This window comes from Taudactylus pleione, unplaced genomic scaffold (assembly GCF_031769625.1).
Source record: "Taudactylus pleione unplaced genomic scaffold, aTauple2 ptg000935l, whole genome shotgun sequence".
NCBI lineage: Eukaryota > Metazoa > Chordata > Amphibia > Anura > Myobatrachidae > Taudactylus > Taudactylus pleione.
The window spans coordinates 1,410,384-1,482,472 of record NW_028285336.1 but is presented as its reverse complement, the minus strand read 5'-3'; the positions used below and the strand labels follow the sequence as shown (position 1 = coordinate 1,482,472).

General features: G+C 42.6%; 1 protein-coding gene across 3 annotated transcripts; it reads left to right on the top strand.

Moving 5' to 3' along the window:
- Positions 1-17,104: 17,104 nt before the first annotated feature.
- On the top strand, positions 17,105-58,562 carry DRGX (dorsal root ganglia homeobox). Of its 3 annotated transcripts, none has more exons than XM_088459782.1 (7): positions 17,105-17,473; positions 18,160-18,209; positions 20,924-21,021; positions 23,151-23,252; positions 42,289-42,461; positions 43,343-43,464; positions 56,919-58,562. In XM_088459782.1, exons 2-7 carry the CDS (start codon positions 18,176-18,178, stop codon positions 57,179-57,181), a joined length of 792 nt encoding a protein of 263 aa, XP_088315908.1. In that variant the 5' UTR covers positions 17,105-17,473; positions 18,160-18,175; the 3' UTR covers positions 57,182-58,562. The 3 variants fall into 3 exon arrangements, with proteins under 3 accessions (XP_088315908.1, XP_088315907.1, XP_088315906.1); XM_088459781.1 differs by having other exon boundaries at positions 20,921-21,021; XM_088459780.1 differs by having other exon boundaries at positions 18,160-18,254; positions 20,921-21,021.
- Positions 58,563-72,089: the final 13,527 nt, after the last annotated feature.

Here is a 72,089-nt window from a genome sequence, read left to right as displayed (position 1 = left end):
GGTGTTTTCTAGAATAGATTTATAGCGGCAGGTGCACAAATGCAGAATTTTTAAAAACTTACTTTAGGGACATCAAAATATGCTAGTACCCATTTTCATGTACCCCAAATTTGATGGGACCACTTACAAAAACAAAAAAAAATCCCTAAGTGCTCTTCTGCATCACTTCTTCAATGTGGGGAAAAAACACCTGCTGCGGCTATTTAAATCCCCGACTTTCATTTAAAGGCTAAAACGGGGGCACCCATAGTGATCCCCCATGTTTTTACAAATTTAGGGGGGTCTTACAATTTTTTAAAAGAAAAATTCGTAACTTTACGCAAATCCAACTTCGGAGGCTCCCGTTTTCGTTCATTTTATATTGAATACGGGGATAAGCGGGCGCGCGCCCGATACTTTAACGCAGGTAAAAACTCCGATATGAAACGTTAACTTCGACAGTGAAGTTAACGTTTCAAATTTAATACCCCTTATAAGGTGTTCGAAAAAATTAAATAATTGTGAGTGAGAATTAATAGAATAGAGTCTATAATAAACAGTCTGTGTCTCTCATTGAGGTCTCCATCATGATCAAGAATGTCACGTATAATGTCAACTCCAATGGAGTGAGGGATATTGGTGTATAAGCTTGAACATCAAGGGTGAGGAAGGAGAATAAGGACTTCCAATGTACCCCTTGAATTAGCTATAAGAAATGAGTAGTATCTCATATATGGGACCTCAACTGAAAGACCCGTGGTTGTAAATGACTGTCTATATAGGCAAAGAGGGAGGAAGTGAGAGAGTTAACCCCAGCAATAATGGGATGCCCCCGAGGTGAAGTGAGCGACTTGTATATTTTGAGGAGGTGATAATAGATAGGAGTAGTTGGAAAGGATGGCAGGAGGAATTTGAATTCATCCCTGGAACTGACCCATCTTCTAAAGCACCATTCAACAGTATCTCCAGTTCGGAGAGAAATGGGGTGGTGGGATCTTTCTGCAGGACAGAGTAAAACTTAGAATCCTCCAGTCTTCTAAGAGCCTCTTTGATATAATCAGCTCTGTTTTGTAGGACCAAACCCCCACCTTTACCTGCCTCCTTGATTACAATGGAGGTATCCTTAGTAAGGTTTTTTAGTGCCCTTTGTTCCTTTCTATTTAGATTATTTGCACTGATTTTGGTTTTGGAAGTACATAGGGTTATAAAACTATCCAATGTGGTTTTGTAAAAGGTCTCAACATTGCTACTTTTAAAACTTATAAGAAAGAAATCCGATTTTACTTTGAATTAATTTTTGATAATAGTGAAGTTTTTGTGATCCCTCAGTTTGTATTTCCATACCATTCTCATGTTGTAGTTCCTCTAGGATGTGTAATATGGGGTCATCCATAGAGTCAAGCCCAATGGGAAAGGACAAATCACTGTCTTTTTTTAGGAAATAAACTCTTTCTACATAGGGAACAAATAAATCTATTTAAATCCACGTATAAATCAAAAATGTTAGGTTCAATTGTTGGTGAGGTCTTGAGACCTTTACTTAGAAGGGAAATTTCAGTAGTGGATAGTGTTGTAGGTTAAAGATGTCTCTTGTTTCTGCTTGTTTCTGAATAGATCTTCTTTTCTAACATTTTTCCTTTTACCCCCCTCTTCTTCCTCTGCACTTATATCTCGGCTTCTTTTGGGTGTGTATGTTTGTTTCTCTGACCTCCACTGAAGCTGTCTTGGTGGTCTGTTTGTTCTTCCTAAAAAAACTCTAAAGAGTTCTTTTTATCTACAAATACAGGGTGTGCTTTCTGACTGATCTTAGGTCATGCCCCGAGCTTTTTGTTTTCCTTCTGGGAGGAGACCAAATGTTGGTGGTCGGCCATATTTCTATTAAAAATAGATCCCATATCGCAGTGTGGTGGACGATCAGAGAGGACTCTCTGGCGAATTGTTTGGGATAGTCATTTTGAAAGTTATTGGATTTATATATTCCTCTAGGAGGATTTAATAGCCAATGTTATTTTTCTTTATCCTATATGATCTCACCTGTCCACAAGTATAATCCCCCAACTCTCTTTTACATTTTTTACATTTCATCTCAGTGATTGATTGTTCAAATTCCTTTCTGTTATTTTTTTTACCACTATCACAATATTCTGCTTTAGTAATGTGTGGCTCCAATTTGATCTTAATCTCAAAAATCTCTTTAGTTAATTGATCTACTTTTTTATTTCTGTACTTAATTACCAAGTCCATTAAGGACAATGAACATCTGTCTAAAATATTCTCCCACTCGTTCTGGAATTCTGATTGGTCAGGAAAAATTAACTGTTCAAAAATTCTGAACCCCCTGGGTATCATCTCTTTATCCAAATACTTCTGAAGGTTAGTACTATCCAACCAGTTTTTTGTTTATAATTTAAGTAATTCTTCCAGTTCATACAGGGCAGTTTAGGGCAGTTTCTACATGAACAGGCTCATTACATCCTGACGATTCCCAATTAGAGATATAGGTTTGCCACCTATTATGGCCAGCTTCAAAATTGGAGAAACAGCTCATTGCTGCTGCCTGATATGATTATGTATGGTAGAAGGAAAATTACTAAAGTTAGTAAATAGGGCGCTGCTAAGGCTGTTCTCCAAGCTGCTGTTGTTATAATAGAATCAGTGCTAGAAACAATGATAATAGTAAAAATTATTAAACATAATTTAATATCATATGAGAAACAAAGTATAAATTAAAAGAAAAAACATCTGGCATGTGCAAAACAAGCAATAATGGACATAGATATATAAATATATGAAGCTAGTATTGGTATGTCTGAATGGACACTTGGGTACTAGAATAATCTGTATAGTTCTGGTAAATCAACGGGGTCTTGTGGAAAATGATTGTCAAGCTAATTAAAATGTCATTACCGGCTTATGGCAACCAGCATCTTTATCACCGGGACTGCAGGCCAAGGATTCCACTACTTGCATTGGACTCTTAAGCAGAGCAGAACCATCGCTAATTAGGATCCTCATCATTGTTGCCATAAGCTGGTAATGACATTTTAATTAGCTGGACAATCATTTTCCACCGGGAGCACACCGGGATGACAGGACCGGATACAGGCTGAACACCGGAATGAATGGTAGCTGTGGAATAATCTTGCACGAAACCAGGGAACAAAGAATGGCTGATATACCTGAGCAGTCAGGTGGATACTTTTCCCAGGTGTAGCACAGGTTCAGCACTGGAACGAGCTGGAATTACTTGCGCAACTTGAGATGCTGATTGCACAGGAGTAGAATGACATGGGAAGTTAGTGCAGCAAATACAGACAGAACTGCACCAGCAGGATAGCAAATAAATGTAACCGGAGAACAGTTGACCTTCTCTCAGTAGGGACTGAGCTAGAAAGGTGTATACTTGCACAGGTGCAGAGCAGAATCAGCAACACAGAAACAGGCTGGATATTTCCTATGCAACCAGAGATGCGGATTGCACAGGAGTAGAATGACATAAGAGTTAGTGCAGCAAACACAATCAGAACTGCACCAGCAGGATACAAACGAAAGCAGCAGAAGCTTCACTCAGTAGGGACTGAGCTAGACATTTTACTGACAATGACTGAGAGCCAGAGACTGGAATATATACCCTGGGGTTAACCAGGATTGGATGAGCAGTGTCAGATGCTACCGGCTGACTCAGGCTGACTAGTGATTGGCCAGATCACGATCAGGTGATTGGGACAGCAGCACTCCAAGGCTGGCTGGATGTGTGCTGCGGCCGAAAACAATGAAGCCTGTGTCTCACAGGGATAATAAAGGATGCATGAACTGAGCTCAGGGAACGGGTTGGCTGGCCACAGGAGCAGTAAGTGACCCAGCAGCAGGGGTAATAAGCCCGGGTTGTGACACCCAAAGCTTGAGCTACAGCTGCTCTGCCCACGCTGCACTCCTGATTCTGCAGTATGCAGTATCACATTGAAAGTGACTATTTTTATTCCAACCATCCCATTGTCCAACTAAAACAGTATTCCACACACTGAACCAACATTTTTAAAAGTCCAGCCAACTTCTCTCCAATTTGTGATGTCACAGAGGAGAAGATGTACTATGTAAGATGTACTAAGCCACCAGCCTCTCAGCTCCCAACTGTTATGTTACAGGCTGTGCTTGAAAAATGACAGTTGGGATCTGATTGGCTGGTGGCTTATCACTCTCCACTTTATCACTTTTCAGAGCTTAGTACATCTGGCCCAGAAGTAGGTGGATACTCTCTGCCTACTTCTGCTTGTAAATAATAGAAGGATAAACAGTATTAAAAAATGTGTTTCACATATGCCATTACACCTAACCTCTATACCTTTTGTCACACATGTCACATCAACAATGCTTATCACGTTTCCCCTAACACATCCCCTCTGCACAGTAGCCTTGTCACACATTCCCCACTCCCACCTGTTTACTGCAACCTTGTCACACTCGTGCCCCCCCGCCCCAGATTGCAGCACATGACTGCTGTCACTGCTGTTGTCTCTTCTCACGTCTCAGTAAGTAATGTGTTTTGAAATGATACAGAGAAATGATATGGCTTTCACATGACTGTTGGAGATGGCTCCCCTTTAGATCAGTTCTGTTCCCTACCTTCCACATGTCTTCACAAATATAAAACATCTAAAAATGTATGAGGAAAGTAGGAACTTGCTGTGGTAGTGCCAAGGAGTGTCATTACAGCAAGAACTAGGATATTTATAAGATCTACTGAATACCATCTCAATTCAACTCCTAGACTCAGTGATTTTCAGTGTTCTTGCTGTGCCCATCTCTGTCCCTCCTTTGAGGATCTCTTCTGCCTCCTTGATGGCAACAGCTGCCATTGAATATGGGGAACAACTGTGTTGTTTCTTTTCCTGGTATGATAATAAACCATATGCAAAGATACCTCATATGGGCAGATAACCATAATAGCCCGTACAACACGAGTGCAAGAGCCTCCATAACAACTGTGATACCCCAGTTGTTGTAGTGGACAGAGAAGCCTAAGCCTAAACCTAACCGTAATACTTACTGTCAGAATGTGTCGGGATTGTGACCATCGGGATATAATCCACAATTGGTAATAGCACAAAATTTAGCATCTAATGCTGGGCATAAATCAGAGATGGGCGGAATTGCTGTTCAAGGTGTCTTTAGGAAACTTATCTTTTTGCTGCAACTGCGATCCCACCGATGCAACCAAGGTCGGGATAGTTATCCTTTTGGCCAGGCTGTGGTAGCTTAAGCATACTGCAGCCTGTCCCAGTTCCTGGCATCTTGCGAACCCAGGAAGTCTGCATCCATGCCCTGGCCTCGGCACTCCCAGAAAACTAGGGGCAACATGCCCCCATTCCGGAAAAGCAGGCTGTCTCCACCCTCGCACTGCCCCCAAACGCTTCTGCCTGTCAATCAAGCAGAGACTTGGGGGAATTCTGTGCTCTAACACAGGACCCATTCTGCACATGAGCAAAATGGGTCCTGCATTAGCGCAGACCTCTTACCTTGTGAGATGTGTGCTGTCAGGCTAGCGTACATCTCTGAATCAGCTGTTCTTTACTCAATCCAGTGAGCAATATTTTGGGCTTTCCAATGATAAGGCACAACAAACACAGTTTCACTTGCAGTATATCCCAATTATCTTCAGCACTGCACAGTAGCATAACTCATTTGCAAAGTGGTCTTTAAGGGGCATATTTACAAATGATCAGGTTTTAAACCCGATAATTAGAATTTCTTATCGCTGCTATTTGCGGCAATAAGAAATGAACATTCACAAAAATTTAATAAATAATTCCATATAGGAAGAGGGGCTGTAAAAGCAATCATTTCACTTCTGTATCGTGAGGCCGTTCTGGGCATATGTGGTCTGCTGACCATGCATGTGCGGTGGCCATTGTTAGGGAGGGTTCTGGAGGAACCCTCCATGGTACTTTTGGGGGATACTTAATATTTATGTATATCCTGCGAAAACAGGTGTTTATGGGGAATATGCCACAAATATTACTTGATAAATAGGCCACTAATTCTGCTCAGTATTCACACAAAATGTCCTCCCCTCTTTACACTGACAAACTCAGACACTGTTTGTCTTGCAGCCCAAACAAGAAGAATATCACTCTGTTTACTTAAACTCAGGGGTAAATTTACTAAGAATCGAGATAGGTCAAGTTGACCATCTCGGGTTATTTATTAATTTTTTTCCGGCTTGCAAATTTACTAAAGGTAAAGTCGGGTGAGTTAGAGAGAGATTTCTCTCATCTCACTCATAAAACTCAGGTGAGATAGCAATCTCGAATCAAATCACCATCGGGACAAATTGGAAGTACTTTTCACCTATAACATACATCTCTCAAATATACCAAGAATCGGGATGACAAGCTCGGGTGAGATAGGAGCAAACTCTCTGTCAAAATCACTTTTCAATCTCTCAACCCCCTGAGCTGCGAGATGATCAGAAACATACACAAATCATTGTGATTTTCGTATGTTTCTTTGTGTAAATGGTTAAAATAGGGTTAATTTGAAAAAATAAATGACGTGAGGTCCCCCCCAAAAACACTAACCAGCCCCGGACTTGGCAACTAGTCCTGGTTCTTAACATTACAGGGAACAAAATGTGTAGAGTTCCACTGTAATTTAAGAACCAGCACCAGGCACCACGGACAGAGCTGGTTTTAAATACACAGAGAAAAAAATTGATTTTAGGTACCCCGTATATTTAAAACCAGCCCTGGATCCATTCTAATGGGGGACTGATGCCACAGCCAGGGGTGCCCTTTCACAGGGCCCCCCAGCTGCAGCATCGGCCCTGACCTTTAGTCAGCCCAGGCCAGGGATCCCTGGGGAGTTGGGGACCCCAAATAAAGGGGTCACCCTCTCCTGGCACACCTGGCCTAGGCTGATAGCCCGGGGCTATCCCCGCCACCCCTGGGCGGTGGGTGGCAGGTTGATAGTGTTAGGTGTAGTATAAAAATTAAAATGTTCATCATTGTCTTTACAGTGGAACTACAGGTCCCAACAAGCCTCCCCCACATGCTGGTACTGGGAGAACCACATGTATCAACATGCGGGGCATTAAGGGCCCACTGGTACCTGTAGTTCACCTGTAAAGAAATGGTTAATAAAACACACAACACACCATGAAAATAAAGCTTTATTGCATCCATAAACACACTTACACATACTCACCTGTATCCAGATGTTCCCGTCCCCTGATCAACGTAAAGTATCCCAACGAATTACCTGTTAAAAAAGATCCAATACTCACCCTTATGTTCTCCGCAGAAATCCAGAGGGGCCTGGCTACTCTGTATCAACACGCATCAGCATGTTGATACAGTAACAATAATGAGAACTCAGAGCTTGAGCTCTCATTATTGCCGGGACGTCAGTCAATCAGCGGCGGCTTCCATTAGCGGACGCTCATTGGCTGGGACCCACGTGGACTTAGCTAATGAGCAGCTCCTCCACGTGGGTCCCAGCCAATGAGCGGCCGCTAATGTTAAGCCGCTGCTGATTGGCTGGCAGCCCAGACACTGAAGTAATTTGCGATACTGTAACACCATGCGGATACATGTTGCTACAGAGAGTCCAGTCACCTAAAAGGATTACTGCGGAGAACATCGAGGGACAAAAGGGTGAGTATTGGCTTTTGTTTTCAGGTATTTCAAATGGATGCTTTATGTTGAGAAGGGGACCTGAACATCTGGCAGCAGGTAAGTGTGTGTATGTATGTATGTATGTATGTATGTATGTAATAAAACTTTAATCTCACGGTGTGTGTTGTGTTTTTTTAAACATTTCTTCACAGGAGAACTACACATACCAGTGGGCTCTTAATGCCCCGCATGCTGGTACTTGTCGTTCTCCAAGTACCAGCATGCGGGGGAGTATTGCTGGGACCTGTAGTTCCACTGTAAAGACAATGTGTTAATTCTAATTTTACACTACACCTACACTATCAGTGAACAAATGGTAGACAGCGCTAATAGACTAGTATTTTAAATAAATGCATAAATTATATATAGATTTAAATACACATATAATACATAAAAATATTAAAAAACAATTCATATAAAAATAAACAACCGGACGGTATTGTAAAAATATAACAGACTTTGATGAAGCTCAGTACAGATCTGTATAATACGATTCAACAGTTAGTGCAAGAATATTAAGTGTCCTTTGCACACGTGTGTGCTGGATCTCTGTTTGCATGTAACAAGACTGTTGCTTTTGCTTTGCTAAACTGCCTGTTTGTCTCACTACTAACACAAGCATTATAAAACCAGGCCACACCATTGCTTCTATGCTTGACTAACACCTTAAAGCATTATAAAAACCGTTGTTGGAGTTCTGTTTTACTATATCCCTAAAGAACGGAAGGGATATAAACAACACACGTGTGCAAAGGACACTTAATATTCTTCCACTAACTGTTGAATCATATTATACAGATCTGTACTGAGCTCCATCAGAGTCTTGTTTTCTTGGGATTGCTATATTTTTACAAAACTGGCCGGTTGTTTATTTTTATATGAATTGTTTTTTAATATTTTTATGTATTATATGTGTATTTAAATCTATACATAATTTATGCATTTAACTAAAATACTAGTCTATTAGCGCTGTCTACCATTTATTCACTTCTGTCTTTTTATAGGTTTTAGAGCTTACACCTATTCTTGATAGCAGCTATAGATTAGGAATTTATTTATTATCTATTTTTTATTGTCCTTGTATTGGGAATTGAGCGCTTAATCTCCCCCTTTTTTTACCTATACTATTAACCCACCACCCAAAGCCCAGGGGTGGCGGGGATAGCCCCAGGCTATCAGCCTAGGCCAGGGGTGCCATGGAGAGGGGTACCCCTTTATTGGAGGGGTACTCAACTCCCCCAGAGATCTCTGACCTGAGCTGACTAGCGGTCAGGACTGATGCTGCGGCTGGGGGGCCCGGTGAAAGGGCACCCCTGGCTGTGGCATCAGCCTCCCGCTAGAAAGGGTCCAGGGATGGTTTTAAATATACGTGGAACCTCACGTCATTTTTTTTATACTTATATTTAAAACCAGTTCTGTCCCTGCTACCTGGTGGTGGTTCTTAAATTTACAGTGGAACCCTACACATTTTTTTCCCTGTAAATTAAGAACCAGGACAGGCTGGCAAGTCCGGAGCTGGTTAGTCTTTTGGGGGGGGGACCTCATGTCATTTTTTTTAATAACATTTAACCCTTTTTTACAAGTCTTAACACTCAAGAAGCCAACACATATCTCACTGATATGTGCAGGCTGCTAGCTCGGGAGAGATTTGCAGAGAGAAAATACTGCAATCTCGGGTGAGTAATCTCCAGCAAAACGAGTTACTCGGGAGAGATATCTCGTTCTGCTTCACCATCGGCAAACTCGTTTAGCCTCAAATCGCCTGTTAGTAAATTTGGTAAAAAAAAAAAAAGGGATTAAATCACCCGAGTTTTGGCGAGTACCAGTGAGATAAATCACTTTGAAAATCGGGACCATCTCGAATCTTAGTAAATTTACCCCTCAGTCTTTTGCACAAGTCAGGATTACACAGTACTTTAAATACTGCAGATATCCACAATGTACTGCACTGCACAATGTGTCAGCCCTCAATAAATAAAATGATAATAATATTGCATGTGGTGGATAGAGGTTATTGGATCCGATTCAGAGTTGTACAAAAACCCGTCAGTTTGTGTAAAACTCCAATGTTTGAAGATCTGTGAATGCTCAGGATCTGTACTGCACACATGCAGATCTCTTCCCGCAAGCTCTTTCTCAGTGCCTGGACGGAATGGGGATGGCGTCAGGCAGCATCCCAGAAAATTGAGGCATGTCGGCCCTGTTTTCTGGGTGTGCTGAAGCCAGTGGCTGCATCTTTGTATGCAGCTTCTCTGGCTTTAGTGGCATGAAAACACTGGTCATCCTGAGTTACTCAGATTACTGATGTTCATGCAGACTGATTCGTTGCTGTGTTTTCGGATACAGCTGCAGATAACGTAAGCCAGCAGGAGGCGTCTATTTTTTACAAGGCACATCCTGCAGCATTAGCATAAATTTGTAGTAGCAGCTGCGTACAACTCTGAAGCAGGCCCGTAGTTTGGTGACGTGAGCACTGAAATACGTGTGGGCGTAATGGAGTTGGAGGAGAGGACTGAGGGATACTGTAGATCCTTCATGGTGTGGCAAGGAGTTTATCTGGCAGTTATTTGAGAGGTGCTTATGAGATGAGAGAGTATACAGACTGCGTATGTGTTGTGATTGCTGTAAGCTGTGTTAGGGATATCCATAGTATGTCTGCATTCACAACCATTCCTGTTAGCAGTGTGATAAAAAAGTGTACTTTAAACTAAATAAAATTAATTCTGAAGAGGCACCAGGTCCAGGGGACATGTCGCTAGAGGATTGGCACGGGATACCGGGGTTCGGGATCCTGGTGGTCAGAATCCCAACACTTTGCTGGTCAGTATCCTAACCCTCCCACTCTCCCTACCCTATCCCTAACCTTTCCTCTTTGGTGCCTAACCCTAACCTATTGCCTAAACCTAACCTCCCCCTTCCCACACCCTAAACCTAACCTACCCCCTTAGTGCCTAACCCTAGCCCTCCCCCAAGTGGCTAACCCTAACCCTGCCCCCATCCCCGCTACTTACCCTCGGATTCCGATGGCCGTGATGCCACTGCCAAAATTCTTATAGGTGTCGGCAGGGCTGCCATCAGAAATTATGGGGCCCGGGACTGACAAAATAGACAGGGCCCCCCTTCTGTGTCTCCCAGCCAGCCCCCCTTCTGTGTCTCTCCTGTCACCCCCCTCCTCTCAGCATAGTGGCGCGGCGTGAAGTCATACAAGCTGGGCTGAGTCTCGGAGGTGGATTAAGACCCAGTGGAGACCTAGATAAAGTACTGGCATGGCCTCCCCTCCTCTGTGTGTGTATATGTAAATAAAAGCTATGTGTGTGTATATGTATATATAAGCTATGTGTGTGTGTATATATGTATATATAAGCTATGTGTGTGTGTATATATGTATATATAAGCTATGTATGTGTATATATGTATATATAAGCTATGTATGTGTGTATATGTATATATAAGCTATGTGTGTGTATATGTATATATAAGCTATGTATGTGTGTATATGTATATATAAGCTATGTATGTGTGTATATGTATATATAAGCTATGTGTGTGTATATGTATATATAAGCTATGTGTGTGTGTATATGTATATATTAGCTATGTATGTGTGTATATGTATATATAAGCTATGTGTGTGTATATGTATATATAAGCTATGTGTGTGTATATATGTATATATAAGCTATGTGTGTGTGTATATGTATATATAAGCTATGTGTGTGTATATGTATATATAAGCTATGTGTGTGTGTATATGTATATATTAGCTATGTATGTGTGTATATGTATATATAAGCTATGTGTGTGTATATGTATATATAAGCTATGTGTGTGTATATATGTATATATAAGCTATGTGTGTGTGTATATGTATATATAAGCTATGTGTGTGTATATGTATATATAAGCTATGTGTGTGTGTATATGTATATATTAGCTATGTATGTGTGTATATGTATATAATATAAGCTATGTATGTGTGTATATGTATATATAAGCTATGTGTGTGTGTATATGTATATATAAGCTATGTATGTGTGGGCCTATACTACAACCACTTACTGCTTGGCTTTAAAAATACTGATCTCTTTTTCTTGACAACTACTTCATTCACCTCACAACCCCCTGATACATTGCAATACCCCACCCAACCCACCTCACTCCCCAGGATAATGCTTACACTTCTCTTACACATCCCTCCCCCCTCCCATTAATACAAGTATAGACCCCCACCTCACCCACATAACATGAATAAGTATGGTGCTCCATAATTATGGAGTCACCTCTCTCTTGGTTATGGGAACCCCCTTTGCCTAGTGGCTTAGCCCTGTCCCCAGGGATATTGTAAATGATATGCTGCTCTTGTATAAATGTAGGAGACACCCCACAGTTTTCTAGGCGTCCCCTTGATCCCCTAATCGTCACCACTGTTTTTTTTTATCAGGGAGCTAACATACAGTATAGGAGTGCCTTATGGACATGTTTAAAAGCCCCTGTATTTTTGTAATGTGGTGCCCCACCCCCTCTGTTAGGGACAATTCCTTTGAGTAATGGCTCCACACTGTCCACAGGGATATTGAAAATGATATGCTGTATAAGTACAAGGGGGCACCTGGAAAAAATTATACTTATACAAGGGCAGCACTTCACAATATCCCTGGGGACAGGGCTGAGCCACTAGGCAAAGGTGGTTTCCCTAACTAACAGAGGTTAGTCAGGGACACCATAACTATGGGGCACCACATAAAGTACAGAGCTCCCCTAAGGTACTTACCTCTGATAGCAGCATCGCAGGAGGCTCTGTGTCCCTCACACAACGGCTGCAGATGCAGAGACAACATCAAGCAGGCCTGGAAAAGCATGAGGGGGCGGGGACTCGGGGAGGGGGCGGGGACTCTGGAAAGGGGCAGGGAGGGACCTCACACTATCTGAAGGAGAGGACATGTAATAAAGAGCAGGAGAAAAAGAGGGGCTGGGACTCGGGTAGGGGGCGGGGAAAGTGGACTTTACACATCCGTCGGCATGGGGGATAACTCGTGCAGAGGGAGAGACACAAATAATATAAGTGAGGCAGTGCTAAAAGCAAAGCCTCTGTCCTGCCCTCCTATGAGAAGGGGCCCTGCAGCTGCTGGTAGTCACATAGTGACTGACACTAACAGGGGGCCCCGCAGAGCACCGATCCTGCAGTAAACTGCTTTGTACTCACAGGAAGTCATCTTCCTGTGACTAAGACTGAATCATCTGCACTCTGCGGGCCCCCTCTGAGCCCAGGCCCGGTACAATAGTACCGGCTGTACCCCCCTGATGGCGGCCCTGGGTGTCGGGATCCCGGCACCATCATTCTGACCGCCGGAATCCCCTCTGTCGGGATTTTAACCGCATCCCATCCCCACATATGCAAAGAAGTTCAGCAATACAAACACCACTATATATTATTTACATGGAGTTTACAATTCTTTCAATACCACAAGACTGAGACCAATATCTTAAGAGGAACAAATTCAAACCACATAAATTATGAATCAGTGAGCCTGTCATTCGCCATAATCTATTTGAGTTTGTTCGGAGGGCCTTATTCAATTATTGGCAATGTGCTGCTAGTCGTCACTGCGTTGTTTACCTGCGCACATTGCATGTCATACAATAGGTAGTATTTGATCATTTTCCTGTGCACTCCTATAGGGTGTGAAAAAAATATGAGCAAAGATATTGCTTGTGCAGTGGCTTCACCCCACCATTCCGGAGGCAATCCGCACACATCGCTAGCAACTGAATTGTGTTGTAAAAGATAGATTTAGAAATGTTCTCTGGAGACAAAACATATAAAATAGAATCATCTAGGCTTTATGCCAAATGTGCAAAGCCAATCTGACATGGAAATATCAACAGAGCCTAAAGGAAGTGTGGAGGTTTCCAATGTGACGGTATTCCGGGTGTGGAATTCCCTATGAAATGTGGTTCAGTGGATTTAAAACTTTTTTTTTTTTAGATATAACATTGGACCTATAATTAGTAGAATAAAACAAATTTTAGATAGTGTCTCTTCTAAAATTTGTTTTATTATATTGATTTTCTTGTATTTGGGCAAGACGTGATAGAGTTTTGGAGCTGCCACCTTTTCTGACATTTGCGCCATGAGTGTTGCAATACATTTAATTTTTGTCCTATAATTAGTAGAGATCGATTTTACTCTGAATTACTTGGATATGTTCGGATCTCAAAAATGTCATCATATTGGCTATCCAGCTGTCACATGTTTTGGATAGCCACTAAGAGAAATCCGAACTAATCCGAACTTGCGATAATTTGATGATAAGAACTGAATAAAACCGGAACCACACATCTCTAATAATTAGTATAGTAAATAGTAGAATATTGGCAAATGATCCTGGAAATTAAGCCAAGTTCCATTCTTGGCTTGGGTTAGATGACAGCTGTATTGGTGGTGGTCTTATTTGTCTTCCTCTGGTTCAACACATATAGGGGCATATTTATCAATGAATATTTGCAGGATATCCCCGAAAACACTCTTTGTTGGAGGGTACCTGCAAATATTAAGTATCCCCTGGATGTATGTACAGTGGACCACAGCAGATATTGGAAATATCTGCTGCTGGCCTCCATTTTCACTTGCAAAAGTATCCCCCATAGATTTCTATAAGGGGTTCCTTTATTACCAAATTTATCCAGCTCAGGAGTGCACAGCCATTGTAGTCTATGGACTACGTAATGCGCAAATGACCAGGAGAAGAATCCGTAGTTGCAATGGCCGCTCGTGCATGTGCAGTCAGAATGCACATGTGCAGTAGCATGCCAATGTCCCATAGGATAAGTGATCACATTAACAATAACTTCATTTCTAAAACATCACAGGGACGGACTCCGAAAGCCTGGATGTCATTTTTCATACATTCTAGGGAACCATAATTTGTCATTGCCACAATAAGTGGCAATAAGACTTCATAATTATTAAATACTGTATGCCACATGGAATTTAAGAAAAGACGGAAAAATATTCAGCTTCACTTTATAGTTATTATATGTTGTATGAACAAAATAAGTATAAACAATAATTGTTACTGAACTAGTCATGAATCTCTTATCCATGGTGTAGTTAAGTTCCTTAGTGTAACTCTCAGCCTAGACTGCATTCTAACACATGGAAGCACCAACATGGTCCGAAGTAATAGTTTTGCCTAAATACAGTACAAGGCTGCAGTACTGGAGTGTTAATCAAGGGGAGAATTTTACTGCAATTGTGAAGTCATGGTACTTTTTCATTAATAAGGGGAGAAAATGGTCAAACTTAATATTTTTTGTTTCAATCTAATGAGTGTAATATGTACAGTATGTATGTGTGTTTGTGGATGTTGTCAGTTATTAATGCCAAATTATATATACATAGCACTGTACTATTGCTTGTAAACAATAGATATCTCCATTCCTTGTGAAGAGGTTCATTTAAATACTGGTACTTACATTATTATTATTATTATTATTATTATTATTATTATTTTTTATTATTAATAATAATAATAATAATAATAATAGTAATCATTTTTTCTTCTGTACCTTCACCAGTGATAAATTGTTCTTCACTTCCTTTCTTTAAACCCTTGAGGATAACCTGACAGGGACTTCACCTGGGTGTATGCTACATTTTCTTAAATGGGAAAAAAAGCTAATATACTCCCTGGTGAATTCCTGAAAAGCTTCCTACTAATGGACGGAGTCTGTGTGAAGTAATCTATTTCAGCGATGTTTGTTGTATAAACACATTGATTAGAACAGATACAAGACAAGGGAGAGTAGCAGCAGCTTGGCCTGTGTGGGTAAACACCCTCAGTCATCTATCAGTTTTTAAATCCACCCACAGAGGTATTAACCTCTTGTTCTACCATAGGACACAAGGGTCGGCTGCATCCAACAGAATAAATGTGATTAGGAACAAAAGGCGTCACAAGCAGTTGATCAAAACATAATCCTAACATCCACCACAGTCTTACAGCACATTCTACTTGGAACATTTAAATGTTTATCAAACATTAACTCTCCTTTTGCTAGACCCCAAAAATAACAGTCTAGACACCAAGCAGACAACAGCAACCTATCAACAGCTGTCTGACTTTAGATCTCCTGATGTATCTTGAGTGGGTCATCAGGCAAACTTTATTTTCAGTGGTGCATAAATTAATTACAAGCATTTAATAACCAAAATATCATTAGATTTCCCCTTTAATATCATCAAGGCAATGCGCCAGGGAAGCTCTTAATAGTTCAGAGGGCCATAACAGGCTATTATCCTTGTGTAATGCTATTACAGAACCAATTAGGTACCATTATGCTGTGTATTTTTTTCCTCTCTTTTTTTTGCTGTTTATGTGATCTGATCCAATCACGAGCCTCAGACTATGTTTCAGGCTTGGATACTTTAGGGTTTGTGTTAGATGCTCTCCATCCATCGCTCCCCTCCCTTCATCTTTCTCTGTCTCTGATGCATTTTAAAAAGTAATTGCTGGGGTCCCGCTGCATATTATTTACAGGGGAAAGAGGCCATAAATCCAGTTACCCCATGCTGAGAACAAAATCAAACTTTGTCTCTGCTACCGCTTGCAAAGCCCAGCTCTGCGCAAAGAGCCCCCTAAAAGCTATCCAGGCTGACAATTAGAGGGCTGATTGCCAGCTCCATGCCAACAGCTCGGATCCTCAGGGCACCAGGAGCAATCTGTGCCAGGGAGAGGGAGGAGGCTACATACACTCTGGGGAGCAGCAAGTCACATACACCTGGGGAACCAGCTTCTATTACATTTATCCGGAAAGCAAGAACAACTGCACTCACACTTCTCTCTCCTTTTACATCTCAAATGCATTCATACATTTATATATTACAGCTACAGTCGTATCAATGCTCTTAGGATCAATCTCAGGTCTTGCTAGCAATGCCGATCTTCATTTACCAGTTCAGTGACCTCAATCTCCATAAACACAGTACTGGTGTGTGAAGCAAAAGCAGGCATCAAGGCTACTTGTTATATTTCTAATCACTCAGAAAATAAACCCTACTGTATATACATCAGTGATGGGAATCACTAACTGGCTAGCTAGACAAGCACGAGCTATTCGTCTTTTATTTCTGGATTAAAGCAAATAAAATTATATCTTGTCCATGCAATAGGCATATGTCAGTTTTACACACCCGGGGAGCCACCTTTACCCACTGTGGGAGCTGCTGGCAGCTCTGCCCTGGAAAGAGGAGGAGGGAGACATTTATATAGTGCTGTGTGCTGAGAGGTGAGGCACTGCACCCCGTGACTCATTAGTGGCACCCAGCAGACCTATCCATGTTACTGGCTGCACACAGCGCAGCTAATAATCCGATTAGGGCCAATTATGGCTGAGATTATAAAGGCAAGTGCTGAGAGGCGAGGCCAGCATCACCAAGCCGCAGACACACTGCTCAGGCTCTCTCCTCAGCACCGGGTGGAGGCGGACAGCTCCCTGATTCATCTCACTCACCCTATTGCTCACTTTACCCTCTCATCACACTCCAATGTACCTAGCTCCTTGCCATTGCTTCACAGGTCATATATTTGTCTTCCCCAGCTAACTCACAGCATTGTCCCCAGTTCTTCCTGACTGCAAGGTCTGCTCTGTGTGATCTCTGATCAAACTCATAACATCCCTGTCTCCTAATAGCCCTCCTACCGCATCATCAGCCTGTCTTCTTATTAGTTCTGAATATACAGCATCGTTTTCCAACCATCCGCTACTCAGGCTACAGAAGAAAGTGAAGGAACTACCAGAGGAAGGGCGTCTAAAGTCAGGTAAATCATGGTGACGATGTGCAGAAACTTACACTTGTGATGAGAGATAGATAGATAGATAGATAGATAGATAGATAGATAGATAGATAGATAGATAGATAGATAGATAGATACTGTAGTAAACTTATTAAAGATCTGTAAATTATGTTTGTTTACTGCATTTGATGTTCTTACATATCTATTATTGGAGTTTCATGACGTTTGTGCATGGTTTTAACATAATTTAATAGAAGTCAAGAAATGTTTTCTACAAATGTCTACAGAGAGATTTTGTCGCAGTTATCACCTATCCATATGGAGTTTAAATAGGTGATTAGAATTGTATCTGACTCGCGAACCTGCTGATTGGGCTTGAGGCCTATTTATTGTACAGACGCTTTTAAAGAAGTGTGTACACATGTATTGTCATTATATGGTATCAGGTTAGTGATAACTCGCAGCAGTCTTTAATCTGGATGTGTTCTCTTTGCACATGTGAGGATTAGTTTGAAGACTAACAAATCGCAAAGTGCATGAATCTATCTATCTATCTATCTATCTATCTATCTATCTATCTATCTATCTATCTATCTATCTATCTATCTATCTATCATATATATGTCTGTGGCACAGCGCCCTGTACATGGCTGCATAGGATACACCAGCCGCTTGGTGGATGTAACATTTCCCACTGGTTTGCTTTGCAGGTGAATATCCAGGCAAATGTTTTACTTCCACTGCCCCCCGCAACTGGAAGGTGAGCACATCCCTGACGCGTTCACATTTGATACCTACAAATACGGTATATTCACAATGATTTCATCTATATGTTAAGTTAGGACTCACACGATGTATGTTCTAATATTTAGCCAAATACTGAATTTTGTTGCAAAAGTTTATGTTGGTTTGTGAAGTGAATGCCAGCTCTAATTTCAATATTATAATGAAACAAAGGGGACGAAATAATAGTTGCTTTGATTTTCCTCAGTGTAACTTTGCTATGTGCAGTAAAATCACAGGACAATCGGGAATCAAACGGAGCTGTCCGGGCGCCAAGGTTTTGACAAATTCTTAATATTACTGCAAAAGAATCTGAACCCTGAATTGTGTGTACCCTAGTGTAACGGTTCAATCCTATATTATTTCTATTATTATTATTATTATTATTATTAATAATAATAATAATAATGATAATAATAATAATAAATGACAAGCTTAATCTTTACACTACTCAGCTAACTGCCACACTCTGATATACAGTATATCATTGCATCTCCTGTAACATCCCCTGTAAATCCATCATAAATTCTGCATAGATATATAGTATTCTAAAGCTTTCTCCAACTGCTAAGCGGGGCACACTAATGTTGCATAAAATATGAAGCAAACCTAGAAAGTCTCCCATTCGTTTCAATAAAAGGCTGGGGGAGGTAAATGGGACTTGTGCAGGGTAAAGCCTGTCTCTCCCACCTGCTCACTGCAGCCTTAGGGCAGATGAGATGGATCTAGCGACACAGATGTTCTCTGTCCAGGGCTGGGTCCCATCCACACAGCTCTAGCACCATCTTTTCCAACACATCAATCTTTCATGTTGTTTTACAAACATCCTGTGGAAAAAAATCCATTAAAAAATATTTTACAACCCTTTTAGTGCCTGAGGGTCAGTAGCAGCAGCAACAGTAGTAGCAGTAGTGCCCAGCTTTTTGGTCCTGAAACAGTTAAATTTGTCATCTGAAATAACAGCATCAACTTCTGCCTCAGGTGCATACATGGGAAATAAACCAAGCTGCTAATTAATAAATACAATCAATTATCGCCTTTAATTAAATACTAAATCTTTTTTATCTGATTTTTTTGAAACACTTTCTGGATGTTGTAGTGCCCCGGGCAGGCAATTCCCACATAAACAGGGGTTTGGCCACAGACACCCTCCTGAAGGCACTTATTCATATGGATTATTCAATTTTACCAAAAGTTATGACTCTTTTATCTCGGTACCGATTAGCTAACAGTATTAGAAATTGCTTACTATAAAGGGCACTTTATAGTTACTGAATAACTAGTAATAGCTACCCGCAGAGATTATGCTCCTATGTTCTAATAGCTACCCGCAGAGATTATGCTCCTATGTTCTTATCCGTTTTGTTATAGTGTTGAACACATCATTTAATAAAAGCGCTCTTCAGTTTGGGCTTTTTTTTTAGTTTTTAATACATATAAGAGCGATTATTTACCAGTAACCCGTGTTTATTAGCTTAGCTTTGTAGCCTAGTCCAAACATCTTTAGTCGGTTAATTCCTACTTCTCGTATTTGTTGACTTCAGTTTGTTGCAGAAATTAAAAAGGAAAAAGTAATCAGTGTTGAGGTCAGATGCTTACAATGGGAAGCTGATAGATAGATAGATAGATAGATAGATAGATAGATAGATAGATAGATAGATAGATAGATAGGTAGGTAGATAGGTAGGTAGATAGATAGATAGGTAGATAGATAGATAGATAGATAGATAGATAGATAGATAGATAGATAGATAGATAGATAGATAGATAGATAGATGATAGATAGATAGATAGACATATATTTTTTCTTATACCTTTTCATGTAAAAGTGGATTTCTATCTGCAGGATTACCTTTGTCCAAGCTTCATACGCAATTTTTGGATTTCTCTTATACTGTATGTAGGTATATATGTGCTGAGTCGCGTTGGGTCAGGGCCCTCATTTGACATTTCTGCAAATGTAGCTGGTTAGGAGTCACAATGTTTGATGCTGTGTTTGAGTTTATTTTATCCACAAATGTTAGAGTCTGTATATTGTGTATGAAGCATATGTTTGATTTTGCGTAAATAGTGATTTTGGTTGGAACGAACCTCCCTTGTATTGGGCCGGACATACTGTATTTGTGTGTGACTACACCCTGCCTTGTCGTCTCACCTTCATAGATAGTTCCCAATATATAACTATGATGATAAAGGAGACTGTGCTGCCAAGCAGGTGCGTCTAAGGTGGCCAGGAGCCGGCCCCCACCTTCACTCAATGATCAACCTGTATTATTTAGTATTTTATATGCTCTACTTTATTCCATAATTACAGATAAATAATCTCAGAATACACTGTGTGATGAAATTTTATACAGAGACTATAACAAGTTAAATCGGATAGTAGGTTACTGTATGGACACTTCCCGGGACGCAAATCCCAGGGACAAATATTTAAAAGCTGCGACTGTCCCAGGGAGAATTGTTTTATGGGGACAAGGCGCGAGGACTGCTGCGATTTGTCTGCGTGATAGGAATCGGCTGGATTCTGTGATTAGTCAGCGTGTTGGGAAAAATCGGCTGGATGCTACGATCTGTCAATGTTGTGAACTCTGCTGGATGCCGCGTTTTGTCAGCGTGTTGTGACATCGGAATGGACGCTGCTGCGATTTTAAACTGTATCTTAGCATCACTGATTTTATTTCTCAGTAGGGTCTCCCCCCTTCGGGGCCCACTCAGCTGCCGAGTTTGATGATGGATTTCTGCGCAGAAAGCAGCGGAGGAACCGGACTACTTTCACTCTGCAACAGGTACAGGAGCCGGACAACAATGTCCATCCATATGTCTGGGCCAGCTGAGTGTATCTCCTGAACTTGCATTTAACATAGTAGTGTGTGTAGTAACATGTAATCTGAGTTGTATTTTCCTGTCCATTTCATATCATCACAAGTGTTCCAATGCAGTGATCTCTGTGATGCAGGGATCTGTACCTTTAACCCTGTAGCATTAAAAGGACTATAACTCCCACCATCCCTATTCATCTATACAACCGGAGTAGATGCATCCTGTCAGATTTGGTTTAGGGGGCATTTATATAACATGTATGAATGCAGTAATATAATGATAAATAAAGGACAGAGCAAAAAAGGAAAATTGGAAAGACCCAAAATTAATTTAAATTCAATATGCAGCACTAATTCATTTATAGGTTGTGTCTATCAATCTACTGAGCAACCTATTTAAGATTGGTTCTCCCATTCAAGCAGATGGGCAGAGGAATTTATATCTTTAAATGGTATATATTACTAATTTAGACCAGAGAAAACTAAAAGCCAATACTTTCTCAGCTACAGAGAAAAAAGACAACCTACTGCAAAGCCAATATTCTTTCAGTGACAGAAAAAAAAATACATTAATTAAAAAAATTATATATATATATATATATATATATATATATATATATATATACTTCTGAGACATGATTAAAAATAGTGCAAATAATTATCTGTGAAATCAATAATTGAAAACAAGGTCTCATTGCAAACTTTATGTGGTTTAAATAAGAGTTATTCATTGTCGTTTATCAATCTACAAATTGAAATATTGCACTTAACATATTGTTCTTGCCATTTTCAAAATAAATGAGGCTAGAATTAGATGTGTTTTTATGTTCTTTTATATATTTATATATTTTTATGTGCTTTTATATATTTATAAATTTTTATGTGCTTTTATATATTTCATAATTGCTTCCAACATGTAAAGTGCTGGAATATATCATGTGTTAGTTTTCTTCTGAAATATCTCACTCTCACATTTGAAACCATAAGTGTCTTGTAATAATTCAGACATACATTTGAGCTGATCTGTGAATATATAAATTTATTGTTACATTAATATACTGCTAGACTGAAAAAACACAGGTCCATATACTTCAAATTTTCCTAATAGTATACACATTTAAAAAAACAAAAACACAGCAAAAAGAAAAAACAACGACCATACCTTTACATGTATAGATATTACTACAGCTATGCGAGATAGTCTATTTTAGTCCACTCACATGTGCACATAATATGCATAGATACTATGGATCACAGATTAGGCAATATGTGAAGTACTGGATGGTTGTCGGCCCATTAGGAAAATAATTATAAGAACCCATATAACACCCACAATTAATATGCAAATAATATACAGTAATTTACCTATATACACCATTTATGCAATGTAAACACCTATAGGTTGTATTTAAGAATTTTGGCATTCAAATCATCGGATTACTTAGTTATATTATAACTAATAATACAATCCCCTCCTTTTCTTTATAAAAAAAAAACATTTGGCCTAAAGCCTAGTGAGTTGTGTCTCAAAGGACTTTTAATATCCTTTAATAATAATTAAAACAAGGAATAACATTATCCTATATTGATTCACATATATGCAACAGACATATTTCATGAAATAAATTAGTGCTTTAATAGTGACAGGACTGGTATTCAACTGAACATCCTCTGGAAGACCATCAGACATGACTGAGCCTTAGACTACAATACAGTACATCACTTAGAATTATTTCAGTGGGAGCAATTGCATTGTTAGTCTAATGGATTAGCGAATGTCTTTCAGAAGGTATTGTGATGATAGTCCATGAAACCCAAGAGTTCTCTACATTAGGTATTTCACATGATTTTCTTAAGGCACTGAACCATTATATTCTTCCTTGTTGATATCTAAGAGTAGCTGAGCAACAGTAATACGATGTAGAGCAGCCAGAATAATGAAGAAAAATTCGATAGATTTTATGCGCCTCGTTAAAACCCACCCCTTGTGCCTGGCATCTTCCCTACCAATAACACCCGCTTTGTTTCGCTTTTAAATCTCCTTGTAATTAGCAATGAGAAGTTCACCCTGCTGATACCTGTCTGTTTCTCTCCAGCTGGAAGCATTAGAAGCTGTGTTCGCTCAGACTCACTATCCTGATGTGTTTACCAGAGAAGAACTCGCCATGAAGATTAATCTAACTGAAGCCAGGGTACAGGTAAGCCACCTGAGGTGTCGGCATTGATTAAACAGAGTGATATGGTTGTAGCAGGATGTGACTTTTATTTATGCATTTATTTATTTTTTGAAAGTGGGGTCATTCAACTTACTCAGTTGTTGAAGTTTAGATGGCGCAGGAATGATATTCTGCATTATAGCAGCAAAAGACTTTCAGTAATAAGCAAATAAACACGTAAAACCTTTTATAAATGTATGACACAAGTACAAATCAGTTATTTTTTTATGAAAAAGCATAACACAGTAATAAACAACAGTGATAAATAATAATAAAAAATATCCCCTCCTTTTGCTTTGTATCATGTATGATTACTCAATGACCCAAAGCAACCGATTACAAATTGGTTTAGTTGTCCAACTTGTACTAGATCAGTTGAAAGCTAGGTGCTGGTGCACTATGTTAGTGAATATCCACCAGGTTTTATATTGCATCCACATTTTGGTTCCTGTCAGCATTCCTTCTCCTTCTTTGCTTTAATATAGTCCTGTATGCTACATCACATATTTAAATGGTGAAATATTAGCAAATTGTTTAAGTCAAATATAATCTATATAACCAAGGTACTTGAAGCAGCTTCTGATTCCTTACAACCCCACTTGCTTACTTCGATGTGCAGATGAAGGACTATTAGCAGTACCTAGAACCTGCTGTAATTCATGTGGAGTTCGAGCTTTTAGCTTCGTCGCACTGGTGGAGAGGCACTCACTCTAGAAACCTTAATAAACAGACTCAAGGCTTACCTGTTTGCTCACACATTTCATCAATGCCCCTTTAGTTCCTTAAAAAAGAAAATAAAAAGAAGATACAACCCAAATGGTTAACTCTCTTTTTTGTAGTTTATTAATACTTATGTTCATTTTAAATATTTTTTCTTTTTCAAATGCAAATGTAAAGCACTTTGCGGGAGATGTATCAAATATTGGAGAGATAAGGTGGAGAGAGATAAAGTACCAAATGCTGTGTTTGAAAAATGACAGAAGCTGATTGGTTCTTACTTCATTTGAGTCCTTTTAGGGTAAAAATGCTTTATAAATAACATTATTATTATTATTATTATTATTATCATTATTATTAGGTTTGTAAAACTTTAACACAAGTGATGATTATTGCCTATAGGCACTATTAAAACTCAGACATATATTAATTCCGATCAGAACACAGAGAAAGGTGATAAGAAAATACTGCAAGCGATTAGTTGACCCGTCTGCCCGTGCGCATCTGCCGCTCACTCAGGAAACAATGTACTGTAGACTAGGGCTAAGGCTAAGATATTGGGAAATCTGGCTATGCATTCTTCTCCTTAATGACATGTTGGTGTGACACTGTTGCCTGTTGTGCTAGCAGAAAATACATGGTGGCACAAGAATGAATGATACCTGGGTTTGCAGCATTTTATGCGGCTTTAAGACATTTTGGTTCTGCTTCAAACTGTGAAAATTTGTCAGAATGATCACAAAATGGTTGTCTGACGGAGCATATTGTTATAAAGTTCTTATTACATATTTTAAATACCTTGAACTTTTAATTTCGGTGACTGCACACTTCTGCCGTTCCCATCAGTCACAGTATAAATTGTAGGATTTGCTCCGGTCTGCTTCTTATACATGTGAGCAGCGTAGCCATGCTGTATGCGAGGCCAATGATATTGCTCCGGCCTGCTTCTTATACATGTGAGCAGCGTAGCCATGCTGTATGCGAGGCCAATGATATTGCTCCGGCCTGCTTCTTATACATGTGAGCAGCGTAGCCATGCTATATGCGAGGCCAATGATATTGCTCCGGCCTGCTTCTTATACATGTGAGCAGCGTAGCCATGCTATATGCGAGGCCAATGATATTGCTCCGGCCTGCTTCTTATACATGTGAGCAGCATAGCCATGCTGTATGCGAGGCCAATGATATTGCTCCAGCCTGCTTCTTATACATGTGAGCAGCGTAGCCATGCTATATGCGAGGCCAATGTTATTGCTCCGGCCTGCTTCTTATACATGTGAGCATGCTTATCCATGCTATATGCGAGGCCAATGATATTGCTCCGGCCTGCTTCTTATACAAGTGAGCATGCTTATCCATGCTATATGCGAGGCCAATGATATTGCTCCGGCCTGCTTCTTATACATGTGAGCAGCGTAGCCATGCTGTATGCGAGGCCAATGATATTGCTCCGGCCTGCTTCTTATACATGTGAGCAGCGTAGCCATGCTGTGTGCGAGGCCAATGATATTGCTTCGGCCTGCTTCTTATACATGTGAGCAGCGTAGCCATGCTGTATGCGAGGCCAATGATATTGCTCCGGCCTGCTTCTTATACATGTGAGCAGCGTAGCCATGCTATATGCGAGGCCAATGATATTGCTCCGGCCTGCTTCTTATACATGTGAGCAGCGTAGCCATGCTATATGCGAGGCCAATGATATTGCTCCAGCCTGCTTCTTATACATGTGAGCAGCATAGCCATGCTATATGCGAGGCCAATGATATTGCTCCGACCTGCTTCTTATCCATATGAGCAGCGTAGCCATGCTATATGCGAGGCCAATGATATTGCTCCGGCCTGCTTCTTATACATGTGAGCAGCGTAGCCATGCTGTATGCGAGGCCAATGACATTGCTCCGGCCTGCTTCTTATCCATATGAGCAGCGTAGCCATGCTATATGCGAGGCCAATGATATTGCTCCGGCCTGCTTCTTATACATGTGAGCAGCGTAGCCATGCTATATGCGAGGCCAATGATATTGCTCCGGCCTGCTTCTTATACATGTGAGCAGCGTAGCCATGCTGTATGCGAGGCCAATGACATTGCTCCGGCCTGCTTCTTATCCATATGGGCAGCTTAGCCATGCTATATGCGAGGCCAATGATATTGCTCCGGCCTGCTTCTTATACATGTGAGCAGCGTAGCCATGCTATATGCGAGTCCAATGATATTGCTCCGGCCTGCTTCTTATACCTGTGAGCAGCGTAGCCATGCTGTATGCGAGGCCAATGATATTGCTCCGGCCTGCTTCTTATACATGTGAGCAGTGTAGCCATGCTGTATGCGAGGCCAATGATATTGCTCCGGCCTGCTTCTTATACATGTGAGCAGTGTAGCCATGCTGTATGCGAGGCCAATGATATTGCTCCGGCCTGCTTCTTATACATGTGAGCATGCTTATCCATATGAGCAGCGTAGCCATGCTATATGCGAGGCCAATGATATTGCTCCGGCCTGCTTCTTATACATGTGAGCATGCTTATCCATATGAGCAGCGTAGCCATGCTATATGCGAGGCCAATGATATTGCTCCGGCCTGCTTCTTATACATGTGAGCATGCTTATCCATATGAGCAGCGTAGCCATGCTGTATGCGAGGCCAATGATATTGCTCCGGCCTGCTTCTTATTAGGGATGTGCAGAGCCTGCACATCCCTACTTCTTATACATGTGAGCAGCGTAGCCATGCTGTATGCGAGGCCAATGATATTGCTCCGGCCTGCTTCTTATACATGTGAGCAGCGTAGCCATGCTATATGCGAGGCCAATGATATTGCTCCGGCCTGCTTCTTATACATGTGAGCAGCGTAGCCATGCTGTATGCGAGGCCAATGATATTGCTCCGGCCTGCTTCTTATACATGTGAGCAGCGTAGCCATGCTGTATGCGAGGCCAATGATATTGCTCCGGCCTGCTTCTTATACATGTGAGCAGCGTAGCCATGCTATATGCGAGGCCAATGATATTGCTCCGGCCTGCTTCTTATACATGTGAGCAGTGTAGCCATGCTGTATGCGAGGCCAATGATATTGCTCCGGCCTGCTTCTTATACTTGTGAGCAGCGTAGCCATGCTATATGCGAGGCCAATGATATTGCTCCAGCCTGCTTCTTATACATGTGAGCAGCATAGCCATGCTGTATGCGAGGCCAATGATATTGCTCCGGCCTGCTTCTTATACCTGTGAGCAGCGTAGCCATGCTGTATGCGAGGCCAATGATATTGCTCCGGCCTGCTTCTTATACATGTGAGCAGTGTAGCCATGCTGTATGCGAGGCCAATGATATTGCTCCGGCCTGCTTCTTATACATGTGAGCAGTGTAGCCATGCTGTATGCAAGGCCAATGATATTGCTCCGGCCTGCTTCTTATACATGTGAGCATGCTTATCCATATGAGCAGCGTAGCCATGCTATATGCGAGGCCAATGATATTGCTCCGGCCTGCTTCTTATACATGTGAGCATGCTTATCCATATGAGCAGCGTAGCCATGCTATATGCGAGGCCAATGATATTGCTCCGGCCTGCTTCTTATCCATATGAGCAGCGTAGCCATGCTGTATGCGAGGCCAATGATATTGCTCCGGCCTGCTTCTTATACATGTGAGCAGCGTAGCCATGCTGTATGCGAGGCCAATGTTATTGCTCCGGCCTGCTTCTTATACATGTGAGCAGCGTAGCCATGCTGTATGCGAGGCCAATGATATTGCTCCGGCCTGCTTCTTATACCTGTGAGCAGTGTAGCCATGCTATATGCGAGGCCAATGTTATTGCTCCGGCCTGCTTCTTATACATGTGAGCAGCGTAGCCATGCTATATGCGAGGCCAATGATATTGCTCCGGCCTGCTTCTTATACATGTGAGCAGCGTAGCCATGCTGTATGCGAGGCCAATGATATTGCTCCGGCCTGCTTCTTATACATGTGAGCAGCGTAGCCATGCTGTATGCGAGGCCAATGATATTGCTCCTGCCTGCTTCTTATACATGTGAGCAGCGTAGCCATGCTGTATGCGAGGCCAATGATATTGCTCCGGCCTGCTTCTTATACATGTGAGCAGCGTAGCCATGCTATATGCGAGGCCAATGTTATTGCTCCGGCCTGCTTCTTATACATGTGAGCAGCGTAGCCATGCTATATGCGAGGCCAATGTTATTGCTCCGGCCTGCTTCTTATACATGTGAGGAGCGTAGCCAAGCTGTATGCGAGGCCAATGTTATTGCTCCGGCCTGCTTCTTATACATGTGAGCAGCGTAGCCATGCTGTATGCGAGGCCAATGATATTGCTCCGGCCTGCTTCTTATACATGTGAGCAGCGTAGCCATGCTGTATGCGAGGCCAATGTTATTGCTCCGGCCTGCTTCTTATACATGTGAGCAGTGTAGCCATGCTGTATGCGAGGCCAATGTTATTGATGCCTTCCTGATTACCATAGTGGTTTGCTTTTATAGCATTCCGCTTAGAAGGATGGAAAAGTAATGATAATAATACCTGGGAGAACCATGACAATTCATATCAGGGGTCAGCACTGAGAGAGATCTATGGTGTGGTGCAGAGCTGAAGACAAGTCCATTTGCGGAGTGCATCTTGCGAATGCGTCGGAGCCTAGTGTACGCATTGATGGCAATGCAGAGTCGCACGCAATTCAGTTGCATCTCTACTTATGTCTGAAGGGGCGTAACCAATTAGTATCAGGGCTATCGCATGTAAGCTAAGTTCAGTGAGGGTGCGTCTGTAGAATTGTGGTGTGTACAGAGTTGTGCTTGCTCGTAAATACGCCTGTTGTCAGATGTATCTGTTATAGGTAAGTCATGTGCGAACTGATGATGATGATAGGTATGAAACAGGTGCATGAATGGGACCACTCCGGTCATAGAGTAAAGCATTTAGGCCCTCATTCAGAGGCGGTCGCAAGAAGCGATCACTCTCTCTGAATGAGAGCGGCCGCTTCTTTTTTTTAGTACGGCCTCCTGGTTGCTAGCTAAGCTGTGGGTTACCACCAACATCTTAGCGACCGACCAGGGTGATGGTCGCGATGGTCAAGACCATCGTGACCATCAGGGCTTGCGACAAGACCCTAAGGTTGGGTCTCGGCAAGCGCAAGCCCCAGGGAGCTTCCTGCTCTGTTCGAGTGGGAAGCTCCCCATTGACATCAGCGTCCGGGAATGCCTCCGTTTGGCCGGCCACCCCCCCTGCCCACCTCCCGAACGGGGCGAACTGTCAATCACCATCGACAGCTCGCCCCCTTTGGTGCGAGACCCGTAGCGATGGAGCGCCCGTCGCTAGCCGGGTCTCGCGCATGCGCACGTCGGAGCCGGCTCCGGCGTGCGCATGCACAGTGGCCTAACCTAGACCCACTCGCGAGCGCGGGGCTGAATCAGGCCCTTATAGTTCCTTGCAGGCAATATGGGAATCAGGCCCTTATAGTTCCTTGCAGGCAATATGGGAATCAGGCCCTTATAGTTCCTTGCAGGCAATATGGGAATCAGGCCCTTATAGTTCCTTGCAGGCAATATGGGAATCAGGCCCTTATAGTTCCTTGCAGGCAATATGGGAATCAGGCCCTTATAGTTCCTTGCAGGCAATATGGGAATCAGGCCCTTATAGTTCCTTGCAGGCAATATGGGAATCAGGCCCTTATAGTTCCTTGCAGGCAATATGGGAATCAGGCCCTTATAGTTCCTTGCAGGCAATATGGGAATCAGGCCCTTATAGTTCCTTGCAGGCAATATGGGAATCAGGCCCTTATAGTTCCTTGCAGGCAATATGGGTTCAACTCTGCATCAGCTCCTTGTTCCAGCTGAGGCTAAACACATGTTCATTCAAACATAAAGGCATTGTGCGCCATTCTCAAATACATATTTAAATATGTTCATACTTTCAAAGATCTGGTGATGTAGGACAGAGCATTTGCACTTAAGCACATTTATTATAGTTTTGTTTACTAGGAAAACAATAATTTTCTTATGTTTAATTGATCAGATGCAGCTGCATATGTTATAGTGATTATTCTGTCTTGTACACATGGAAACCAATAAAGACATCCACAGTGTATTGTGCTCCGGGCAGCTTCCAGGAAAGTATTGTTCATACTTGCAGCAGTATCTCTTGACCAATTCAATTCTGAATGATGTTGTGATATTGTGATCTTGCATTCGCAGTGTGCTGTCGTTATGGCCATTCTGACACCATTACCCCTGCACATTGGAGGTTTTAGATAGGTTGGCTGTATTTCCCCTTCGTACTAAGGACTTGGAAGTGACGTGAGTGAGGGCGGAAGTGCAGTTCCTGCCCATGACAGCCAGATAAAGAAGTACTTTGTTCCCACTAAAACAAGTTTGTTGTCCGCTCGCCACGCTTCGGGCACGGTGGCTCGCTGCGCTCGCCGCATGGTTATATTCCCCCTCTATGCCCACTTGGATGGCAGGGAATGATGCTGGACACTGGCTGATGACGTCAGGGTCCTCTCCGTGAAGGGGATTTAGACATTACCGTTTTAGATATGCCCCAGCACAGAGTATCCATCTCTGCAGATTTCCCTGGGTGCACCGCCTTAAGGAATATGCTGTGCACAGCATGTTTAGAAAACAGTGGCAGTTTTATTTTTCCATTTGAGGCAGAGGTCCTATAGAAACCCTAAGCCTAGCCCTAACCCATAAAATCATCAAAAAACCATATGCCAACAATTTAGTGTCGACATGTTAAATGTCAACCTTTTGAACGTGTTGACCATTTAACCATGTCAACTCAAATACATGTTCACATATTGTTGGTTGACCTAATGACTATGTCGACATTCACAATGTGTCGACCTTCTGAATGTTGACCTACCTTTTTACTGTTGACCAGTTGACCGAATACCATATAATGCCAGTATACAGAACGTTATATGTAATGTGGCTGTTGTGTTGGCAAATGCAGCAAGGCTTAGACTAAAATAAATCTTGGACAAAACTAGAACCTGTCTGTAATGTTTATTGCAATGCATCTTGGGAACTGGACAACAGTGGGTGGTGCTTACCAAAGAGGTAATTTCAGGTAATGAAAAACCTCAATGAAAGTTATGATTGTTTGCAGATAAATCTACAGCTGATGTTGTAGCTGAACATGTTCAGAATATAAATTGCTTAACTCTGATCATTCGATTTGCAGACAACACAGCAATACAACTATTTCAAAGTACTGGCAATCTAATTAAACTATCATATTTCTTTTAAATTAAGATCTTAAGTGCTAATAGTACGATGGTAAACAAAACAGTCCACATTCATGTAGTGGTAGCTATCGGAATTTGCACTTGTGTTATTGCAGTTTCTCATGATATTTACAAAGTCAAACAACGCATAAAGGTATCTAGTTGCTAGACTAGGTTGCGGTCATATTAGTATGAGTCCGATAGCAGACATTGTGGGAGTCCACTGTAAGTCAGGGGGAAGCTAACCTCTACATTCAGCATCATTTATCTGTTCATGCTGCAGCCATATACTATGAAAGCTCATTTGTTATCCATCTAGATGCAATCACCAAAAGCGCTGCAGTGATGACACATCTAATTAAGACATTATAGTGTTTATGCAGGCCTTCACATCACTCCCAAGTAAGCAATCTAGAATGGCATCTGAAAGGAATAAAAAAAAAAAAAGTACAGTCATCTCTCTGGTTGGACTTAACTTAAGCCAGGTGGCTTATACAATGTATAGTGACATATATAAGATACAAGAGTTGGGTATGAGATACCGGCGGTCGGGATGCCGCTGGTCAGAATACTGGTATTTCAACGTTCGGCATCCTGCACGCCGGGAGGCTGACTACATTCCAAGATAGAAATATGAATATGTTGAACATGCAGCATGTTTGGTTGAAATTGCAAATATATAGCAAGAGCATTACATAAAGCTAATGGTATGATTATCTAAGGATTATGGAATTCTTTTATTTAAGATTTTTAGGTACAGACAAATCTTTAGGTATAGTCAGATTTTTGCTACAATTAGATCTTTAGGTACAGCCAGATCTTTGGTACAGACAAATCTTTAGGTACAGCCAGATCTTTGGTACAGACAAATCTTTAGGTACAGCCAGATCTTTGGTACAGACAAATCTTTAGGTACAGCCAGATCTTTGGTACAGACAAATCTTTAGGTACAGCCAGATCTTTGGTACAGACAAATCTTTAGGTAAAGTCAGATTTTTGCTACAATTAGATCTTTAGGTACAGCCAGATCTTTGGTACAGTCAGATCTTTAGTATATGCAGTCAGCTCTTTGGTATATACAGTCAGATCTTTGATAAGGTCAGACCTTTAGGTACAGTCAGATATTTGATATAGTCAGATCTTTGGTACATGTAGTCAGATCTGCACTCAGGACTGCACAAAATTGTCTGTATATTCCCCTCCCCTCCTCAGACACAATCCTGACATCAGTTCAGAGAGCATATTTGGCCACGGAGAGCAAATGAAGGCTATCTGTCACTTTCACCGTGCACTTTAATAACATCAACATAATGTGGAATATTAGATTAGCTTGATTAATCGGTCATCCATAATTAACTAGTGATAATGTTCTACACTAATTTGTCCGCGTCTCTAAGGTACTGGATTGCATCAGAGAACATCCATTTCCTTGCACTGGAAAAAAAAGGGAGTGAGAAAGAGAGAGAGAGAGAGAGAGAGAGAGAGAGAGAGAGAGAGAGGAAAAGAGTGAGAGAGAGAGAGAGAGAGAGAGAGGAAAAGAGAGAGAGCGAGACCGTGAGAGAAAAACGAGAGAGACTCTCTGAATTCAAGTCCTGTGATATTTACCAGTATACTAGGTTAGGGACAATGTCTATATATTAGTTCTGTCTCATAGTTATATGCAATTTTTGAACAGACCATTGATGCTAAAATGAGAAATCCATTTAAATGACAGAATATGAGCCTTTTCCATCTTTTAAAAGTTAACAACATTATCCCCATTTATGGTTCTAAATAGTTTTTGTAGCCAAATTGAGCACAACATAACAGAACATAACATCACCTACATGAGTGTTATTTACATTCAGTAACATTATGATCGTCTTGTTTGTGAACAGGAAAATAATAATTTCTGACTGTGCATTGGTATTCTTATTCAACATGATGTTCTGTATGATTCTATGTAAATAAAATTTACTATACCGTTTCTTTTTAAAGGACTTACATAAAGGATACACAGAAGAGGGCTTATCCAGAATTAGTGGTGATGGAAATATGTAATTATTGAAGTCCGGTTCATATTAAATCTTTATCCTAGTAACATCTAATTTAGATTGATGTTGTTATGTACATTGGGACTGGCCTGTGCTCACAGTGTATAATTTAAGGCAATTGTGTGTATATTGAAGTGTACTTGTTTTGTGTCTCTAGTCACCGTTTCGGAGTGAGACAAATAATTGAAGAGGACTTTTTCCCAGTCATACTGCTCCTTTCATGTCTTCTCACAACTAAGTGAGATGAATAGGACAATTAGTGGCCTAGGGGGTGGTGTTATAAGGGTGTTTCTGGCTCCCTTAGAACATACACTACCACCAGCACAACATCTTCAATTAGGAGAATAGTGCTGTATCAGTATTGTGTTACTCACCGTTTTTATTATAAACAGTGGCCATTCACTGCTACAGTACTTGGTACAGTTTAGCTTTAAATGGGAATCAAGTCATAGTTCTTAAGTAACAGTAAAGGGCACAAGCACAGAAAATAATTAATTAAATAAATTATATAACAGCAAATTCCACTCCTAGTAGATTAATGCAAATATGAAGATACATTTTAATATACAGTAGGTTGGCATATGTTTTACTAAGCAGAAAAAACCTTAAATTAAATGTTTGATTTATAAAAAGTACTTATTTTACATTTAATCAGCTATGGTCATGAAGTGACCTAGAACACTTACCAGTGAAAGCTTAGAGGACATGCATAGTTTGACATCTGGAACTTAAAAGAGTCCATACACTCTGAAACATGACAGCTGATGTCAGGTCATTGTTCTGAAATCATAGTGTGCAAGGGACAAAACAGCCACGCTCCCTGATAATAATCCTCTTGATATCATGAGGGTAATTATTGGACATGTTGGAAAATACAGTCATAAGATGATGACCGATAGCTCCTATTGACCTGAATTGCCCCGTGTCTGGCCATTTTGAGACTCATCCCCTAGTAGTAGAAAAAAAATTTTCTATCAATTCCAGAAGGGGAAAGGCACGTGCTGGGTATGTGTGAGGACAGGGAGGAGGGGTGGCAGATACAGGACCCTCTCACCCATTCAATGATGATTAATGGACAGAAGATAACAGCTTCATGTTGTCAAACAAAACCCTAAATGGGGAAATGAACGAGTTTCTCCCAAGCCCGCCAGTGCAAAGTCATTAAAATATGATAATGAAAAATAACTCAATTAAAGAGCCTTCCAGCTCTGACCTTCTCTCAATTAACAGACAAAGCTTTTGCACAAGTGACCTAAATTTAGACTAAAGATTCTCATTACTCAGCGATTGCCGATGCGTGGGATTAAAGGCTACTTAAATATAATAAAGAGAATCATTAATTACTGATAACTAATAAACACCCATACATTCAACAAACAGAAAGGCGGTGACTCGGTAACCCCTTCACTGCTGGACTGAGCAATTGTTACTGGTAAACTGTGCAATGTTGTATATGGATAAAGTAGCATTCATTTTATATATACAGTCACCTTAGATTTTATAGCATCTGTGTTGTGACTTGTCCAAAGTGATTTGTGCTGACACTGGATCAAACTAGGGTTAGATGCTTCAGATGTGGCCTACAGTCACAATATACTCTCCTTTACAAAGGCTGCAAATGGTGTCTGGCTACCTGTGGCTATTGAGATCTGCAGTTCAACAACACTTGTTAAGCTGTACAACTTGATATCAATATGAAAGACATACAGCTCTGCTGACATCATTAAATGTTTACATTTTTCAAGAGTTGTGTATATGGTGCATACATCATGCTATAGCTATAGCAAGCTATGAAATATATGTAACAGATACACATTACTTTGCATGTCAAAGATGAAAAGAATTGAAGTCACACTGCTCTATGTCACACGCCCCTGCAGGACACACATGTGAGTCTTTACAGAAAACATGACTTTGTGTGTTCAATGGGTACGTTGCACTGGAGAGTGGTAAAACCACAAACACAGAAACATTTTAGTTATACAAACTAATGTGAGCCTGCATGCCATGTGCTGACGGAGTCATTACTGGGAGACAGGCCAGTGGAATCTGTACAGTACATTGTTATAAATCTGGCAATCATTTATTTATTATTTAATAGAAACCATCTTATATAAGGAATAATATCCCCATGCTGCAGATTCTAAGTATGTAAGAAGTCACTTCAGTATTCTGTGATTACACAAATATTCCATTAAGATCTACATATGTCTTATACTACTTGTTAGGTCAGTAATAGGCGACATGACAGACATCACTGACCACTCACTGTTCCCTGATATGCTCCTCAGACGTCTCTGACCTCCTCTTACCACAGACTTCTCCCATTTGTCCTCAGCCACCAACTTGCTTCAGAATGTGTCCCTCATACATGGGAGTGCTGAGGGGGATGGGGTACTAATTACTTGCTCCACTCTTTGGCACACTAGGATTTGGCCATGCCCATCCATTGCTCACAACGTCCATGCTCATACCCCAAAGCCACCCAAACCTTACAAAATACCCTTCAGACTTCCACAAATCAAACCCTCCATTTACCCTACATATGTGGTCATCTCTGAGTAGATATGGAAATCCACATTTACAGTGTATCCAAACAATAATGGCCACTTTACGTGCAGCTCTGAATCAGCCTGTGTGTGTATCCTCCAAATACTTGTATCAAATGTTTGGAAATAAACTCACATACAGTAGATCAGGTGTATTCAAAGCATTCTGAAACTTCTTAATCTTTTTCCCAGGTTAGGAGAACAATCGTTCAATATGGACGCACAGAAAAAAAATAATGCTGGGTACACACTATACGATACATCGTACGATATATTGTTCTGACACAGATCAGAATTATATATATAGTATACATTGTATAGTGTGTGCGCCTGATCCGTGGTTCACGACATTCGTTCATTGCATCGTCCCTTGAGCTGATAGTGTATTCTGTGTTTGTACAATACATTTAATCTAGACATTATGTCTTGTCACCTGGGCCAGGTGAGTTGAAAGTAAAAATGTAATCTCTATCTGACCTCAGTAATCTAGAATGGTTGTGGTCTTTGGTGTTCAATAAAAAAGTAATGCAATTCATAGTGCAATCTATGGTACAATTGTCTGTAACCCAGCACAAATAAAAGCTTCCACTCACCAATCAGATGTGTCCAGAATGCTATTCTCAATTATTCATCAAGTTGTGAATGTTTTTAAGAGTTACACAATCATTTGGTATATCACTTACATTTTATATCGTACATATAGTGTGGATGCCCAATCTGTCGTTCATTGAATCGTCCTATCTACTGTGCTTCACATCAGTTGGGGTGATTCCACAGCCGACACAGTGTTGTTACATGCAAAATGTAATGATACATTGCGCCATCGTATGTGGGAACGTGTAATGTGTATGGCGACACAATGTATCATTACATCAAGTCGCCACATCGCTGGCTCATACTGTCGTTTAGGTGTGTACCTGGCTTTATTCTCTACTTTAAAATATGTTGATTTTCACCCATGGTACTTGTTTTATAAGAGCTGAGGCTACTGGTGGAGCTTAGTGGTTCAAAAATCAGAGAACAAGTTAGAGATGGTGGCTGCATGTAAAGACTCGCTGGGCCACTGGTTCCCATTACTGCATTATGATTATGTCCAAGAAGGATTACTTTGTTTAACTATTTATCATTTTAATGGCCTCTTCCATCTAAATGTGCAGTTTGCATGGCATGGTAATGAGAGTGAATAGTTTTTTTTAGATGAAAACTTTAGCTTTTGTTGAGAGAAATAACAATCTAATTACAATTAGTTCCTTACTGCATATAATACCCAATCAATAAGAATTATTTTTTATCCACAAGTGTAAATCCGCAGTATGAATGCTGTGTTGTTATGTGTTATCATGCACCTACTTTTGCACAATTGAACATGATTTTGCAGGGAAGTGCATTGATTTGCATGGAAGGAATGAGGCATTGGTGGGGGAGCAAAAGTTTGGGCTGGTAGATGGGAAGAGTTGGGTGGATGAATGGCATTCCATGCTACGTAGTGTAGGAATACCTAGTTTTGCACTGATGTACAGAAAAAAGATCACATTTTTCATTTTTAACGCAATATTATAATGAATTGGATACTTGGTATATCCGAAAATCAGCTGTCTCCGTGATGTTCTTCACTGCTGCATACCCGCAGCAGTGAAGATTAGTACTGCCAAGTTGGTTCACTCATGTGCGACCTCCGGCGGAAGGAGACGGATGGGGCGGGCCAAATGCATCCCTCTTCACAACCCAGGACTCCTTCCCATAGGAAGGAGCTGCTGTCCGGGAACAAACGCCAGCTGACAACAGCGTAAGTTCCCGCAGTCAAACTCCGAAAATAGGAAATTAGAAAAGTTTAAATGAAGAAAAAGGGTGATCTGAGATGCAGTATCCAAAACTATGAAGTGGGTGTTGCACACATAAAGAATTATTGTGGGTCTCCAGTTATTGTTGTCTGTAAATGACCATTAATAAGAAAGATCCTGCTTGTTCTCAAAATTCAGTTTATGTGCTATTAATTGTCACTAATCATACCACCTTCATCCATAGTACCAAAAATACAATATTATGAAACAATCGCACTTGTCATTGAAACAAAAATCAGTATTTTGTTGTGAGCATAAAATCAAGGTAAATGTTTGTTTTTTTCCATTTGTCCTCCTACATAAATTTCCTTTCTATCACTCATAATAACTATTACTGTTTAAAGCTAAATAGAGGTTAACTTGATTCAGCAATCGTTTTGGGTTTTGGCAGTACTTACAACATATATTGCACTTTTACAAAGTCTCACATATATTTATCAGCTTTCTATTGCAGGAATTTAATTTTAATGGACAGAAGACATTACTGCAGTTTGTGAAACCCTTGTTAGCATATAGATTGGTCTTCAACTAATTCTGCTTCCTGCTGTGTGTCCTTTCTCTGTACAGTGCTTTGTGTGTTACAAATGTTTCTCAGACAAATAGAGGGCTCAAGCACAGTTTTGGATACATTTAGTAAGCAGTGCTTTCCAAAGCCGCAACGTCTTTGACAGTTTTGCTGCTGGATTTAAGAGTTTTGTATTTAATATTATTGGCCCTGTAAAAACAGTGGCCATTTCTTCAGAAGACACTGTTGCTTTGAAAAGTGCTGCTTAGTATATATGGAATGGTATTGAAATTCTGGCGGCTGTATTAACCGCCAGTTCAAATACCGACTGTGGGTGCCCGTCAGGATGAAGATCCCAACTGGGGCAGGTAAGTACTATTACCCTCCCCTGCTCCCCCCCCTTAACCCTAACCCTCCCTTAGGGGTGCCTAACCCTAAACTCCCAAGGTGGTGCCTAACCCTAAGTCTCCCTGGGGAGCCCTAATCTTAACCCCCACTTCCTGCACCCTAAACCTAACCCTCCCAGGGGTGTTCCTAACTCTAACCTCCCCCCAGTGGCACCTAACCCTAACCCTCCCTTCCCCTAGCCTAACCCTAACCCTCCCCGGGGGGTGCCTAACCCTCCCCCCACGCGGCTATCACTAAGGGCGCCCCAGACTTACCTCGTTCGGTCCGGCGTCCTTCTGTGTTCCGGCATCGGGATTAAGATAGGCGTCTTCATTTGAACGCCTATTTTAAATCCCCCATCGGACATTAGCCGCCAGGATTTTGACCGGCCGCATCGCGGCCGCCGGTCATTTAACTACATGCCGTATATTTATATATACCCCTTGGTCGCAAAATGGGCATAATTTTCTCTACAAAAGCATGCAATAATAGCACATCTACGCTCATACACATGTTGAAATGTGGCTCCATATCACCAGCAAATTCATCAGGATTAAGCCAAATATGTCACAAACAGATGTGTCCTCATACCCCTAGCCTCAATATGCCATGAGGCGCAAGACACCTGAGCATTGTAGCATCTTTTTCGCACGAATGTGCATCTTAATCCTTAGTCATAATGCATCAAAATGGCTTCATGAGACTGCACTGATTATTTCATATGCGACACTTGTATATCTGTGTGCGACTGAGTTTAAATCTGCATATAAAACACAATGGAACTTGGCGTAAAAAAGAAAAACGCTGCTGCTGCAGTGTAGCGCCTTGTATACAGAATCAGACTCAGTTGCACACAGATATACAAGTGGTGTAAATAAAATGAATTAGTACAGTGAAGCGGTTTTGTCATGCGAAAAACAACTTGCCCATGCCGAATCACACAGGATGTGGCATGCTGAGAAGGACTGTTTGGAGCGACTGCGAAAATAGTGTATGAGGACACATTCGTACACTTAACCATTTGATTGGCTTGCAAAATATGCATTCTTTATTAAGTATCAATAAAACTTTAAAGACCTCTTGAATACACAGTAGAAAAACAACCCATCTTGGGTCTGATTTTTTTTTTTTTTTTTTTTTAAATCTACACATAATGTATGTTTGCATAATATATGTCTAAAAGCACCTATCAGAATCAATGGCAATCAGACAATTATAAGCTGGTCGCAGGCGACTACCATTATTGGCAGTGCATGTGTCCCTGACCACCCGCATGAAATACAGCTGTTTCACATGTATATGTGTCTGGTTGCCGTCCTGCATGTGTTTGCAATTGTGCGACCATATCTTTACTATACATAGCCTTGTATCCGGACTATAGAGAGATAGTTAAAAGATCGACAATGTCTAGATAGACTGTCTAACCAAAATGTCGACACAGCAAATGTTGACATGGACGAAGGTTGACAGGTAGAAATGGTCGACAGGGCCAAAAGGTCAAAACAAAAATGGTCGACACACAAATGGCCAACACTTTTTTGGGGGGTTTAGGGTTAGAGTTGGCACTTACCGTATGGTTATGCCCCGATGGTTAGGGTTAAGCACCAGGAGTGAGGGTTAGGCACTACCCCGACGGTTAGGGTTAGGCACTAGAAGAAATAGTTAGGGTCAGGCACTTAACCCGGTGGTTACAGTTAGGCACCAGGAGAGAGAGTTGGGGGTAGGCACCAAAGGAAAGGTTAGGGCGAAGATCAGGGCTAGAATGATTAAACATGTGTCGACCATTTTCAAGCCGCCCTTTTGATCCTGTCAGCCATTTGTCCCTAACGACCTCCGATGCTGACATTTACTGCATTGACCTTTTTTCCCGTCGATTTTTTTTTGCCCCTGTCAACTTATTGCCTGCCTAACATCTGGTTTCGACCTTGTCAACCTTGTCAACCTTTTAACTGTCTATCTTTTATACCAGAATCACTTGGCCTACGTTACAATACCCTCTTTCCCCCATAATGCCTCTCCAGGTGTAAGCAAGTGTAAGTGCCAGAATCATGCAAGCCTGCATAGGCGCATATGCATTCATCCAAGTTCTGGGCAAGTGCAATGTGATTTCACGCAAGATGTGTGGCTCAAACTATCGTAGTGCTTACTCTGTATCAGCCATTATATATTCATATATTGATAAAGTAAAAATTATAAACATGCTTTTTTCTAGATACAGAAATATACTACTGACTCAGTAATTGTAGTAAGTTCTAAAGCCTTTCTGCATATGCCTAGTTTGTTTTGTATTGTGCAGTAAGGAGTATGATTACTTAAGGTTGATTTTAATTGTTTTTGATCGATTTAAAATCTATCAAAATCGATCAACATCGATGTTGTGTTTCTGAGCTCTGGGGTCTATTTACTAAGCAGTGTTAGGAGACAGAGTGAAAAGTGATAAGAAAGTGATAAGGTGCCAGCCAATCAGCTCCCAACTGTCATTTCACAGGCTGTGTTTGAAAAATAACAGTTGGGAGCTGATTGGCTGGCACCTTATCACTTTCTTATCACTTTTCACTCTGGGCCTAATTCAGACCCGGTCGCAAGCGCTGGGCGCTCGCACCCGGGTCAATGGTGGCCCACAGCGAATGCGCACGACGGAGCCGGCTCTGTTGTGCGCATGCGCGAGACCCGGCTAGCGACGGGCACTCCGTCGCTCCAGGTCTCGCAACAAAGGGGGCGAGCTGTCGATGTTGAGTGACAGCTCGCCCCCTTTGGTGGGGGGGCAGGGGGGTGGCTGCCCAAATGGAGGCGTTCCCATGAGAACGCCTGTCGTTTGGGGGCGGCCCCACTGACATCACATGTGATGTCAGTGGAGAGATTTCGGCTCTGTTAGAGCCAAAATCTCTCTGGGGCTTGCGGCCACGAGACCCTACCACAAGGGTCTCGTAGCAAGCCTGATGGTCGCGATGGTCTTGACCATCGCGACCATCATCATGACCGCTTGCTGTAGCTGTGGGTGGTCATCCACAGCTATGCGAGCGTCCAGGAGGCCGTTCTAAAAAAAAAAAAAACCCGGCCCTGATTCAGAGCGAGCACTCTGTCAGAGCGACCGGGTCTGAATCAGGCCCTCTGTCTCCTAACACTGCTTAGTAAATAGACCCCCAAATCACATATTCACTAATACTTAAAAAAACTAAATCAAAAAGTGTGTATTAGTAAATGTATTATTTAGCCCCAGAAACACTACATCAATGTTGATCGATTTTTAAATCGATCAAAATTGATTAAAATCGACCTTCAGTAACTATACCCCTAAGTATATACAAAAAAACTGCAGTGAGTACATACTAGTGTCCTATGCACAGCTGATATGTTATATAGTTAGTACATCTTAATAAGGCACGTTTTCATTAAATTCAACTTTGCAGATGTTCTAATTGCGTTGATCCAGTGGGAGGTGAACCAAAACCTCCAGAGTGACAGGTGCCAAGTTATCCTCACAGGAGGGAAACATTCTTTCCTGACCTTGGATCAATCATTCACATAATGTTCTTTAGCGATTAAAGCTACAAGCCTTGGAACCCTTTCCAGTTATCCTATGTCCTCTTACGGTGCTGTGCTCAAAGCTGTTTGCTGTGTCTTATACAATAACAATGCAAAGCTTGCACCACATGCAGTTACCCCTGGTTTCATGTATCCCAGCAGGAGAGATGAAATGTGTAATTACTTTGTAGGTTATTACAATGCTCTCCTCTCTCTTCCCTGCAGGTCTGGTTCCAGAATCGCCGGGCAAAGTGGAGAAAAACTGAAAGGGGCAGCTTTGAACAGGACGGATCCAAAGAAAGTGCTGCAGAGGTGACATCTCCCACCAGAAACCTTACTTCCCCTTCTACAGGGGAACCTGCCAGGGGCAAAAAGGAAAACCTGGATGCACAACAGAGGTAAAGGGCTAAAAGGAACAAAATTGCTAATATTAAGGCTCTTGTGGGCCGCCCTTTCTTGATGTTTAATTTCTCTTTACTGGCATATGCCTTGTTTATTTAAGGTAAGTACAGATGTGTCCACATACATCTATCCTCCATGCGCTACAAGTCACACATAACGTGGGAGCTCTGTGTTACTTGGTAGCAACTTTTTACCTTCAAATATGTCTTATTGGCACAGCGATGCAAATATCTAGCACAAGCAGCTTCTGCTGATTAAAATGATATGCGGCATGCCTATGTTCTGTGTGCGACTGGGTGTGCAACTGCATGCGAAATGCTATGTTACAGTGTTACAGCCACTGACACTGTAACGTAGCATTTCACATGCAGTTACACTCGCAGTCGCTCACAGAACATAGGAATGTTGCATACCATTTTAATCAGCAGAAACTGTTTGTGCTATCTATTCCCATCGCTATACGAATAAGATGCATTTGAAGGTAAAAAGTGCACAAAATTATGCTCTATGCTAACAAGTCACGCCATGGCATGAAGCGACTAGAAGGGCTGTATAGCACACCAGGAGGCTAGATGTATGTGGACACACCTGTACTTTAACAATACTCCTATTACACACCAAGAAGATTCTGGGAATCTTTCCTTAATAGTTCAGTGTAAGAAATTGTGCAAACTGGAATATCTACAAACAGTTTATTGCTGTGAAATAAGTATCTGTAGACGTGGGGCAGAGTAATTTGGTAGGTATACTTTATGGAATCTAATTCAAATGGTGAATGTGTCTTTATTGTGTTAGAATGAGTAAACTTCCACTATTCACAGGTCTCCTACATGTGACAAGTGATCGTCTATCTATTTTCTTTCCATGTTACACATAGGTGTTTATCCCATGACAGAACAGTGGCTACAGCAACATCATTCTTTCCATCCTGTTTGCCTGGAGCTCTCATAAACACTGCCAGCTACGCCCAAGCTCTGTCGCATGTAGCCTCTCTGAAAGGTAAGTACTCTAACAGTACTCCTAATATATAGCACAAGAATCTGGGGAGTAACATCTTATAATGGTTATTTTACTACAAAGAACTGCTGCAAAATGATGCAGTGAAAATATGACACTCTATTTAATATACTGTATAACCATAGGATATCACCATTATGGAGAGTAGCGGAGAAACTACTTTGTGTTACTTTTCTTTCTTTTTTTAAAATTTGATCTGCCAGTTATGTTTTCTCCATGTATACAGTGTAAACCATGGAAGATGACAGGGCTCAAAAATTAGAAATACTAGCATTCAATAGAGCAGATTTCCTTCTGTTTCCAAGGACCAAATAGAGAACGGTGCTTTCAGTGCCAGACATGCACTTGGCCGCTATCAGCAGAACAATTTACCTGCTGACATTCTGTAAAACAGCTTTCAACACACTAACAGTAAAATCATGTTACATGGATCAGATAAAGCAAATCGATACGTTGTTGTATTTATCTCCAGACTGGAACAGAAAACAAACCAGTAATAACCAATCAGGTAACTACGTGAGAGCAGGATAGTAACATAATATTGCCTGAAATATAGGGGCATATTTAGTAACGAGTGATATTTTTTATCACTCATTACTAGTCTTAAATGGTTCTCCAACTATTCAGCCACTGTCATGTGTTTGAAAAATGACATTTAGGAGCTGATTGGTTGGAGCACCATATAAGATTAGTAACTAGTGATAACAAGAATATCACTCATTATTAAATATGCCCAATAGTACATGGAGGTACACATAAAAGACAAGTGAGACATGAATGAATGTATGCTATACACACAAACACTACATGCAATTTTCCTGTAGACTAAAATAAATTAGCACAAACTCGCTTTACTGACACGAAAATGCAGAAACACTCTTACTAGGCAAAGATACCTACCTACGTTTCAAATATATCATTTTATTCTGTGCTCACAGACAATACAGACTCCTTCACAAACATTTGAATGCAAATGAATATAAAGCACAGCTACGGTATATTTGCTACAAATAACAGAATAAAATAACAATGTACAGGGACAATGGTATTATAAACAGAATAAAAAACAGTCTTATGCTGGCCATACACTCTGCAATTATCGGGACAATCCGCCCGATATCGGCGGATCGCTGCGATAATTGCAGCGTGTATGCGGGCGACCGAGGGTTAAATATTGCTCGGTCGGGCATGCTGGATTGTCCAGCATGCCCGTCCGATGCGATATTTACCCGGGAAACTGTCGGCCGCATCGGGCAGTGTATGCCCAGCGCGGCCGACAGACAGACATTTCCTGTGTTCCTTCCTACGGAAGGAACAGGGAAATGTCTCCTCCCCCGGGGGCAGAGCGCGGATGTCGGGCTATACACTGTGAGATTTCTCTCACAGTGTATGCCGGCGACATCTGTGGCTGGCAGGCAGCCAGATAAAATGTCTGTCGGTCTGACAGACATTTTATCTGGCAGTGTATGCCCAGCATTAGTAACTTTTTTGGTAGCATAGATTTAGAACAGATACAAAACATTTCTTATAGCAATAAAAAGATAAGTCTGTCTCAGTAGAAAGAATTGTATCACAAGGAGCACAAATTTGTGGGGTCATCTATTTGTAAGCTAGGCCTTTATCTGGAAATTAGGGACATACTAGCTATGATATGAAAGTGTGCAGGTGAACGTTTTGGATGTATTGGATGCACCAGTAAGTTTATAAAAGATGTTAATGGGGACACCAGTTGTATCATTTGCGTATATTAAAAAGATAAATAAATTAATAAAATATGAACAGCCCCATGACGCACTTACCGTCTCTGAATCTTGCTGTAGGGCTAGCTGGTGGTAAGGGCCGGACCGGCAGCTGGAAGTCATTTTCTGCAATGGCGTTGTTGCCAAAATGTGAAAATAATTTCTAGGGGCACTTTGCTTTGGAGCAGGTGCATTTATTCTGTACATGCTTCTGTTTAGAGAGACTTTTTTGCACAACAATTTGAATCATAACATGTTTGCCAAACATGGCTTTAATAGAATTGTATTACTTTTAAAATATTACTTTTCAGTAGTAAACTTGTAGATAGTGTCATATTTGAGCAATATGCCAAGTAAAAGAAAGTGTACTGTATATTTGGTTAATATTGAAAATAGGAACATTTTAGGGGTAAACATTTTCCAGGGACAAATTATTAAAACCTAGCAGTGCAGCTTCATCAACAACACCAGCCCTATGGAAGCTGTTTTATCTCTGCAAAGTCTTTGGGCCTAAATCAGATGTACCAGAACTCCGATGTTCGTGTACATCTCCGATGGTCTAAGATATGCACATGAAGCCACGTTCCACATGTTCAGATCTCGTCCTGTGACGTCGCTCACAGTGCCCTGGCGCCGCAGCTTGATTGACAGGCTGCAGGTTTTCAGGGGTGGAGCCGGGGACCGTTTCCCAAAACGTGAGGTGCACAGTGACTGCGTTTTCCGACGCAAATTTACTGGCCTTGACAGCATAGATGGCAGGCATTCTGAGTAGCCTTATGGAGCATACATATCCTGTAATGGTGCAATTCCCTGCTCTGCCGAGAAATCCACCATGTTGGACAATCTCGATTCCCTGAATCTGACCTGAAAATGGTAGGAAACGGCGAGTCAGGGATTTTTAAAATGTTCAATTTCCCTGATGCCTCGCCGGATCGCCAATTGGCGGATATCAATGATCGACGAACCAATGGGGAATCAGAGAAATGAAACTTGTTAAAAATCTCACCAATTCCGACCATTTTCAGGATTGGCGTCGGCAGAACGAGGGATCAGGACATATTAGGCTCAGTCACACTGTCACTGCTGTGACCCATGGATGCAATGTAGATCTGATGCTTTGGACACAGCCCTCAGATCGGAGATGTTGGCAGTAGGTGTCTTTTTACACTGGACACCTCATGCATCATTAGCATAATCTCGCACAGCTGCTGCGTACAAGCTGCAGTGGCTGTGCTATTTACATCCTCCTCTGAATCAGGCCCTTTGTGTCTAAAATGATATTGATGAGGCCTTTGACTGTGGACATACTAATGTCATACTCTTCTATCTTCCTTGAATGACTGTGAGACATCAAGGATCTCTCCCACATCCCATCCACTCCTGTATCATCATGGCTCCATCTACTGCTGCAAAATGTGACATTTTACGGTGATGATGGGATTCACAGCTCCATACCACACCATAGTTGCCCCTGGGATCTCCCCATCCAGGCACTCAAAGAGTGGAGACCAGTGCTTAAAGTGGTCCAAGAGAAGCGGTGCAACTCAAATCGATGTGCGCTGAACAAAAGAGGCGTGGTCTTGAAAGAAAGGGGCGTGGTCACACAGTATTCCCAATTCATATTATACCACACAGTAGCACAATATTATCCACATTACACCACACATAGTGCTCCTGATTCACATTACACAACATAGTAGTGTCCCTTATTCATGTTATGACACACAGTAGTGCCCCTTTTAAACAATGCCCACAGTAGTGCCCCTTATACACAATGCTCACAGTAGTAGTGCCCCTATTACACATGCAATGCCCCCAATAGTGGTACCTTATGCAATGCCCCCAATAGTGGTGCCCATAATGCGATGCCCCCAGTAGTGGAGCCCCTTATGCAGTGCCCCCAGTAGTGTTAGTGCCCCTTATGCAGTGCCCCCAGTAGTGGCAGTGCCCCTTATGCAGTGCCAACAGTGGTAGTGCCCCTTATGCAAAGCCCTCAGTAGTAATGCCCCCAGTAGTAGTAGTGCCCCCAGTAGTAATGCCCCCAGTAGTAGTGCCCCCTGTAGTAATGCCCCCAGTAGTAATGTCCCCTAAAGTAGTGGTGCCAATAGTAAAGCACCCAGTAGTAATGCCCTCAATAGTAATGCTCCCTGTAGTAGTGCCCCAATAGTAATGCCCCCAGTAGTAATGCTCCCTGTAGTAGTGCCCCCAATAGAAATGCTCCCTGCAGTAGTGCCCCAATAGAAATGCCCCTGTAGTAGTGCCACTTACACACACAAAAAAAATACTTATTTCAAGCCCCGCTCCTGCGTCCGTAGCCATCCGACAGGTTACTCCTCTGAACTATGGGAGAGATGTCATGACGCTTCTCCCATAGTGCACACTGCGGGAGCCGGAAGCGAGAGCTCAGGAGTGAACTCCAGCCTCTGGCTGGTGCTGGTGCTGTGGGGAAGGAGCCATGCGCCCGCTGGTAGCAAAATCTCAGCGGGTGCCCGGCAAAGGGAGCTCCCTGCAGTGCCGAGCTGTGGTGGGCCGAAGGAGGCGGGACTGGTTCTGTCTCCAAATAAAAGTGACAGAATGCAGTTCCGCCCCATTCTGGCCCACTTTATCCCCTGGTGGGGACCTACAGTCAGCAACTATTTTATTATATTGAAACAATCTTTTCTATTACTTCATGGAGCTGTACATACATATTTAGGACGTAGATGGCTTCTTTTGTAATTATTTTTAAAAACAGGAGTTATTTTTTAATACATTGCAATCAGTTTATAAGGGGAACCCAGTTTAAAGGGAAAATGTTGGTGCTGTTAGGACCCCAACATTTTTTTGCTATCCCTGTTTGAGTGCAGTTTAGAAAATTAAAACAAACAGGTTACTAAGGGCAACACCACCTCTTCCTTTGCCACAATTTTTTTTTTCGTAACTGTACCCTAATAACATTAATGGCACTCTACAAACTTGGCACTAGACCCATTAAATGGCTGGCCTGTGAGAGACGAGAGTGCTTCAGTACTCATCACTTTTTAGCAGAGTTGTACAGATATTTCCCCCATCCTGCCATACTCTGCTCTGTGGTTTTCTGCCCCAGTCAGTGTCTTGGTGTGTTCTCGTGGCGAGCACAGAATGATTTTGTGATTGTGTGGTCTGACGGAAGAGATTTCCTGCCATTACAATTACTTACTGCTAAAAGCATCAGGGGCCTGTGGATTTACTCAGTCCAGTCACATCCTTTAATGGCCAGCAACATAACTCAACAATTAATAGCAGCCAATTATTAATTGGGGAGCAGCAGGATCTGTCATTGCTAAGTCTGGTTCTAGGCTAGAACTGTTTGTACACTGGTATCTCAGACAGTGCTTGGTATAGAAACTAGGCTGCGCCTGCTATTATTCTTTTTCTTTTCTTTTTTATCTTTCTAGTCTGGCCTAATTAATAATTTTTTACCTGTTGTTTATTTTATATAGCAGAAAGTAAGCCCAGTGAATTTCATCACAGTTATCATAGGGGGTTGGGTATGGTATTCCGGCTGTCGGGATGCCGCTAGTCAGAATACCAACAGCCACAATCCCGACACCCATCGCAATATAATTCTAACCCCTACCCTAACCCACCCTTCTCGGTGCCTAACTCTAACCCTCCCCTCTTAGTGCCTAAACCTAACCTCCCCGCACCCTAAACCTAACCTCCCCCCTAGTGCCTAAACCTAACCACCCCCTCCCCGTACCCTAATCCTAACCTTCCATCCCCGGTGCCTAACCCTTCCCCTAGTGCCTAACCCTAACTCCGCTAGCTAACGCTACCCTCCCCCTGCACCAAAATACTTACCTTCGGGATGCCAACAGTTGGGATACTGGTGCCGGGATCCCGACCTGTCAGGATTTTGGCGCCGGTATTAAGACCGTCGGCATCCCGCACACCAGGATGCCGACTACATCCCGTCATAGGTACCTGGCTGCAGTGGCTGCCTATGTTCCAGCAAAAAGATAAATTTCTTCTTTGCAGCAATACAGAACTTAAAAAATAGTAAATTATATTTCATACGATGGTATTCTGCTCCAAGAGTCATCTCTGACACCATGTTGTAGAGATTTAAATCAGTCAGACCATGGGGGAGATGTATCAAACCTTTAAGAGAGATAAAGTGGAGAAGCTGAACATAGCAACCAATAAGCTTCTAACTGCCATAGTCTGTGCTAGATAAAGGAAGAGGTGAGTGGATGAAGGTGTTATGCTACGTTTAGAAGAAACAGAGATATTTGCAGTTAAAGGTACATTTGACATGAATATGACATAGCACTTTTATCCACAAAATATATCAGTAAATAGACTACCAACATTTAAAATAACATTGTTTCCAGGGGCATCAGAATGTTTATATTGGGTGGGGGGTGTAAGATATCATTTTATTTTGGTGCCCCCCTCCTTTACAAATGACCTGTTGCTGGGTGGAGGCAGAGTCGGTACTACAGGGGAGGAAGAGACCACCACCACGGAAGAAGAGGAGGACATGACCACCAGGGAGGGGTAGATGGCACCACAGTGGAGCAGGAGGCAGGGGCTGTACATTATAGCAATAGGCTGCACAACCCTTGCACTTCATGGAGGAGGAGGTGTATATTGTGCGGTCTTTTAACTAAAAAAGAGGAACATTACACCTCCTCTTTCTCCATGCAGTGCCTCTCAAATGTCAGACTGGCGTCTCAGAAATGTTTTGGGGGAAAGCGAGCCACTCCCTTGCCCACCTCTGTTCCGGGGCCTATGATTGTTGCTACGATCCCTAGGTCATAACACCTTCATCCATTAAAAAAAGTTATTTTTCAGAAAATTATTACACACTGCATCACCTTTACAGTGGCGTAAGTTCGTTCCCAGACGCCCGGAGGCAAGTTATACTCTGGTGCCCTCCCCCCTAAAAAAGTCACATTGGCATGAGAAGCTGCTAATTAGCAGCAGCATCAATGAGCAGGGACAGACTATAGTTAGTTGGAAGCGGCATCTGATGGTCTAACACAGAGCCCTCCACTAGTATATTGTTATGGTGGGTTCTCAGGTGCCGGGATGAGTTGCCATGTATTGGGCGGCCGTGATGGTACACTCCGGGTACATATTTACAGCCCTAAGTGGGGTGAATATATTGTGGGCAATGGAGGAGGTGCTCCTTCAGTACTGGCGCCCGTCAGCAGGCACCTCCATTGTCTCCCATAGTTCTGCCCCTGCACCTTTATCCAGTTGCTTCTTCAAATGACAGTTACAAGCTGACTTGTTGCAATATTCAATTTCCCCACTTTATCTCTCTCCATAGTTTAATGCACGCCCCACTGTTTCTGTGTGCAAATGCCAACTTCAGGAGAATCCTACAGAACCTATCTGATTACACAAAGCATGTGGGACAGCCCACATGCTTTGTGCACTCAGTATCATACACTTCAATGGGATTGATTCTGATAAATTCTAACTGCAAATCTTTCCATCTCATTGATGTTTGGTTTGGCTTACACCTTTACAAAATTGCAGATGTGTATAATGGGTTATGCTGAAGGGACTGTAATTGAAATTTTAATATTACATCTCATCCTGCGGCAGCTCCTACCTTTCCTGGCAGGAGGGCTGTCCGTGCAGCAGCCCGGCCGGCTCTGTCCTCTTCTCTCTTCCGCTCCTGTCATGTGCACTACGACAACGCAATGCATCTGACAGGGCCCGCGATCGCTGCATGCGCAGAAGCACCGGCTTCTAGTGACTGCATCGGCTGCAGTCCCTAGAAGCTGAATAGGCTAACGACAAGGCAGGAGACTGAGGGCCTGATTCAGAGCCGCTCATAAGCAGACGCTCGTTCGCTCCGAGCGATGTTTGCACAACTGCGCATGCGTATGTGTGGTCGAAAATCGTGTGCTCGCAAAATAGTGAATGCCTGCTAATTTGAGTGACAGGATGAGGCGTTTGTGGGTGGTAACAGGGGAAGGTGCTTGAAAACGGGGAGTGGAGATCCGAACGCAGGCGTGCCAAACGGTCAAAACGGGCGTTTTAAGGGTGTGCATAATTAACAAAGCAGCGTCATCGACCACGTCACTGGGTTGTCTTTTAGCCTGAACTTCTCGCATGATTGCGGTAGGAAAATTCAACCACAAGCACTGCGAGCAGTTCATACGCCTTTCGAAGTACTCGATTAATCAAATAAATAGCGGAGATGACGTATGATGCGAGCGGCCAGGGGGCGTTTTTTCCAAAATAGTGAGTGCATGTTTCGTTCGCTCGTTCAGACATAGAGGCATCAACAGACCGCAAAGAGCGAGCGCTTAATTTAAATAGCCAGCCCCTTTTTCTGAACGAGCAACCGCAAATAGCGTCCTGCTCTGAATCAAGGCCTGACTTCCCATTGGAAGCTTCTTCTCTGCTGATACTGGTCCAGACTGGAATTCCCAGAGGGAGAAAACACCTCCCCTGGGACTGCCTGTCTGGCTGTGATTAGCAGGGAAAGCTGCTTATAGGAAGCCAGTGCCAGAGAACACTCACTGGGGTTGGCGGATTATACTGGGGGGCCGCAGCCCCTAGGTAAAATCTGACACTGACCTCATCATTATAATTGTTTTTTTCTGTCATGATAGCCAGTGGTCGAAGTGGGGCGGTATACGGCGGTATGACATACCGCCACTTCCCAGCCCCACTTCATTTTAGAGAATGCACCAGCGCTGGGATCCAGTATGGGATCCCAGCGCTGAAACAGTGGCAGCAATGTGTAGAGATGTGTCCCACAGGGGACACATCTCAATCGCGGCAGCGGAGGCGCTGACATGTAGCCGGGACAAAGTACCTGGTCTCGGCTGCACTGTAAGCACCACGCACTGTGCGGCTGCCAGCCAATCACGAGGCTCGCAGCCGCCAGCCAATCGCGGGACTCGCGGCTGCCAGCCAATCGCAGGGCTCGCAGCCGCCAGCCAATGAGAAGCTGCCAAATGGCAGCTTCTCATTGGCTCATAGCGGCGCCTGATAAACTGCAGTGAAGAAGACCCGAGGATCCCGGTGGCTCCACTCCAGCAGCGCAGGTAAGAGGGAATTAGAGAGAGGGGAGGGTGTGAGAGAGGGACTAGAGAGAGGGGCAGACAGAGGGAGGCAGGCTAACTATTGTAGGGGGTGATAGAGAGAGGGAATCAGTAAGAGCAAGGTGTGAGAGAGGGGAGCAGGCAGGGAGAAGGGTGAGGGGGGTGTGGGGTAGAAATACAATGGGGTGATATGGAAGCAGGGGCCCATAGGGGGGGAGATTCAATCTCCATACCCCCACCTCTAAATTATCACTTTGAGCACTGATGATAGCGTTAAAGATTTAGGCACTTGTTAATTAGATGGGTGCCCACCTGTTGTTTAGGCGCTGCTGACCAAACCCCTCCTGTCCATCCATACCCAACATTGGCTTCCCATGCCATTTATTATGAGTCACCATTATTCTCTTGCTGGCTGAATCTTTCTGATCCCCTACAACCCCTACTGTTGCCCGCCAGCTACTTAAAAATATTGTAGGAGAATGGTGGGAGATACTACCGTCACTGTCTATGGGAAATACAGACTTACTGCTTTAGTGGAGACGTTGCCACACCAACCAATAAACATCTAGATATCATTTATCAAGTCCATTCTATAAACTGACACATAGAAGCTGATTGGTTGCTAGCTATGGGTAACTTCTCCACTTGTTCTGTTTAGAAGGTTTGATACCGTACATCTTTAATTCAAGTACCAATATAAATCTACAGTAAATTGCTCGGTGGTGGCTCGTTCGCTATTCTTCACTCAAAAGAAAGTCAGCATTGTGCTTTACTGTCTGGGAGTGCAGATGTCAAATATATGCTTAGTAAATATAGAGTTGTAAAAATATATTCTTCACTATGTTTCTTTTAGAGGTTAATCCTGTACTGTACAGTTGGAAGGTAATTTAGGCACTAATCATTGTTTTGCAGATTTCTCTAGAGGTGCAGATTATTATTCTGTCTGTACCATGAAGCTATGTTTTTTACTAGATTTTGAATTATGTCTTTGATAGGCAGTAACATGTTCATTCATTACATTTCCAAAAATGATACATGGGTTAATAAATATTCTGTAGGATTCCCTTGTAACTCTGGGTTAATCACTTCTTTGAGATTGTGTAAGTAGGATCACATTGCGGCGTGCGCCCTCTGGAGATGCAGATGTTAATCACTGTTGTTCTGGTCTTTGGGATGTAATGGTTAAAGCTTGTTTCCAATGGTCGATTTGTTTGACTGTGTACAGGGCTTTGATCCGAGGTGGGGAGGCGAGATTCGGAGTAGTGGTAGGGGGAGGGGGGGGCTCTTCCTGTCAGACTCACAGAATTGATTCCCCCCTCTCTCCACCACAGGGAGGCTGGATTATTACATTAAGTATTAATCTGTTCAGATGATCTCACCGTGCTATGCTCTGATTCAGCACTATATCGGCAGCTAATGGAAAGGAAACTCTTTCACTGCCGGGAGTCCTGCAGAATCATGCAGAGCTTGGTATCCGTAACAAGAACAGTATACACAGTATACACAGATAGACAACACTTCTCATTACTGACAAACATACGTTTCTGGAAGATATTTGTCTTTCCCAGTTTATAATCAATTAATGACTCAATTTACTTATTACATTATACTATAGAATATAAATGTTACGCTGAATTAGTGCTATAACTTGTCATTTCTGCTGCTACTCCATCATTAATAGAATAGTTTGCCAGTTTTGATTGCAGGATGACAAAGACGTGATTTATTGGAGCCTGATTCAGAGGTGGGCACAGGTGCAGCTGCGATTGCTTATTTTGCTGCAGCGCTACTTTGCCTTTCTGCTAATATCGTGGCTGATAGCAGTGGCGGTAATCCACCGCTGTGCGTATTAAGGTTGCACCATCAGAGATTGCATCAGCCGTACAGAGGCGCAACTTTAGCTGGGTACAAACACACTGTACAAAATATTGTCTGTTCTATCGAATATATATCGTTTGCGGAAAGGCGGGCATGTACAGACGATATATCTGTGGACGACGTCATTCACAGACATATCGCATCTGCTCTGCAGCACAGCCAATGCCCAATATATCTGCATGTATATCGGCACATCTTGCTGTGTGTACGGGCAGGGGCGCCGAGAGGGGGGGGGGAGCGGATACAGATTACCCAGGCCCGGGCTTCCTGAGGGGCCCGGGTCCGGCGCCACTCCCTCCCCCCTCACAGCAGCCCAGCACACAGCGTGTGCTGAGCCGCAGTTGGAGACTACTCGTGGCTGCTGAGCCCTAAATGTCATCTTACAGGGGGCGTGGCTTGCGGTGACAAGGCCATGCCCCATTCGCTGAAGGATTTTACTGACACCTTTGCACTCACTCAATGTTATTTTTCATTTGGGAAACGCGTTGACCACTTATACATCACTCACGTGGCTTTAACATCTTGACAGTGTCCCAGAACTGTTTGCAGAGGCAAGCACAGCAATGTCAAAGGAAGGAATTTTAGAGAGGTGTTTCCACATTTTCCCTTTACCACTAGCCTATGTATAAACATTCATAATTTAGAATTCTATTTATCTTATAGTAAAGCAAAATTGCATGAGAGTAGCTTCTGTTGTCATGGACATCACCCTATGCAGATACACCACCTACCAGTGCTGGACTAACAGGCCGGCCTGGAAGTTTGCCCAGGTGCCCTCCACACTAGCTACATCATCAGTGTTGGGGAGCACTGTGGCATAATGTGAACTGGGGGTTCTATGTGGTATAATGTGAGATGGGGCACTACGGTGTGTTCAACATATGTGCGGTAATGGGAGTATTGACACTTTTTAATAACTTCACCAGTATATATTTTTAACATTTATTGGTAGGCTCCACTACAAACCTCTGTCTGGCCCTTCCACCTACAGAGACTTCTCCAAACATGTACACAAAACACAACACACACATAAATTTGCCCCCAACCCCTACCATTCCACCTTCTTACCAAATCTCCTATCTCTATATTTTAATTTGCCTTCTCCCAATTGCTGCCTTCCAATTCGACAGTAGGAGCCCCTAATGAGGTCCCTTCCCCAGCCGTCTATACTAACACAATGTACAATGTTGGCTTAGTTACATAATGCACCCTACCAGTGTTTGAAGAGGAAATTTAGTAGTGGGGGTAGAATGGCCACGGGTCGGGGGCTGTCTCAGGCCCCCAGTAGCTACCGGGATTTTGATATGAGATTAAAACCTGGTCTCCCGGCAGGTACAGGCCAGTCGCATAAGAGTATTCGTTACCTACAGAATATGTGGTTTCTCTGTAATGGGGAACATCTGAAGAAATTGTTGCTTCCTGGGCCGATGGTGACTTCAGTCAGTATTCACTATTCACGTATGAGATCACAGAAGACGTCTCTTTGCATAGAAACTCGTTTAACCAATGTAATCATAATATAGCAGAGGTTCAACCAGCTAATACATAGTTACAGAAGTTTTGGTGCAGGGCTAAATGTGAACTTCCCTGATTAGAACAATTTTATATTATTAAACTGTATTTTCTAATGTGGTACCATTCCAGTCCCTCAGTGTCTACCTAGCCTCCCAGTATCTCTTCACATCTAGCCAGCTCCCTTTTGTCTCTTCAGCACCACAGTGTCTCTCCAGCTGCAGCCCACCCAGTGTCTTTTCAGCTGCAGCTGCCCAGTGTCTCTACAGACCCCAGTGTCTCCCCAGGTCTAGTCCCTTTCTGTCTCTCCAACTGTAGCCCCAAGTGTCTATCCAAACCCCTACAGTCTCTCCAGCTCCAGCTTCCTTCTGTCTTTCCAGCAAAAGCTTGTGTCTCTAAAGCTCCAGACAGCCTCCTTCTGTCTCTCCAGACACTTACCTTCTTCTTCTGTGTCTCTGGGCTGCTCCTCGTTTTCTTTGAGCGATGGCTTCTCTGCCTTTCAGCCACGCAGTGCAGCGTGATGTCATGATGTCACACATGCTGTGCCGCAATAAACAGATTTTTTTATTTATTTCACCAGCCAGTACCACCAGCAGGAAGATCTCTTGACAGAGGATTGCAGCTCCCCTGATCCCGTACATGCATGCACCCTACTTATCAGTGCAGTGGACAGAGCACATGAAAACTGGGTTGTCTGGGTGAAAACAAGATCTCTGTGCAGTTTATTCAGAAAGGGATGGGGTCTGTGAAATGTAGCTGGCCAATGGGTCTGTGCAGTGTGGTCAGTATATGCCTGCCCAAGCTTTCAGCACAATGTGCATTCGTTAGGGATGGTCACTGTGTGATGGGCAACATAATCTATGGCATGTGATTGCTGATCTGGTCTCTGCAATGTGGCCGGCAAAGGGCTCTTTGCAATGCATGCACACAACATATACACAACATATACACAACATATAAAAGATGTGATTTAAAAGGTCAGATTGCTAAAATTATATTGTATATGTGCCTAATTTTATATTGTTGTGATCAGAAAGGAAACACATCATCCATGTCATGCCACTTTAATCATTTTATTGGTACTTATCATCCATCAGATGCTAAAGAATTCATGTTAGTGATTTCCATACATAAGCCGAAAATAAAAGATATCTGTGCATATATTTGCATGTTTGTTATATGATAGTAATATGGGGGCATCCTACAGTGGAAAATGATTATAGATTTTGTTATATCGCTTGATATTATATGGACTACATACTTTTTCTTCCAGGTGGTCCTCTCTGTTCCTGCTGTGTGTCCGACCCCTTGGCTCTTTCCTTTCTACCCCCTTACAGCTGCCAGAGTCACCGCACTGCTAGTGTGGCAGCACTTCGAATGAAGGCAAGGGAACACTCCGAGGCCGTGCTACAATCTGCACAACTTCTTCCCCCAGTAGGAAGCAGCTCTGGGCCCTCCCCAACTACCCCACATGAGAGTGGACAAGAAAGAGCCGTTCCGGTGCCAGAACAGAATGAATCAGAAAAAAATGTATGATGTGCCCTCGCAGCCATGCACTGTATGCTGAAAAAAAGCTTATAAGGCTTATTACTGTACCTCGCCTTGGAACAGAAACAACCAGCGTCTGGAGCTGGGCCATAGGAGCATCTTCTAAAAATAGATCTATTAATACGACTGCAGTCCTACTGTACTCTTATATGTTCTTCTCAAATAGCACAAGTACTTCATGCTCTACAAAACTATCAATGCTCTGGACCTGGACAAGTACACAATTGGTGGTGTTATGAACCTGCCTCAGTAAAAGCTGAGATGAGTGGAAATTTAGATGGGATGTGCTTCAACATCAGGTGACTGTGGAAATGTTTAACCTAATTACACCCTTGCACACGAAGGATATGGTACCACTCATCAAGAGTTACCTCAACAAAGTATACCTGTTCTCCTGCAGAAAATATTGCATCAATGTAATGGGATTTATTATCTATTTATCTGATATTTATATTAATGGTTAGGTTTGGTTGCTATATAAATTATAAATTTGGTTGTTCCTGACGCAAAACTTTAGATCGGTCATAAAATTATGTTTCTGTTTGAACCCTTGTCTGCCAGAGACCTCCACAAAATCTTCTGAAGGCTACAAAGCCAAGAGGTCCAGGCACCATAAACAGAATGAGGTTTTAAATATCTCTAGCTGTTTCTCAATAATGACCAAATATACAGTATATTCTGTATCTAAACTGCTATTTTCACCATCCTAATTTTATTTTCTGGGCTTTATAAATTCATATTTATTAAACAAGAGTATTTAAAATCCAAATAAATGGCATAATAATAATAATCATGTTTAGTGATCATGTCAAAGTTTTAATCGTAGTGAACCAAAGAACAATGATGGCACCATGTTTTATGGGCTTGGATTTACAGTCTCAGCAACAATGTGTCCCTGGAAATGTTATTAAATTGTTGGCTATTAAGCATCATGAACATCACTGCTACTAGTCCACCCCTTCAGTTTGCAAACTGCTGCTGTACATAGAGGTTGCACATGTTCTGGTTTTGCAGAAAAAAAGGTTGTCCTGACATTTTTTTTTATTTTTAAATTAAGAGCTTTTCAGATGTTACCACAAGGGGGAGCTAATCACATGGTGAACGATTTAAGATAGTTCAGAAAAAAAGAGGATATGATACTAATTAAATGTGTTTATAACTCATAGGCGGTCTATTTAACAGAACCGCCTTACAACCACAACCAATGCTATTTCAAATTACTCTGGCATTTTGATTATTAGTTCTGCTGATCCCACAGTGAACTTTCTTAGATTTTGGTTTGTATTAAAATAACAGCTTATTTTCAGAGCTTTGCAAGTAAGGAAGTCCAAAAATAAAAACAAGACAGAATGTCCTGAAAAAGAGGAAACCGTTTCTGTTTATGCTTTTTTGTTGCACTAGGGTTGCAACAGCATTTTAAGCTCAATTTATAGTTTCAGAAATTTTCCCAAGGGAATTTTGCTGCATTATGAATTGCATTAAATCGAGATGTATTCCAAAATTCAATCTGCATTTCACTTATCATTACAGCCAAGCAAGCCAAACACTATAGTAAAACCAGAAAGATTAAATAAATGTAACTCTACCTAATTTGGACTGCCAATAATGAAGGTAGGCAAAGCCTCCCCTGTCATACTCCCTCCCCTATCAAACTCCCTATCATGCTCCAGAGTTTTTATATAACAACTGTGTTTTTATACGTGTGCCTCCCCAGCCACTGACCTCACTGCACACCACTGATTTCTCAAGATATTTAAGTGTCTTTTAATTGATTCCAAATGACAGCACCTCCAATAGTGATTAATAAAAGCCTTGTTGACAGTCTCACTTTTAACAAATGGGTAGCAATAGAAAATAGTCAGTGTGTGTCATTTAATTGTACACTAATGCACCCATCCGTGTCTCAAAGTAAACTGTGTGACAGCATTTTACATATTATCATATTAATTTCATATATGTTAAAACATTATTAAAAAAGTAATTGTTAATGACATACGGCATTATGGGTGGGATACACTATCATCAATAATGTGGTCAAACCCCCGAAAATGGTTTGACCGCATTTCTGATATGCACATAGCTTCGAAAAGCAAAGTTTACCACAGCTTGGATCTGATGGGTAACGCCATCTTTATATGAAGTTAACCAATAGAAGCTTATGGGCTTCTTTCTGCAAAGTGCTATGACAGGGATCCAGTCAGATCTCTCCCCTCCCAGCAGCCACCGCGGCACGCTCGTCATTCTGCGCATGCATGAGGGACTTGTGGGTCATAATCCCTGCAGTCCCTCTATCTCAAAGGATAGTTCTTATCGGGAGAGCTTTACTTTGCGATTCTCTTCAAGTACCGGTGTTAACATTGATGGTGAAAACCAGGGAATGACATATGACATTATTAAGTCACTGATGGTGAAAACCAAGGAATGACATATGACATTATTAAGTCACTGCTGGTGAAAACCAGGGAATGACATATGACATTATTAAGTCACTGATGGTGAAAACCAGGGAATGACATATGACATTATTAAGTCACTGATGGTGAAAACCAGGGCCAGATCCTACATGCTGACTTTTCTCTGGCCTCCTCCGTGAGGGAGGAGGTCCAGGTAGGGAGTATGGTCCAGAGATTTGTTATTGCAGCTCCACCCCCCCTGCCTAATTCCATGATTTTGGGCATTTTACATTGGGGGATGTGGTCAGAATGACACAAATCGCTGCCCTTGAGCAGCTCAGGGCCAGAATAACACTCAGGTGAATGGGTCTACAACATCAGGCCTCCACATTAAAATAAGCCCATCATCAAGACAGCATGATGATGACCAGCCACCCAGTTGACCACACTATCAGCTATAAATCATAAGTATTAAAATTGTATTTCTATTTTCCTCACAAAATTATAAAATTTTTCTACTTTTAAGTTCTGGTATTAGGGGTACATTTTGGCCAGAGGCATAGCCAGAACATTATGGGCCCTGAAGGTGCCCCTTCCCAATGCTTCTAAAGATACACCTCTGTGCACAGTGGTTGTTAATTTTATGCCCCATAATATTGCCCTTGTTTCTTTTTATGCACCATACAGTAATAGTTCTGTAGTTCATTTTATGCCCCATAGTAGTGCCCTATTTCATTTTATGCCCCATAGTAATGCCCTATTTAATTTTATGCCCCATAATATTGCCCTTGTTTCTTTTTATGCGCCATACAATAATAGTGCCCTATTTCATTTTATGCCCCATACTAGTGCCCTATTTCATGTTATGCCCCATAATCTTTTTATGCACCATACAGTAATAGTGCCCTATTTCATTTTATGCCCCATAGTAGTAGTGCCCTATTTCATTTTATGCCCCATAGTAGTAGTGCCCTATTTCATTTTATGCCCCATAATATTGCCCTTGTTTCTTTTTATGCACCATACAGTAATAGTGCCCCATTTCTTTTTATGCCCCATAGTTGTGCCCTGTTTCATTTTATGCCCCATAGTAGTACACTGTTTCATTTTATGCCCCATAGTAGTGCCCTATTTCATTTTATGCCCCACGGTAATGCCCTATTTCATTTTATGCCCCATAATATTGCCCTTGTTTCTTTTTATACAACATACAATAATAGTGCCCTATTTAATTTTATGCCCCATACTAGTGCCCTATTTCATTTTATGCCCCATAATATTGCCCTTGTTTCTTTTTATGCACCATACAATAATAGTGCCCTATTTCATTTTATGCCCCATACTAGTGCCCTATTTCATTTTATGCCCCATAATCTTTTTATGCACCATACAGTAATAGTGCCCTATTTCATTTTATGCCCCTAAGTAGTAGTGCCCTATTTCATTTTATGCCCCATAGTAGTAGTGCCCTATTTCATTTTATGCCCCATAATATTGCCCTTGTTTCTTTTTATGCACCATACAGTAATAGTGCCCCATTTCATTTTATGCCCCATAGTAGTGCACTGTTTCATTTTATGCCCCATAGTAGTGCACTATTTAATTTTATGCCCCACAGTAATGCCCTATTTCATTTTATGCCCCATAATATTGCCCTTGTTTCTTTTTATGCACCATACAGTAATAGTGCCCTATTTCTTTTTATGCCCCATAGTAGTGCCCTATTTCATTTTATGCCCCATAGTAGTGCCCTTATTTCATTTTATGCCCCATAGTAGTGCCCTATTTCTTTTTATGCCCCATAGTAGTGCCCTGTTTCATTTTATCCCCCATAGTAGTGCCCTGTTTCATTTTATGCCCCATAGTAATGCCCTGTTTCATTTTATGCCCCATAGTAATGCCCTATTTCATTTTATGCCCTATAGTAATGCCCTATTTCATTTTATGCCCCATAGAAATTTTACATACGTGCATATTAAAACACGGCGGAGGCAACAAAAAAAATATTTGAAATCGAAATTAATTACTGTTAATTTTTATTTAATGAAACACCACAATTTTTGAATAGCATTCGCCCTCTACAGGTCAGGTACGGAATTGCAATAGGATTTAGCTATCTCCTATTTTTTCTTTTCTATCTTCTCTACTAAATTGAAATTAATTACTGTTACTTTTTAATTAATTAAAAAACACAATTTTTGCATAGCATTCGCCCTGTACTGGTCAGGTACGGAATTACAAAAGGATTTAGCTTATCTACTAATTTTTCTTTTCTATCTTCTCTACTATATCAAAGCGAAAATTTGTCATTCTGTACTTCTGTCTTTCTATACAAATCCACAGTTTACAAGCAAAGATCGTGACATTTACATACGGGCGTATTAAACATGGCGGAGGCAACTAAAAAAAATGTAAATCTAAATTAATTACTGTTAATTTTTAATTCATTTAAAACCACAATTTTTGCTGGATGCTCATTGTGGGGCCTCACGGTATATGGGTAGGGCCTCGGAGCAAGCGTTTTGTGTTGTCATGTTTTGTCATGATCTTAATGTTTATTATCGAAGAGAGCTTTAGCAGGCTTTGCCAGCATTCTCAGCTCTCTGACTATACCAAATTATGCAACAACATTTACTTCTTTCTGCCAACTGTGTCAAAATTATGACTTTGCAAGGACCCTGCTGTACTGTGAGCTGCCAAAATATTACACATGGAATGCTTCTCCCAAAGTTTTTCTGCACAGAAAACAGGGAGTCGCTGTAGAGGGTCATCCTGGTATCAGAGCAAGAGAAGTTCTTGGCCGTGTTTACACTGTACATCCTACAAATTTTGAATGCTTCTAAATCCGAAGTTTGCTTTACACCGTTACAGGTCCTACTTCCTTCGAAGAACTTAGGACTGTTGATGGGGAAGTTTGTCACACTTTTCGTGATGCCTGCCTAAGGAGAAGTTCGTTGGAGGATGATGTGTAAACAAACATTCTTAAAATCCCGGGCAACACCTGGTACTCCAGCTTGTGTGTGCGTGTGTATATATATATATATATATATATATATATATATCTGTGTCTATGTATATAACAGCTTCATAATGGGAGTAAGGTGCAATCAGGGAGATTGCTACACTCTTCAGGGAGTCAGGGAGATTGCTTTTATTTCAGGGAGTCTCCTTGACAATGAGGGAGAGTTGGCAAGTATGAGGAGGAGGCAACTACCATGGTGTATACTAAGAAATGTGCAGCCGAAGAGGGTGATCGAAAAGTCACCCCCTCGGTGATGGCAGGCAGCTAGGGACTGGACTAGGGATGGCCATCGACCATTGATATTTTACAAATATTGATGGTTTAATACCGATGGTCAATGGTTTTGACATTGATGGCAGAGAGCCAATGGGTTTCTACCATCGATGGCAAAGTGGCACAGAACTTAGCCCCGTCCCCTGGCATCCCTCGAAGTCCCCCCATTTTTGATTGGCCCACGGCTTGCCAAGCACCTGGCAACGGTGACCATTGAATGGTGCAAACCATCAATGGTTCACCATAGATGGATATTGCACCATCGATGGTTATCCCTAGACAGGACTCACTTCCTGTTTCTTCTTTGCAAGGAAGGCAGATACCGGGAGCTACAGGAGGCAAAGCCAGTGCTGGAGATGACACCCAATGCTAAGTGACCTCTCCCTTTAGTAACACCTGGTACACTTAGCGCCATCATAGGTGGCTATGTGACCCAGGTGCAGTGCAATATTGTAGCCTGCACTTAGCGCTGGCAGGCTGCAGGCCAGGGGCATAACTAGACCTGGGGGGCCCCATAGCAATATTTTCTCAGGCCCCCCTAGGTCCCCCGCCTTCCTCCTTAGGCCCCTCCCCCCACCCCCCAGCAGTCCCTCCACGCGACTTACTGCTGCTCCGTGGTCGCATCCTCCTTCAGCAGTCGGCTCCATCTCTCCTCACTGACTAATGTGGGAGGAGCTGTGCTGAGCCTGCTGGGACATTCCCGGATCATGGCTACACCTCCTACCAGTATCAGTCAGTGAGGAGAGACGGAGTTGGAGGCGGAGATGACCGGGAGGGCAGATCTGCCTGCCCTGCGCAGTGCAGCACACTGGCACTGCTGCTGAAGGAGGATGCGACCACGGCTGGCCTGGCACCTTAGGTGCAGGGGGAGCGACCCGGGCCCCATAACAGCCGCACTCCCTGCACCAACGGTAGTTATGTCAGTGCTGCAGGCAGAGAAAATCTCTGAGAAGTGGTATGTATTGGGATTTTCACTGACTTTTTACATTTTTAACCTTTTCTCCTGCCTTTAGACTTAGGGGAATATTTCTGAAAATAATTTAGCAGAATACCTACAACATTTAAGCATCCCTAGGATGTATGAAGGTTCCGCAGCAGATATAGGAGATCCCCCCGTTTTTTATCACAAAATCAGCCCCCATTTCTATGTCAAAATCTTTATCTTCAGGTGACGTTAGCCCATAGTAGCCTTTGGACTACAATTTTGCATTTTTCTACCAGAGATGGATCTTTTTGATCCCTCCCTGCCAGTCCTTACTTATGCATACGCAGCACAGCAGCCGTGTATGCTAAGTGGGCCCAGCTTTGAACCAGGAAACAAAGTGATAGGGTAACCTTCTAGCTCCTCGCTGAGACGGGCTCTTATGCCCCATATCCCGGCAATATGATCGTACTGATCCATAGCCCAGCTGTACCAGCAAAATGTCTTTGTTAAATTGCAACAATATAATATTTTATATCACTATGATAACCAGCATTGATCATAACAATTTTCAATTTGATAAATATACCCCTTAGCCATGGAGTAACTTCATCCCAGTTGCAAGATAAATGTTGGTGCCCCCCCATTTTTTTTCATTTACCCCCTCCCCCAGCACCTATGCCAGCCCCAGTCACCACTGCCCCCCCCTCCCCATAGAGCTTGGTTTGCACTTACTATGTCTTTTACTGCCACACTGCTTGTATGACTTATATGATGGGCTGACTGCTCTCCCGGTGCCGCCCACTCCCCAAAGTGACATCCGCGCTGGTTCCCGTCCACGGTCCAATGCCCAAAGGCCCCAAAGAGACTGCACGGCAGCTGTCAGTGTCAGTCTCCAAGTCCCAGCTGCACTGTCTCCGAGTCCCGGCTCCTCAGTCGGGTAGGCTCAGGCGGGTCGTAGTGGTCACATGCTACGTGACATCTGCAACCATAGAGCACTCCAGGCAGCAGGAAGTCATGAAGCAGGATCGCCGCTGCTGATCGACGCTCAGTGGATCCTCTGTTCCTCAGCAGCAGGTGGACACAGAACGGCCGGGTGACAGTGGAGCCGGGTGCCCCCCATCGTCTCTGGGAGGTTCCGCCACTGCCCCTTAGACAGACCCTATAATGTTGGTGTTGTTCAGAACAGAATCTTCTTCCAAGATAAATTAAAAGAAAAATAAACCCCAGTCTACATTATACATGTCTATAACATTAAACATGTGGAAGCTCAAACAATTTGCATTCTTAACATCCATCCAACAGAAATCATTCATCCTGGACAATCTGGGCAAAAGACAAAGAGGCCTATTCATTATAACTAAACTGGCCCGTTAACCATGCAGAAACACCAGTTTCGTGACCATCGCGACCATCGGCCGGGTAATAAAAAAAAGCGGCCGCCCTGATTCAGAGCGAGCGTTCGCTTTTTGCGAGCGCCTCTGAATCAGGCCCATAGTCCCCATTGATAATTATGGGGTCTGAGATTTGCAGTGCTAATTAGCACTTTGCCAGGGATTTCTGTGAAATCTCCTGCATTGTGCCATTAGTACATAGCTACAATACATAGGGGCTCATTAATCATTCTAGATTTCAAGTTATATACCTGCTGTGATCTCTCCATTCCCACAGGCAGCCGCCTCCCCCATAGGTTTTTATGGGGGATGCAATGCTGCCAGATTACCAACATTCGGAATGCGATGTATTCCAGATATTGGCTCCCGCCGCTAATGCCATCTGAAGATGGCGTTAGCCTCTCTAGCCTATGGGCTACACTGCGCATAATTTGCCAGCGTCCCTGGCTGTGGTCGTGCATCTGCAATCATAATTGTATGTAAAAAACAGCTTGATACATAGGCCCCTTAGAAACTGCAAGAAGATAATCTTTTTTTCGCAGTTTGAGAGAATCACATAACACTAACTCAGGGCCTGATTCACTACGGATCACAATTCTGCTTATACACACGCACCGCAGTTCCTAATATCAGCGGTGGTATGTAAATGTTTGCTTTCACATTGGGATTGCAGCCTGACATAAGGACGCCCACTTCTCCTTACTTACATCCGTATACTAAGGGAACATAGTGAAACAATCGGTAACATCGAGAAACATCGGACCCATATGCACACTTGCACAAAATCTGACCTTACTCAGAAATTGCTGACAGCCACGCACGCTATCAGTGCTTTTGCTGCTTATGGCCACGCAGTGGATAATTTATGCACGCCGATGCAATGGCGTTGCAACGCACTGGCATGCCTGCGTTCACCCGACCACCCCCCGTCACCACCCACAAATGCCACTTCCTGTCAATCACTCTGTCCTGGGTCTACGTAGTCTCTGCAATAACAGTTCAGATCGAAATTGCTAGTACGTGCATGGGTACTGCAATGCAGAATGCAACAATCGACCGATTGCGTGCGTATTAGCAACTGCTTTCCTTGCTGAATCAGGCCCTCAGATGGGCGTTACGTATACTTAGTAGTACTGCTGCATCAGTGATCATCAAAATACGCACTGCACATGGACGACTTTCCATCTCATACATGTTCTGTAAGTATTAATGTTAAAGTGTTTACTGGTCATGTGTGGCAGTATAGGCTCCAGGATGCACAGCACCTCACATGCACAATTCTGTAATGACATTGAGCCTTCCACCAGAGTTGTACACTATTGGGGAAGATTATTTGCATACAATCCCCCCGCCCCCTCCCCACATTGCACCAATGTCTATGTTGTTAAATTACAGTGGTAAAATATCCTTTATCACTGCAGTGCAGTGATACCGAATTTTAAGTTAAGCTAGCGATATTGTTACGATTTGGCCGATTTGACCAAATTGTAACGACATATCGTGATATCGTGCAGTATGTATGCACAATATGCGCACTCCCACTGACGCTTGCAGCATCGTCATGTTTAATTTGCTGCACATCAAACCTGACGATATTGCAAGCGTCCCCATTGATGTTAATGAAGGACGGAACGAATGGTCATTCCGTTGTTCATAACATTGCTCTAATGTGTACTCGCGGTACAATATGTCCTCCCGGTACACATTGCTCCAGTGTGTACCTAGCTTAACGCTATGTAATTGCAGTCTGTGATAAATAGATGACTCCTAAGCTGGTTTGCACTGCTCATGTACTGTAAGTAACAATGTTTTGCAGACACAGGAAATAATGATTCCAGCGCCAGCTGTTTTCAGTCCTAAAAACCTTGGTCCTTACATAACTTTAGGTTTTTATTAAAGCCTTTCAAATGTCGGGATGTGATATATCAGTGGCTAACTTTAATTACAAAACCTGAAAAATGCATCACCTTGCAACTGCTTTTTTATGTAGGACAATGTGCACCAAGGGTTTTATGTAATACAAAATGACAAACAAGATAATTGTCCAAACATGCAATCCTTTGGTAAAGTCATTTTTGGTGTAGCAGATCACCTTGCTCGTGATGAGAGATGACTTCCCCAAAGGATTGCTGCGAATTGAAACAAAAATAGGATTGTTTCCTATCTGCACACAACTCTTTCTGAGAAGGATCTCAACAGCCCCCCGTAAAGTGTCTCCCACTCCCACTATTGCAGGGAAAGCGTTTATCTTCCTCCTGGCCCTCGGTGCTGATCTCTGACTGCGCACAATCTCATCCCTGCCATAGTTTGATTAAACTCATATTTCCTGGGAAAGGAGCGTAAATAAGTGAACTGCTCAGCAAATTAAGAATACTTAACGTCCGCGCATTGGAGCAGCCGTTACGCTGATTAAATTTTCTGTCCTTGAGGACTTTCAGGAAATTACTTTTGATCGTCAATAACACAATTAAGTAAAATACACACACATTAGCATGAATAATTGATAAGAAATTATGTATTACCACGAAATACTGATTTAATAATTCATGGCTCCCATGTAGCGGCTGTGCAGAGTAGGAAAGCCGTAGGCCGGGTGGTTTGGAGTGGGGGAGTTAGGGGGAGGCTCCTGGAGAATGTACTGTCATTGTGGAAATAAAGAGATGAAACAACCCTCGTGTCCTGTGTTGTGATCATTCAGCTGCAGCTCTGTGCCTGGGATACTCTGTGCCTGGGATACTCGGGAGCTCATTCAGAGTCGGTCGTTGCGGCCGCACGGTCGTACGCCACCGATGTTCGCTAAACTGCGCATGCGTAAAGTTCGCAATGCGCGTGCGCAAACTAGCCGCTACGATCAGAAATTTCTCTCTCCTTGAACACAGCCAGGTCGGTAGTTTGAGTGACAGATTGAGGCGTTTGTGGGTGGTAACAGGGGAAGGTGCTTGAAAACGGGGGAGTGGAGATCCGAACGCAGGCGTGCCTAATTATGCGAACGGCGTTTTATGGGAGTGCATAATTAACAAAGTAGTGTCATAGCACACGTGACATGGGAGGATTTTACACTGACATGATCGTAGAGCTTAAGAGAGGGTATGGTCATCCTTAAGCTCTACGACCAGTTCCGATGGTTCCCGATGGTCTCGATTAATCCTTATATGCCTGGAGATGACGTGTAATGCGTACGAGAAGGGGGCGTATTTTTTTGTCTTCCGGCTGCTTCCTCCCCTTGGTCGGCCAGCTACCGATCCGATCTTAGGGACACAACATGCGAGTGCATCATTTGCATATCCGGCCCCTTTTCCCGTACGACCGTGCGGCCACAACGACCGACTCTGAATGAGGTCCTCTGTGCTTTGCTGGTGACTTAACAGTGTCCAGGAAAGAAAATATAGTAAGATGCTGTATTTGTTCTTATTGCTGATATATTTCCAGAAGAACGAGAAATATCTTGTGAAATATCCCTCAGAGTTCTCCTGCAGCTTGTGCTGTGAAACAATCAGATTGGAATGTTATTATTTATACTGGAATGCAGTTATTGTACTAATCTGGAAAACATGGATGTGCACATTCAGCTTCGCTGCACTCCGGGTCTGAATCAGAGATGTATTTTCGCAGTTGAGCAATTATCGGTAAATTACGCATGCGTCTAAACGTACGTACACACTAGACGGTATTTTGCACGATTCGCCCAATTTGACAAATCGGAAAGACAAATCATGCAAAATATGTGTAAATCGTGAGTGTCCACTCATGATAACGATGCCGATGCGTGTATCTCGGGTCATACGTTGTATCCTCAGATCTTGCCTACAGCAGGTAAGATCTGCCAATCTCGTACATGACGCACTGGAAATCGTTAAGGAGTACGATTAATAGTTGGTTAGATTGGACACTTTTTGGCACCATATCGTGTCCTGGAGTGCAGGGGAGCTGTCAGGGAGAATTCAAGGGAAATCATTCACGATATCGCATTGTGAGCACATCGTCTAGTGTGTACCCACCTTAAGTCATACTGCGCATGTCAAGGTACATTACCGCAATCGCCCACAGCGATGTTTTATTCGCAGTGTGATTGACAGTCGGAGTGTTTGTGGGAGGTAACAGGGAGTGACAGCAAGGGTGTCGCAACTGTTATTGGGGCGTGTCACAGCATGCGTCTGCGATTCCATACACAGTGAAAATGGCTCCGTCATCTCAGTTTCTGCGGCCATTCTGAGTAGCCATAGGGTTACTCAGAACTGTGATCATTGAAGGATTTGCGACCGATGCTGCGTCTTTGTAGGCAGATGCTTGGATTTGCATATTTTCGCAGAGCACCTGCGTACACAGACGCAGCAGTGGCGGCATTAGTGCCTGAATCTGGCCCTCTGTCACATCGGATAGATTAGTAACACACCACACTGCAACACAGTAGCTCTCCACTCCATTAGTTCTAGGGATAGATTTTCCCTGGAAAAAATCCCTATCTTTCAATACTGACCATGTGCACTGGGCAGTTCCTTATGTAAACGAGCAGGGGCAGCTGTGTTCTAACCCACCGCAATCAATCACATTCTGCCATTTTTAGCGCAGTATAAAAAAACAAATGATCATTTTCTTTATTATTATTCCTGGGGATTTATTTGTTTGTTAAAGCAAATTACCAAAATTGTACCCTTGTTGTGGGTAGCAGTGGCACACCTTGCCATTGGATGTATCACTTCTATTTATAGCTACATTTAATGACTATTCTCCCCCTTCTGCAAGCCCTCCACTCCCTAGTGTGTTTGCAGCAAACCTTTACCCATAGTTGCCTACTTTTGAAAAAGCATTTCAGGGAGATTGTGAAGCAAACACCTATGAGCGCGACGGTAAAGTGGGCATGTACTGTTACATCCCAGAGGCGTGAATTACATTCAAATATAAATGAGCCCCAAAGCAGTTAGTAAGATCTACATGTTGATTAAAACACACTGATACTTTTCAAAAAATGCATTTAGCCATAGGGATCAATGGCGGAGATGTAAGAAGCGTCGAAGTGGTCATTATTGGCGCTGCTATCTACATAGCCTGGGCAATGTAGGAACGGTCAGTTCGCCTGGCCATTCCACCCACTGCAGCTGTCGCTATTGACAGCTACAGCCTGGCGATGCCCTATCCCCACAGCAGGGACAGCGCTGTCCCTGCTGCGGGGGCTGTCGGCTCCATGGCTTCACGCGGGATCTCGCGATACTTGCGAGATCCCGCGCATGCTCAGTGGAGCCGGCCGGGGCTGAGATACAGTGCATCAGCACTAGGCTGATGCACTGTGTACTCAGGCAGGTAGCCTGAGTACACTCCCCTGCTCCGGCCGATGAGATGTTCATACATCTCATCGTTAGTGCTTCCTGCTTCGCCTCGGCAAAGAGACGAAGCAGAAAGCAATATAGCAGCACTTAACGTGCCGCTATAATACATCTCCCCCATTGTGCTTTGTAACTAATGCAGGGAAATTATACTAATGATCCCATTTGAATGTATATATTTCTGTTTTTTTATACAACAGCTTCATAATGGGGGTAAGGTGCAATCTGGGAGATTGTTAGACTCTTCAGGGAGTCAGGGAGATTGCTGCTATGTCAGGGGGTCTCCCTGACAATCATGGAGAGTTGCCACGTATGGCTTTATCTGCTTCCTGATCTCTCACCAGGCACTGAGAGTCAAACTGCGTTGTTTGCGACTTTATATATTAGGGTTCGCCACAGGAGAACAATACTGACGTTGTGTTCCAAACTGAGAAGTTATGGATTGCAAGCTCTCACAAGCAGGACGCTTTTCCTTTGTGTATTCCTCCATCTCCTCCCCTTGGTATATTTTACAGTCAGTGGCTTTGGTCCTGTAATATGTGCCCATCAACTAGGGTGCAGGTTAAGCCAGTGCTGGTCTTATAGTTATTGTGACGACTTTTGTGTAGTTGTCAGTTGTGTATAGTATATAATGTGTTTTTTTTTCCCTGTACAGTGCTGCTGACCCCCTCTGGTTCTCTATAAATAAAGTATAACAGGGGCAAACTCTGGCCTTTTAGGGGTGGGGGGAAGGGTGTTTCCATATATAGATAGATATAGATAAATAGTTATCCTGTATATAAATCTATACATATAAACATATATACTGTGTGTGAATATATATAGCACACATGTATATGTCACACATACATTACACACACACATACCGTGCAGCTGCAGGTTGTTGATGGGCAGGACCAGGCCCCATGTCATTAGGCCCCACCTCCCAAAATAACGTGATTATAATGGAATTGTCCCACCAGGGGAATGCAGTCACAGAGGCCCACTAATGGATTTGGACAGTTGCTGAAAGAGGTGTAGCCATCCCCATCCGCTCCAACCAGAGAGGAGTGGCCAGCCATCATAGGAGTGTATATATGTATATATATATGTGTGCGTTATGTGCGTCAGTGTATGTGTGTTGTGAATTCGCATTTGTGCGCATTGGATTGCACCACCACAAAGTAGCGTCCTAGTAATACGTCATCAGACCATAGACGACTATATCGTCAGATAATAATTGTAAAGCGATCGTATCCAATTATTTGACTTTGACATGGCTAACAGAAAAAGGGGAGGAATCAACTGAAAATGAGGCGGAGCCTCGCGGCTTCCCACGTTTTCGTCACTTTGGGGGCGTGCCCAGCACTCTCCGAGATGCTGGGCAGCCCACAGGCAGTCCGAACACAAGAGAACAGATGCCGTGCGCATATGTACGGCAACTGTTCTCCTCCTGCACACCCACTGCTCTGCTCCCCGACTTCCCCCCCACCGCGGGACACTGCGGCCCGCGGGTTGGACAGCAGGACAGTCCCAGAAAAACGGGACTGTCCCGCTGGAAGCAGGACAGTTGGGAGGTATGGGTACACAAT

Coding starts and splice junctions, on each gene's coding strand:
- DRGX (XM_088459780.1), top strand. CDS start 18,176: ATGTTTTACTTCCACTGCCCCCCGCAACTGGAAGGTGAGCACATCCCT. Junction 21,022..23,150: donor CTACTTTCACTCTGCAACAG/GTACAGGAGCCG, acceptor GTTTCTCTCCAG/CTGGAAGCATTAGAAGCTGT. Junction 43,465..56,918: donor GCATGTAGCCTCTCTGAAAG/GTAAGTACTCTA, acceptor TTTTTCTTCCAG/GTGGTCCTCTCTGTTCCTGC.